Source organism: Pelecanus crispus, chromosome 13, assembly GCF_030463565.1.
Source record: "Pelecanus crispus isolate bPelCri1 chromosome 13, bPelCri1.pri, whole genome shotgun sequence".
In the NCBI taxonomy this organism is placed as follows: Eukaryota; Metazoa; Chordata; class Aves; order Pelecaniformes; family Pelecanidae; genus Pelecanus; species Pelecanus crispus.
Window position 1 is genome coordinate 8,989,027 of NC_134655.1, and position 72,089 is coordinate 9,061,115.

The 72,089-nt window shown below is 47.1% G+C and overlaps 1 protein-coding gene across 1 annotated transcript; it reads right to left on the reverse strand.

Annotated features, from left to right (window-relative positions):
* Positions 1–9,812: 9,812 nt before the first annotated feature.
* Positions 9,813–57,502, reverse strand: GPR50 (G protein-coupled receptor 50). The gene is made up of 2 exons (XM_075720626.1): positions 57,328–57,502; positions 9,813–10,681 (listed from the first exon to the last, which is right to left on the reverse strand). Exons 1-2 carry the CDS (start codon positions 57,500–57,502, stop codon positions 9,813–9,815), a joined length of 1,044 nt encoding a protein of 347 aa, XP_075576741.1.
* Between the last annotated feature and the right edge of the window lie 14,587 nt (positions 57,503–72,089).

A 72,089-nucleotide genomic window follows, 5' to 3' on the forward strand; every position in this document is an offset into this window, starting at 1 on the left:
ATCAGTGTTTGATATGCAATAAATTTGACAAATAGACTTGTATACAAAGTCTTCTAGCTCTTTTTATATATCCTTGTAATAACTACAGCAACTATGGACTTAAAGATTCAAGCACCACCTCTAAGCTCAGCTGTAATTTACTCTGCTGAGCTATTTATCATCCTAATGTCCCTGCCAAAACAAAAATAAATTCTACTAGACATATCATTAAAGTATTTAGCAATCAGTACAAGATGGTGATATAATTCACTAAACCCAAAATACCACAAAAATGCTAGTTGCTGCTATCCCTTTACAGTTACTAAAAGGCCTTAATGAAATTCTATCTAGCTGCAAAGTGAAAAGATGGATGGATTTACACATAACAGAAATAGTCCATTTAATTAGCAGCTAAGAAGTTTAATGGCTAATATTAATTTCTGTTAAACAGTAAGCCATACCTCTCTCAGCTGAAAGCTCTGAATTCAGACAGTTGTTTGGGATTCATTTTACTTCAAAGGCTCAAACAAAAGTGGACTTCAGATGCAACTGTGCAGTGAAGAAGTCTGAGTTATGACCAAATCAAGCGACAAACATTTAGAACTGAAAAGACCTATAGAAATTGCTACAAGAAGGCCATCCCAGTCTATAGCAAGCACTCTATGCTGCAGCCCCAGATGACAGCACAGTTTCAGAGAGGTGCAATTCATTCCTCACCCAAAAGCCTGATTACCATACTCCACAAAGCATGAAGATTGAGAGATTGTGCAATTACCATCCCCGCTATTATCACCGACTATGCTGTTCCAACCCAGCTCAGTGCCCCTTCAGAGAGGTCACTCGTATGTAACAGTAATTCCTCAAACAACAATACCCATGAACATGCTCCAAGACAAGCAACCAGCTACAAGCACTTGCAAGATGCCGCCTCTTAGGGCAGGAGCAGTAAAGACTATTCTTTGCTTTCCAAAATTCAGCATCAGAGAACAGTGGGGGAAAGGTCTGGCATCTGGAATGATACGGTCTGTCAGACTGAGGACGCACAGTTACAAACTCTTTATTTCCTTTCTGGAATAAAGCCTGCCCAAATCTCTCCAGCCTACAGATGGGATTAGCAGGGGAGAAGCATCCCCATTTTTGAGCTCTTACTGAGCCGGGTGCACAAAGGCACGGAGCAGTGCCTATTCCTGCTGCAGAGCTGGACTCATGCAGACCAGCCAGCAGGACTTGCCTTGCTTTTCATCTTGTACAAACTTCACTTTTTAAACATGCTGAGCACACGAACCCTTCAGTATCTGTACTACCAACCCTCAAATTCTTTTTCTGTGTAGTCCTAAGAACATGCCAAAAATAAACTGAGGTTTTCATCTCATGTTAAAAAAAAGGCAAAGGAAAAGCATGTGCATGGCAACTAAAGCAGAGCTCATTTTACACTCTCCAGTCACTAATACACAAAGTGCAAACCCCTGCATTCCCTGATATTTCCTCAGTAAAAATAAAAATGCCATCCTTCCTCCAGATGCACAAAAAAAGACATTTTTCTTTGTTGCTTGTAGCTTATTGATTTTCAGTTGTTCAAGTATAAGTGAATCTGTAAGACTTCACCTCTAACCACCCTGCATGTGCTTTTATGTTACAGAACAGTTTCAGGCAGTAAAATGTCAAAATAAACAAGATAAACAGGTAACTGTGACAAGTTTTCCCAAGGGCAGAAAAACATTATCAGCACCTGCTGCATTTTCCATCTGCTCTGAAGTACTCAGGAGAATAATCAGAACTTTTATATAGTCAATACTTTGTAAGTTATGGTTGGTATTGATTCCTTCAGGAAAACCCAGGCCGTGTGTGTGTATATATATGTAGATATGTTTCTATACAATGAGGAAAGCAGTATAAATAACATCTGTTCCGTAATCCAACGGGCTTCAGGCCAAGGTGCAGCTCTTTTTCCTTCACCTGTCTACTCCTCTGTTTCAGTGTTGGCCTGCTAACCAGGGCTCCTACAGATGAGTCCTCAGCATAGCTTGGAAGACAGAGAAGTGGCAATGGAAAAGGAAGAAAGAGGTTAATTTCTGGTCTAGGACATAGCAGAAGAGAGTCTCATGTGGAAGAAATGGCCCTCAAGAGTTGCAGATAAGGGCCGCTTCTGGCCCTGCTACCACTTTCATGCATGGCTTGGTTATGACTGACCCAAATTGGGTTTAACCTGGCTCACTGCCTAAATATTTATTGTTTCTCACACATCCCAGGCTGAGCTGGGTGTACTGGGGCTCGGTGTCATTAGCACAATCGCAGCAGTTCTGCAGGGCCAGACACCCGTGGGGAGGAGGTGGGCTGCGTGCTGGGCACGGCCGACGCCAGACAGTAACAGGGACAGGTTTCGGTAGTGAAAAAAAGCTCCTTTTAATCCTTGCATCACCACCAGCCGGGCAAGGAAAGCCATAAGCTCCCAGAACAGAGCAGCCCTGTTTTTCCACAGGAGACATCCACTTTCCAAAACACATTTTAACTTTCCAGCAAAAAGAGCATTGTACCAAGAAAGCAAGCCTCAGTCCCTCAGCACCCCCAGCTCCTGGGGCAGGATAACCCCCTCCTACCTCAACAAGGTGCCTCTCGTGGTTTAGCCTCACCAGTCCCCACTGCAACTGGATACGGGCCCAGTTTCACACCACCTCAGAGTGCTGAAGCCCCACGGTGCCCCAAGGGCCTTTCTAGCAGCTGGGGCAGACATGGTGGCCACAGTGCAGCACCTTCCACCTCTTCCAGCCATACTCTGCCAGGAAAGGAAGGCCAGCTCCCCAGGGCAATTTAAGCTTATGGGGTTGGGTGTGACACCAGCCTGCCCAGGGGCAGCTCGTCAGCCCATCAGCCCCATCCCACCCCTGCCCGGCCCAGCTGCGCCCAGGCCGCCATCCTTGCAGCTCGGGGCTCTCCAAAGCCACTGCTGAACCAAACCAAAACGCTCCTTTGGGAGTGTTTGACGGTAAACAGTTTGGTTTATTTACAACTAAACCACATCTGGGGCGAAAGAGGGAAAATATTTTTTTCAAGATCTGGCTGTGAATCACGGGCAGAGCCCCCGTCTCCTCGAGGCACGGGCTCCTCAGGTGACCCCGCCAAGGCGCTGAGGGGCTGCTGTGATGGCGGCCGCCTCCCCCGCCTGTATGCAGAGCCAGGCCAGCAGCAAGAGCAGGGCACGGGCCTGGCCTCCAGCACCAGCTGATGTGGTGCTGCTGCGCGTGCCCTGGCCTCCTGAAATGCTTTTTTCAACCCATTTCCTCTTGCAGGAGAAGCTTGGAAGAAATTACTTGTCCCCAGCTGTGCCAGGCCGGCGGGACAGGGAGCCAAGGTGCTGCAATGACAGCAGGACAAATACGCATAAAAAATGAGTGTTCAAGTTGACTGACAGTGTTTTGTAATATTTGAAAAGTGTTAGAAAGGGAAATGTTGGGTTTTCATTAAAAAAAAAAACAAACCAACAACAGAAAGCAAAATCTTACTAAAATTTTATATTAACCACCAATACATTTATGCATGTAATATTTTCAGAAGTATGCTCTGGTTTTCTCTAGGTTTCATTAGTTTTACCTACTGTACCGCCTTTTTCTGTGCTCGTGCCACAGGGGCTGCGGCAGCCAGACACCCAGCTCCACGCCGGCTGTGCGTCCCAGCACCATAAAAATCCCTGGGTCATTTTTTATATTAATGAGTTCATTAACTTCATTGTCCTGGCCAGGTCCCAGTTTGAGTAAGTACAATCCCTCCAAATACCCCTCTTTTATTTCAACCACAAATGTCTTTTTCAATTTCTTTCCTGCAAATTGTTTTGTGCTTTTTCCATGCTTTTTTTTTTTTTTAATTGCAAAATGGCTGTCACTTTTCACCCAGAAGATGGTTGCATTTTATGGCACATTAATACCTCTATCCTACACGCTTATCAAAACCACTGGAAACCTACCTCGAGGCAAAGCAACCTGCTTACAGTTGAGGAGACAATTTTGCATCCTACTTCCAGGGAAATTCAGAAGTTTTGCTCACAGGAGGAGCACAATGCAGAAGGAAAGACATCACAATTTATTAAATGTGTTACCTATAAAATATTTTACATACAAAATAAATTATGTGCTTCAACTGGACAGATTTATAAAATGGTTTGATGGCTCAGTGTACTTAAAAGGTAATCTAAGCAAGCCATGACTGCACAGCCATTGCTGCTAATCTAAAAGAATTAAAGTTTCCCTGGCCTCTTAGAAGCTATTATTTGAGGTAAAAACCTTATCAGGAGACCATGCTTGGGAGAAAACATAGAAATGTATTTTAGTTAATGGTTCAGACCCACCTTGTTTGCTCTGGAAACTGACCCCACACTGTAAATTCTCTCTCTGTTGTACAGTGCATTACTTATAGCATATGAATAATGGATATTATAAACAAGCATTACAAAATGAAAATTCAGTTAACAATATTATGGAGCTTCCATTCACAAATGTAGTTCATGAGCGATACAAATTTTATGGTTCTTATCACCAATGAAAAAATTTGCATATCCCATCACAGAGTTCTTGCAAGAACCCATTCTTCATTTCTTATCTCAGGGCTTTTATGGTAAGAAATATTGCAGCAGGCCCAGTAATTTACATTTTTCCAATAAAATTCTAAATACATATGCAGCAGCTCTTTACTGACTGGCTTCATGTTATAAATTATAAGCTTGGAAGTAAATACATTAGGACAAATATTGATTTCTAAATAGTCACCATGCGTGAGATTTTATCCTGGTGTTGAATTATTGCACCTCTTGTCATTTATAGCTGTATCTTGTCTCCCAGCTACTATACTTTGTGACAAGTAAGTAAATAAATAACACTGCCTCACTTCTGACAGTTCAATTCATTCAGTTCCACGTGGCGGAAATAGCAGGTACAAGTCCATGCAAGGGTTTTCTAGAAGCTCTAATTGGACAGATGTTTTGGGATCTGCAGCTATCATAAACACTGCTTTCAGCACGTACCATCACCAAGCATTGCAGGCTTTTCTGTGGAAGCAGAAGCAGAAGTCCAGTGCCTGTTGGAAAAGATTAGCAAAAAAGGTAGCAGTACTGCTCTGGGATGTCATTGAATGAACAGTGCTTGTTCATTCAACACGTCTGCTCCATGGTTGTTCAGCAATTTTTTGTTCTAAGGCAGAGTTTACTGCCTTAACACCTTACATCTTAACACATGGCATCTGGTTAGGAAACAGGAACAAGGCACTTGATCTGTGTAAAAAATCAAAAAGAGCTCAAGTTGCAGTTACAACTGGACCACCCTCCATCCTCCCATCACCCCCACTTCGGAAGTGGCACTGAGACTCCCCAAAAAACAGCTCCAGTCAAGCCAGCATGGAAATATAATTGCTGCAACCTATGGACAGAACCTATTGTCTGAAAAACTGCATGAATACAACAAAATGCTCCAAAACAGAGGTGGGAAAAGAGAAAAAAAAAAAAAGAAAAACATCTTGGATACAGCAGTTCTCATCCTCACAAAGCTCCTCGATGGAGACCAAGTGTGTGGAAGCCCTCACTGTGCCTCCAGCTCGGGGGGACTCTCTCTATCCCCAGCTCTCCTCTACAACCCAAATGCCACTTGTGCCATGACTTGCAACCACACTGGCTCCCACACCGTCCCAGTCACAGCTTTGTTGTGCTTTCCTTCCCAGCTGCAATGCAGTTTGTAGGGCACGGAAATGGATGTGGCATAGTCTTCACTTCCATAGCACCTGATGGATAGACATAGACACAAGAAAGGCAAAGGGCCTTGGAGGGATACACAGCAATGAGACCAACGGCAGTATGGAGAAAGTTTCCTCCCTCATGAGGAAGGCCGTAATGCATCAGGCAGCTGGCTGACAGGCAGGTGGAAGAAAAACACGTGAATCCAGGGAGATGTCACAGATGCAGTGGGTCATTCTCTTCCAGGTGTGAGCTGGGCAGCTGAGGTATGCCTGAAATCAGTTATATTTGTCAATTCAATCTGCTCTCTGGGAGTCAAGAAAACCCAAGCTGTTGTTCCAAATGTTTATTAAAAAAATAACAGCAAGTGGAAAAAAAAAAATCAATAAGCAGTCCAATGGCAAGTTTATTACAGTTTTAACAGGTGAAGGGAATGAATCTACTTTATGAACAAAAATAGCAATAGGGAAGTATACTGAAGGATTCTTAACCAAATGATAAAACAGAAATGGCATATGCAATATATATTTATATATAAATATATTGGTTACATTCTTCTTAAATAGATTAAACAACATTCATTAGCAACATCCAAAAGTATTTATTTGCAGCAAGATTCATCTTCCTTCACAGCAATACTGCCTCTCCATAAGTTTATGTCCACTACGACAATTTTAGAGTTTGGGGCTAGAATAGGTATTCAACACCACCAGGTCAAATCCAGAGCAAGTGATTTAAAACCAGTTTATAGGAGACCTCAATGTTATTTCTGAGACTTAAGGCCAGGTACGCAGCAGGTGGAATTGGCAGAGCGTGGTTTAAGCCATGGGATCTCCTTGAAAGCTCAAATTTGGATTAAAGCCAGATTCCCACAGGGAAACTCTGACACTGCTCAGGATTCCAAGTTTAAGACACACTTCCCTTTTTCTGTAAACAAATGTTAACAAAATAAACTCTCTGTACCCTGTTAACCATTTCTTAACATAAAAATAAGAAGCTGCTTGGGTAGTCTTAAAATAAGTCAGTATAAAAATCTATCCTATCCTAAGCACTGTCTCTGTATCAAAGTGCTAGCAAATGGCACAGTGTTTTCTGTTTGAAGCCGTGTTCCCTGCTTTTCATATTTCATATTGCAGACCTCAGCTCCAGCAGGACTGAGCTCAGGACTCCAACTGCAGCGGCTGAATCATCCCAGCTACAGGCTCACTCTTGGGCAGCCCTCACTTATACTGGGACACCCAAAGCACTTCTGAACAGGTCGTGCCAGGGTGAGCTCTCTGTGCTGTTACAGGGATGGTGCCCACCACCATCCCCACCCTGCGGCGTGGTGTCAGGGTCTGCAGGTGCAGGCTCAGGACCCACGCCAGCGCAGCACGTAGTCAGCCTGTCCCCTGCAAAGACCTGGGCAGGAGCTGGGCTCAGACCCTACAGCAGAAGAGGAGCAGATCCCCCCATCACTTTGCATAGTTTGGTTCATCAGTGACTCTCTGCGAGTCCTGGGGAGATGCCCTATCGTGCTCCTGCTGCTCCCCTTCCTACCAGGTGCTAGCAGAGACTCCCACAGCTTGCCTGTTCAGGATCTCTTTGGCTTACTTGGTTTGGTTCAAATGCTCATTGGCTGTTACTTTGGAGTCTGAATAAGAAATAGTGCAAATACAAGCTTAAAGAAAAAAAAAACCACATGTTGTCTTCACTGAACATTCAGTTAAAAAGACAAGGATCTATAAGATGAAACCCCAGTTGTGGGGTATTTGAGACATTTGGCAAACCTGTACAAGATTCTTCATGATTGTCTTAAAGGAGTACATTTGGCTTGGCACTAGATGATTAAAATTATTTGCTAATGTGATTCTAACTAACCTTGTTGTGGCTAATTGCAAACAACTTTGAAGACTAGTCACAGAACACGGGACATCTCCTTGGTGCGACGGGACAAACACTCCCTGCAGTTGTGGATTCCTTGGTGCTTTTCTTATCCAAGTTTGACTCAAAATGATTTTGTTTGTATGGAATGGTGTGAATTCATCCAGACTGGTTTTGCTGGAAGGCAAATGGACCACATTATTTCTGAGGGTCAAGATACCTTTATTTGGCCATGCTGAAGCAGATTAAGAGTCGAAACAGAACTCAGTCTGATTCCTATTATGGGAGGTTGGCTGTGGTGCATTTTAAAACAATAATCATCTGAAGTGGCTAAGACGTTCAAGTTTGAGACTTCACGAAGTGCCAAGGTTCCCTATAAATCCAGAGACACCCCCCTTTGCATTGCAGCGACCTTCATCACGTGGCAGCATGCACGCTGCAGTCCTCACTGAAGCAATGTGCCATAAAATGTTTCTTGGCCCACTTCATAAAGGGGCTTAATTTCTCTTAGCTCCTCTTCCCCCAAAAAATCAGCAGAAGGGACATTCAGCACCAAGTTGCTTTCAGCAAGCACTGCACAAATGGCTTGTTAACTTCACTACAGGTTAGGCATTTAGCCTGCTCAGGGTTTTTGTAAATCCTACGTACCTCCATCTCCAGGCACCTACATGCTATTGCAAAGTCTGATTCTCAGTGTTTCAGGGTCCAGCCCTGGGAACTAGTCCTGCTTTGACTATGATCAAAGAGGGAAGACTGCACCCTTTGATCAGGAGCAGGGCTGACTGCTGCCCTCATTAGACCCACAGGGCTCAGACCTGCTCCTCTCCATTGCACAGCTCCCGCTGTGCCTCTCAGTACCCCAGCATCAAGCCAGGTTTGCTAGCTTGAAAGTAGAGTTGCACCAGGGGAGTTTTACCTGTTGATTTTATGGGACTGTTTCAAAGCAGGATCCACACATTTAAAAACCATAAGGAGATGAATTCACAATGAAGCTAAGGAAAACAAAGAAGTCATATTTACAGACAGCTGCCATCACCCCCACACACACTCCGTTAAAGAAACAGCCTTATCTTCGCCCATGTGCTTGTTTCTAATGTGATAGTGGCCTTCCCAGCACTTCAGGACATTGTTTCCAATGACAAAGATAACAGAGTTCAGGCTTTAACTGAGAACCGATGCGTGAATATGCTTAAGTAGTTTTCCTCTCCCAGCTCCATGAATTAATTACAGCTTTGTACATGAATAAAATGGAAGAAAATTCTCCACTTTTTTTTCCACCCCCACCAAATTCATGTTACGTGGTGGGCAAAAGGAGAGATGTTTGGAACAAACACTTCCTTCCCCTTCTTCCTTTGTCTGCAAGTGTAAATATTACTGGAACTTAAAAGCCGGCATCTGCATTAAACAGATGGGACTCTGTTATGTTAATCTTTTTTATGATGTTCATGTAGCAGGGACTTCTGAAAGACGTTTGGAATGAATGCTGGCCATGACAGGATACTGCCTAAATTAGAATCAGGCTCCAAGAATCTTCCTGCAATCAGATTATGTCATATGTTATACTCTTACTCATGGCCTGGGAAGGAGAGTGCAAGGGTACTTAATATCTGTAGATATGCAATTAAAATGAGTGCATCAGACACTCACCACGTCTGGCTTTTGCCAGCCTCACATACAGCCCAGGCTAGCTTCTAAACTTTAAGAGAAAAGAAAAATGAACACGCACGCAGTGGAAGTCATCATGCCCATATATATGCCTGCTGGCTGATACTGTTACCTAAATTAAAAGCTAAAAAGTCATGCAGCTTACACTTTGTTTGCTATAGTTTGGGTTATGTTAATGCTAAAAAGATAGAATTTAGAGGGAGGGGAGAAAGGTTTGTTTGTAATACATGGCAATTTTACCAGTTCTTGAAGGTTGCATTTCAAGCGTAAATGCATTTCTCCATGCACTCTGAACGCTTCCCTTTTCAAGGGTATTGGCACGCTTGTGGCAAAAGCAACCAAACCAATTAATTAGGCACATGGTGAAAGATGGCATAGGAAAAAAAAAAAAAAAAGATAAATATCAGTTGTTTCCATTCTGCAAATCCTTACTCAAAGCCTTGATGTTGCAGTGATAAGCTAAGCATGAAAGGTAGGAGATTCCTTCCTTGCTTGAGGGGCCCAGCAACACCAGCTGTGAAATGCACACATAGAAAGGCTCTTATATATTATATATACCACTGTAATCCAGAATAAATAGTACTGTTCTGACTCATAAATGTATTTCAGCTTGGTTGTTGTTGTTTGTTACGGCTGGAGATGGCTTGCTTTTCATCCCTTCTGTCCCACCCTTGGACACATCGATGAACAGCAACCTGGGAGTCCGGAGTGTCAGCAGTATCCTTTTGTACTCCTTCCGGAAGTTCTGGTTAAGAAGCCCATAGATCACAGCATTGAGGCAGCTGTTAAAATAGGCCATAAAATAGCTCAGGACAAAAAGCCATTCTGGAATGTGTGGCTGCACTTTTGAAGGATTAATCGAAACAGCAAGGCCAATAAAGTTTAACGGTCCCCAGCACACAGCAAAAAGGACAAAAACCACAAACATAGTCAAGAAATTCCGGATGTCAGCTGCTCTGAGCTTCTGCTTGCAGTCTTGTCTCACCCGGTTTTTGACTTGAATCACCAAAATCCAGATCCGTAGGTAGCAAAACGTCACGATGGACAGTGGGACAATGAAGTGAACCACCACCACTGTGATGGTGTATGATGTACTTACTGTCTGAGCAAAGGTGCAGGAGTAAATCCGGGGGTCATACTGCAAGGAGCCAACGAAGAAGTTTGGCACAATTGCCACCACTGTGAGTATCCAGGTCAGGCAGAGATAGCAGCAGGTATTCTTCAGGTTGAATAGCTTATCGTACCGAAGGCTGTGGCAAATGTAGCAGTAGCGGTTGATTGCGATCGCTGTGATGTTGAAAATGGACCCGATGACACTTAAGCCCATCAGGAACCCACTTATCTGGCAGTGAACATTTCCCATGGTCCATCCATTATGGAAAATGGCACTCAAGATCAGAGGGTATGGATAAACCGCAACTACAAGGTCTGCGACAGACAAACTGACGACAAAGATGTTGCCTACAAAAAAGAAGAGACCTTGGGAGGTTAGTGTAGGTCCAGATAGACAACTTGCAACTCAGAACTCCTCTTTAGACCTGACTCTTCTCACAGGCTTCACTCTACCCTCCATTTGGAATTTGAAACCCTAGAAAATAAGACTGTTCTACTAGTGACAGCAATGGAGAGTAATTCGGCATGATTAACCTGCATATTCCTTCTTAAGAAAATTCTAAACTGGAAGCATTACCCTTAACTCAGCTATAGCTGTGGGTCAAGTTCCTGCATTCCTCTAAGTTGTGTAGGAGAGAAGGATTTTGCTCTCCTTGCTAATCAGCCAGCACGACTGTAGTCACCAGGCAGCCACCTAGCATTCGCTGTCCTGCAGAGAACTTAGTTCCTTTAAATACTATGTAGGACACAATACTTTCTATAACATCACACAGTGACACTTTACATAAGCTCTGTCCATCATGGGCCAAAGAACTGGGGCAGACAGGTTAAGTTTTCAGTGGTTTATTCATTGCACTGACAGCAGTTGCACAGGAAAGGTCTTTTTTCGTCTTTTGGACATCCACAGGTATATTTTCACCAGAATTTCTGCAGTGTTCATGCTAAGGAGCGTGTGTTCTTCCAGCACCCAGGGTGCAGCCAGCCTTTATGTTCTTATCTTATTTGGGATGTTTCCTGTTCCTTTAATATTAAAACTGTCCAATGCAATATGGAAGGTCAATCACTCCTACACTGTCTGGGCCTGGGCAGGGAATACGATTAATAAGCTGCTGTCAGCCACCTCTGCAGAGGATATGCTGCAGTTTGTCTGTTTACACTCTAAAACTAAGAGTTGAGACTCTGTGCAAATATGAAATAATTTAAGCCTTGCTGGATTGAAAATGGCACATTGCATGGGACAACATCTGTCAGCTCCGCTGTGTGGAGCAGCCTCCAATGACCTGGGCAACCAGTGACTTCCCAACAGCAGTTACTGCTCATTTTATGAGTCCGGTGTATTTTTAGGGAGGCAAAAAGCCTTTCTGTTCAGTTTGCCAGTCTGAGTAGAGGAGTGCATTAAGAAAGGGACCTTGAGGTCTTTTGGGAACTGGTGTAACTACAGGACCAGCTATAATGTTGAAAAGGACATCTGTCAAAATGCAGCTTTTTGATAACTAGACAAATTGTGATTTCAGGACGAGCTCAACAATGCAGTTAGAGGACAGCACGCTAGAAAAAGTAGTTGTTTTTCCTAACTTTACTACCTTCAGGTATATCTGCAGTGGCAGGAAGGAAAATATTACTAGAGTACCAGTAGAGGCTATGTTTAACACATTTAAGGTGTTAACACCTGTGCCCCATGCGTTACAGGCAACATCCCAGCCCACTGATCACACCTGCACCTTCTCTTCAAACCCTCATATCCTGCTGTCTACCAAATTATATTAAAAAAAACTTAAAAGTGGTCTTTTTCTGGCGTATCCATGAAGGGACTCTGAGATCTCACTTCAGCTAGGTCACTGGCTTTAGTATTTGAAAAATACACCCAAGGGCTGGCAGAAATCACAGCTGCATTGCCATTGCAGTTGGCTCATTGCTATGTTTGTTGCCAACAAAAACTAACAGGACAAGTCAACAGTTCCTATCAGGCAGCAGAGTCCACTTCACGCTGACTGGAAAACAGTCCAGACTTGAGAACAGCCCACGGCAGTGTGGAGCTGAGACAGCTGACACAAAGCGTCGTTTTAAAATAAACATTAGCAGAGGTCATGTGAAGTGCTGAAATCTTTTTAGAGAGAGATTTCACATAGACAGGTTTACCACAGCATACAACTTCTGTGGCTGCTGTGCCTCAGTGCTGCTTTTTTGCTGATTAATATCTACCTTAGAGCTTTTTAAAATGCAGTCACTGAACCTGGTCCCCATATAATTAACTCCATTTATGCCTGCTGTCAAGGGCAGAACCACCTGTGGTCAGGCTTAGTGCTCGCGCAAGCACCCTGGAGAGGGAACGCTCTTCTGCTGCAAAACTTTTATTCCTTCAATCAAAAATATGCCACTTCAACAAAAAGCAGAATGTGTCCCCAGCACCAGAATTTCCTTTTGGAAAGGTTTTCCAAAACCATTTTCAAGAGAACAAAACAAAGACATATCAGCAACCCAATTCAGGAGATTTCCCGAGGATGCTCGAGACAGACTCCACTGATGGGACCACAACCCGCCCTCTTCACTGGTCCTGTCCCACCTGGATACATAGAACCATAGAATCGTCTAGGTTGTAAAAGACCTTTAAGATCATCCAGTCCAACCATTAACCTAACATTACCAAGTCCACACTAAACCAATTAAGGGTAGACTAGACTAAACCATGTCCCAGAGTGCCACGTCTATCCATTTTTTGAACACCACCACCTCTCTGGGCAGCCTGTTCCAATGCTTGACTACCCTTTCTGTGAAGAAATTTTTCCTAATATCCAATCTAAACCTCCCCTGGCGCAGCTTGAGCCCATTTCCTCTTGTCCTATCGCTAACTACTTGGGAGAAGAGACCAACACCCGCCTCACTACACCCTCCTTTCAGGTAGTTATAGAGAGCGATAAGGTCTCCCCTCAGCCTCCTCTTCTCCAGGGTAAACAACCCCACACGTTTATATACACAGGCGGTCGGAGAGCAAGCCCCTGCATTTGCTGGGGATGAAAGACAGCCACATTTAACACCCAGTTCTGAACCAGGCAAAGCAGAACAAAGCTGGATATTCCCTACTTAAGACAGCACATCAGTAGATTTAATCCAAAGCTTAGCAAAATCATAGAGAAAATTATTAGCCTCACATCACTGCCAGCTGCTGGGAGAAATGAGCAGTCTCTGTCAGTCTTTCTTCACTAACTTGAATAGTTGGGAGGAAGTAAAAATATAGGGGGGGAAAAAAATCTATAAAGATAATATTCACAGGATGGACTGAGTAGCTTGGATTCAACCCAAGAGCACAGTATTGTGTGTATTATTTTGATACCACTTCATTGCATGTTGCTCCAGCAGGGAGAAAATGAGACAGTTTTATCAAGACAAGAATTAATAATCTCCTCCTTTACTTGGAGAGCAATCCTGCCATCCTCTGCTCTGTGCTTTCAACTTGCAGTCTTGGCTCTCCTATCAGCTAGAAGGCCTATCACCCCAGCAGGGTGTCAGGTCCCTGAAAATAAGCTCAGAAAGGTTCACTCAGTACTATTTCACAGAAAGAAACCCACCTTCCATTTTATTTGGCAATGTGATCAACTTAATATTTTTCTTCTGGTGAGATGAACATGAAGGTCAGACCCATATAATAGCCACTTGCCAGTCAGTCCTGAAAATCAGTGCATTTTTAATGACTGAGGACTGAAAAGAGGGGGCACATCGCATGCCCCCAAAGCAGAACATGCCCTTCAATGTATGAGACCTGGCTGCTGGCAATTTATTAAAATAAAAGTAACTTGAGTTAACCACTAGCCTGTTGAATAACAACAGGCTGATTTTGCAAACTGCTTCAGCCTCGCAGTCCCTGCTTTGCTGAGACCACAGTGCGGCAGGCCCTGCGGCCAAAGGCTTCTGTCCTTGTCCCCTCTAGGATGAGATCAGACTCTCACGCCCAAAACCACTGCAGAATGAGAAGCCATCTAATGTGTGGCTCTTAGGGAAGGTAAAGAGCAGTGTCCTGCCAATGACCATTACTATATTTTTTTACATTTTTCCACTATAAAACAAAGAAGTCCTGCCCATAAATAACAACAGCAGGACTTCATCTCAAATTTAAAATTATCTGCTTCTGTGACACTATTTTCAGATGTATCTTTTTCTCTTTGTGGGCATGTGACTATATTTCCTCATTAGCTTTCACATTTTCCGTCCTGTTTTTAACTTCTACTTAGTATAAATTGGTTTGTGTGCCACTGTGCTCTATCCCCAGTTACGGAGTCATACGTGAAGAAGCATGAATGGTGGAGAAAGGCGTCTGTCACAAGCATACTGGTAATACAGACTTGGCCACCTTTTCAGAGAAACTTGAAATCTTTTTACATTTCAGAGGTCCAACACAAAGCTATAGATTATAGAAGTATGATACACTGTTCGCAGTGTAATCCACAAATTCTTTGGGGAAAAAAAACCCACAAAACAACGTAAAGCCCATAGGCAGAGCAGATTATAAGCATGTGTGAGTAATACAAAAGGGAATTTATCTCAGAACATCTTCTGGCCTAGTACCTTTGAGTTCCCCTCCTCACTCCCATACTCCTATAATCCTGTTTCTGCTCAGTCCAACAGCCTGCTCCTGTATTCCAGCAGTTCCCTGGCCCTGCTTCTCATTTTGCCTGGATTATCCAACAACACAGGTTATCTGAGGACTTATCGTCACGTCCTGGTGCTAGGAAACATGGAAATACCACAATGAGTTCTGCAAATCAATAAACCATATACGTAAATGTCTTCAATGGTAGGCTGCCCAAACAGCACCTGACTTCCATACAAAAAGACATCATTCTTCTACAGAGATTAACTGAGCATTGCTGTACGAATACAAGGGTCGGTGGCCCTGCCTGCCTCAGGAGGCTGTTGGAAATCCCTCGGTGCACAAGCTCCAGTTGCAGAGATTTAGCCTCTCCCTGCTGTTCCCACACAGCAGTTGTGGGCTGTCCTTTAGGACACATGGGCTGTGTTTTAGGTATCCTGAACATAGAAGCTGTGTTGAAAAGGAAAGGAAAAAAAAAAAAAAAAAGGAGGTAAAATATTTTTCTGAAAATTGGCTATTTTTAGAAATCCCAGAATGTTCAAAGCAAGCACCCAAAAGCCTTGTTCTCTGTTATCCATTTAAAGCTCTCTTACACTAGCATTCCTTGCTGAAATATTACAGAACTATGCTTGCTTCAGGTTAACAAGATACAGATGCTCAATGCAGCCTGAAGATAACACTGTTACCTGCAAACCTAGTGCTGAAATTGAAATGTCCTGAGCGACATGAGTTGCACCAAAGCAAAGAGACAGTTTTGCAGATCAACTTCTGCTCGCCTGGCAAAGTTCAGCCCCAGCTGAGCAGGAAAGAGGGCTTCGCTGTCCAGGTCGCCCCTTCCCGCCAGCCACCTTGCAGGCATCTGAGTCGCTCTCAAGTGGCTGGTGACCAGCACAGCATTTTGGGGGAAACAAAACCACATACAACAGCCTCAAGCCCAGCAGATGAAAAGCTGACGCATGCGCATGATGGACACGAGTGCCGGGGGGGCTCACTGCATGACCAGTCCCCCCACTGCCCCAGCCTCTTCCCAGCAGTGAGATTAGACCCCAGTGTCTGTCCAGCTGCAGCCAGAATAACTGACAGTTGTAGAACAGCAGGTATAAAACCCTATGTTGAGAAAAACGTGCTAAGATACACAATGACAGAATGCTAAAGGTTTACTTGGGTGACCGGCATGTTTGTGGTGACACCTTATTATTTATGACCTATAATAAAAAGCATCTTAAACTTTATGTTTGTCCTTTCAGGTTTTATGAAAAACTCAAGAGATTCATGTCTACAAGGAAGTAAACTGGAATTAAGACTCACATCAACCTCAGAGAGATATAGATAATAAGGTTCAGTAAACAATTTAACAGGCCATGGCTGGAAAGCAAGCCTCTGATGACCACTTACCATAACCTAATACTCTATTTAACCTTGCAAAGCTTATGCTCACTGCAAAACAGAAACAAAATGTACTGTTTGCCCCAAGCAAAAAAGATAAAGTCATAAAAGCTTTATTCAGCATGCAACGAGACTCTTATTAGCTTTGATAGCCTCCTTTTCTTGTTTGTTTTTACCTGCCACTCGCTGTGCATTTGCTTGTATTTCACTAACCTCCAGTCTGCAGACATGAAGCACGCGTTCAGTTCCGCAAACTAAGTGGCAATTCACAGAAAACACTTTCAGATCAATTTTGTTCTTTTTTATAATATAAAGATACCATTGAGTGTGTGCAATCATATTGATCATATACTGCTGTAATTTAGACAGATAATAATACTGTGGTGTTGGGGGATCCTGATCCCGCAGCCCTCACTCTGACAAGCATTTCTTACATCACAGACTCTAAAGGATCACTCCAGGGAAGGCAGCGTTTGCCTCATCAAAGAGCATTAAGAAGCATCCTTCTACAGGGGACTATGACACTGCTCCATGCAAGCTCTTGGCTTCCAGGGCACTGTAAACACCGCACACGCAGCAACAAAATGGCACATGAGAAATCCCAGACTGTTAATTGTTGTCTCTTTTCAGCATTCTGATAAGCACTGATGCATCTGACGTGCCCGTACAACAGCCCAGCGTGTACTTACCCATTTTGACAAGTGAAAATATTTGACAGGGGAGCACAAGTGAAAATCAGAGAAACTCTCTCTGAGATGCAGGCAACGGGGGGGGTGGGGGGGGGGGTGGGTGGGTGGGAATCTGTTGTTCAATTCATTAATCCACAAATTTTAATGGAGGATTTTATTTGTGTATTTAGGGAGTCTGTTCAAAGAGAGGAATAAACAAAAAAAAAGCATTCAATAAATTATCTGTTATCATTACTCCATCAGGATTCAGAGGGGGATAAAGCATGGTTTCCTGCAGTTAAACAGACAATGCAGTTGAGTTGCCAGCTGGCATCAAATTCTGACTGTGCTGCATAAAGCGATACAGAGGGCAATAAACAGACAGGACAGGAGGTATCGCCAGTCCACAGCATCCTTAGGATGTAAGGTTAGAGAACATGGAAATATCCAATTTAAGGACACCATGAAGGTCCTAGACAAAAGCATAAAAGTCCAGAATAATTTAACTTTTCCCTGGCAAAAGTCCTTTGAGATCTCTCAGCACAACTGTGAAGCCAGAGAACAGCACTATGCTCTGGGCTACCAACCATTACCTGGTTTACTGGCATCGTTCCCTATGGGAAAACTGTGGGCACTTGGTGCTGCTTCCTGCCCTGCGACTGCGCAGGAGCAAGGCCAAGGCAGAGCGGGCGGCAGTCTGCAAAGCGAACTCTCGGCCTCCTCCTGCGCCCTTTCGTGACCAGACATTTCAGCATCACTTTGGCATCACAACTGCAAGCTTCATTAGCCATCTCATCAGTATATCGCCACAGTTGCGTGAAAGCTGCCTTTCCTTCTGGACCTGGGAGAAAGACTTGCTTCCAGGAAGAGGAGAAAAACCTCACAATATTTACTGAAGTAGAAAGGACCAGCTCCCAAGCACTTCAATTATATTTATATTATTATGCGCCATATATTATTTTGGTTGATGGTTAAAAAAAGGAATTGCTTACACTGCCAGCTGGAGGACTGGATTACGGGATTTTAGATTTACTTTTAGGTCATGACCTTTTAATTGTATAGCTGTCAAAAACATATCTGAGCCATGCCTTCAGCTGCTCTAATTGAATGCAGCGAAGGGCAATCATTTGCAGTGTTTACATCCCAGAGATTCATAACTTCCATTTGGTTAAGGCCAGCCAGATTCAAAATCATATCTGAGCTCAGAAGTCTGTGGAAATGGGCTGGATATTAGAGACCAGCCCTGCTTGCCTGATTTCATATCTTTCCTTATATCACTGACCATTACTTTGGAAACAATGTAAAGGAGGTGATTTTTCCCTTGATGTGATGCAGATGGTAGTTGGACATTCACTCTCGACTGAATAAAAATTAGTTTAATTACCTCTTCTTCTGGACCTTTAAAAAGGGGTCAGCCCTCTTTTGGTACCAATGCAGAGCAACTTCCCCATTTGCAGATATTTTAAAAACAAAAAGAAGTTTTTAGACCATCCCAGAGAAACACTGTTTGAAAAGCTTCCTGAGGAGCCTGAATGTACGTAAGTCCATGGGACCTGATGAGATGCATCCCAGAGTCCTGAGGGGATTGGCTGATGTAGTTGCCAAGCCACTCTCCATGATATTTGAAAAGTCATGGCAGTCAGGTGAAGTCCCCGGTGACTGGAAAAAGGGAAACATTGCACCCATTTTTAAAAAGGGTAGAAAAGAGGACCCTGGGATGTACCAACCTGTCAGCCTCACCTCTGTGCCTAGGAAGATCATGGAACAGATCCTCCTATCCTCAAGCACATGGAGGACAGGGAGGTGATCCGAGACAGCCAGCATGGATTCACCAAGGGCAAGTCCTGCCTGACCAACCTAGTGGCTTTCTATGAAGGAGTGACTGCATCAGCAGACAAGGCAAAAGCAACAGATGTCATCTGTCTGGACTCCTGTAAAACCTTCGACACGGTCCCCCACAACATCCTTCGCTCCAAATTGGGGAGATATGGATTTGATGGGTGGGCTGTTCAGTGGATAAGGAATTGGTTGGATAGTTGCATCCAGAGGGTAGTGGTCAACGGCTTGATGTCCAAATGGAGACCGGTGACAAGTGGTGTCCCTCAGGGGTCTGTACTGGGACAAGTGCCATTTAGTACCTTGATCAATAACATAGACAGTGGGATCGAGTGCGCCCTCAGCAAGTTGCAGATGACACCACGCTGAGTGGTGTGGTTGACATGCCAGAAGGACGAGATGTCATCCAAAGGGACCTGGACAAGCTGGAGAGGTGGGCCTGTGTGAACCTCATGAGGTTCAACAAGGCCAAGTGCGAGGTCCTGCACCTGGGACAGGGCAACCCCCGATATCAATACAGGCTGGGGAATGAAGGGATTGAGAGCAGCCCTGCCGAGAAGGACTTGGGGGTACTGGGGGATGAAAAGCTGGACATGAGCCAACAATGTGCGCTTGCAGCCCAGAAGCCAACCATATCCTGGGCTGCATCAGAAGAAGCGTGGCCAGCAGGTCGAGGGAGGTGATTCTGCCCCTCTGCTCTGCTCTGGTGAGACCTCACCTGGAGCACTGCATCCAGCTCTGGAGCCCTCAGCACAAGAAGGACATGGAGCTGTTGGAGTGGGTCCAGAGGAGGCCACAAAAATGATCCGAGGGCTGGAGCACCTCTCCTACAAGGACAGGCTGAGAGAGTTGGGATTGTAAAGCCTGGAGAAGAGAAGGCTGCGGGGAGAACTTATTGTGGCCTTTCAGTACTTAAAGGGGGCCTACAGGAGGATGGGGACAATTTTTTTAGCAAGGCCTGTTTTGACAGGACAAGGAGTAATGGTTTTAAACTAAAGAAGAATAGATTTAGACTGGATATAAGGCAGAAATTTTTTACAATGAGGGTGGTGAAGCACTGGCACAGGTTGCCCAGAGAGGTAGCGGAGGCCCCATCCCTGGAAACATCCCAGGTCAGGTTGGACGGGGCTCTGAGCACCCTGATCTGGTTAAAGCTGTCCCTGCTCACTGCAGGGGGGTTGGGCTGGATGGGCTCTAAAGGTCCCTTCCAACCCAAAGCATTCTGTGATTCTATGATTCTATTACTCCACATTAATCCTAACACGTCCTGCTCAGCTTAGGCACACCTTCCCAAAAAGATGATCTGAAGATATAAAGAAAGGGGAAACTATGTAAAGTTGACATTTTACCTACCTCCAACAATTTTCAACTTTTTAAAAATACCTTTTTCTGTTCATTTATGTGCCTTTTAATGACTTCTTCCTGTGTTTTCCTGGAAGTTCTGACCCTTCGCATGAGGGAAAACCATGATGCTGCAATTCTTCTGGATTTGTAAACTTAGCTCTTGTTAGTGTGATGTTTTTCCTGGATGCAATTATGGCAACTGGATCTGCTAGTACTCGAGGAGGAATAAGCGGTGGTCTTGATCTGGCTCTTAATATATACCAAAAAAGTGCTAAGAAGTACCCTTACTGGTTATGTGCCCCAGACTCCTGTCATTTAACTGTTATATCCATCAAACTCACAGCCTGCAGTAAGCCTATGAGATAGCAAGCCAATCAACCTAAAAACTTAGTTCCTCCCTGTATCATTTCCAAATGCCTGTGGTAAAGATGGGCTCGGAAACACCGCCTGCCTTCACAGCACATCGCAGCAAGGCTGATGGAGAGCAAGTGTCGGAGGCAGGAGGCCCTTGGGGCCACCCTCCAATCTGCACCGAGCGACAGCAAGCCTCAGCACCTCCGTCACTGCCAGCTGAGCCCGCACAGCACTGGCTGCAGTGTCTGACTCTGCAAAGACAGCATGGCTGATGGCTACCTATTCCCTGAGGCAACTTCTCATGGGAGACAGCACGTCTTTGGGAAGAGTCTAAACAAAACCTCTCGCAGCTGTAGGAGAGTGACGCCAGGTACCCAAACTCCCACTTGACACCTGGCTACCAGTGCCACCCTCTGAATTCCAGCTGTTTACCCTCCTTTTCTGCCTGAAATCCCTGCTGAGTGGTACTATGCGATGTCAAGCAGCTGCCTAATTCCCATCTGGGCTGTGTAGGGAGGGCGGGTTGATGGCCTTACGTTTACCCTCACACACCGGCCGCACGAGCACAGAGACGAGCTCTACCAGCCCACGTTAACTCCAAGCCCATTATTTATCAACTGGTTTGTAAAGTGCTCTGGAACAGGAAAGGCCCTATATAAACATAAATGTGAATTATTGCCAGCATCCATTGAAATGACAAACCAGCATCCATCCTCTCCCAGTCCTGGCAGCTGTACCACCACCATTTGCCATCTGTTACTATTCTAAAATAAAATCTGTGAACTCAGGCTTAATAGACTTAATAATGCTCTTTTGCTATTGGTGCCGGTCAAAGTGTGTTTCTGGCCTGGAAAGGAGCTATGTTCAAGCAACTAATTCCTAGGCAGCTGACAAGCAGAGCATATAGTCAGATCTGAAAACACAGCTGATTTTAGTGATAAAAATCATGTCTGACTGCCCTAGTGAGCCCTGCTGAACCAACACAGCTGAGCCCAGGAGCTGGCTCCTGCTCCTCTTTGTGCTTCACCAGCACAGTTTGTTGACTAAACCTTAGTGACAGCACCAGTCACTACACCCATGGACCTCCACTGCAAGGAGCAGACGCTACCCTGCCACAGCTCACAGCTTGCTTGGCCTCCCAGCCCCACAATCCCAGGGATGAGGCGCTCTCCAGTCCTAGCTCTTTCTGGTTAGTTGGTGGGGGTGGGAGGCACATTTTTTTCCTTGTAACTCTTTTGAATTGTATATGGAAATGAAGCTATTAAAAAAAAAAAAAAAAACACCACACAAAAATGTTTCTATCAGTGAAGGGCATTTAGCTTTTAACTCATTCTGGACCAAATTTTATCCAAGTCTGCTACAGGCAACACATTTTCAGACTGTGGCTGGTCTGTTGTTTAAGCCTTCGGATGGACCGAGGAAGTTGTGTCAGGTGAGGACTGTCCAAGGCAAAGAAGTGGAGACTCAAAGCAGCCAGCTTTCTTATGAAGACTTAAAGGTGCTTTTTATGAGGCTTGTTTGTGCACACACACAGGTTCACTTTTGGGCTGCATTAGATGCTGTAATACCAAATTCAGATGCCCTTTTCAAGATACACCCTAATATCCTTTTTAAAGATTCAGACTTGAAACAAGGTAGTATTGTGTAGCACCCAACTTCAGGAGAGAGCAAGTTGAGCTTAGACCATAGAGAAAAAACTCAGTCTGGACACAGATCAGCACAACACAAAATGCTGCCCTGAATCCAGCCTCACTTTCTAATGGAGGCTCAGAACAGACCTCTAACACACACCAATTCTGGCATCAGTATCACCTCTAGCACTCTGTCCAACAAGAATGAGAGACTAACATAAAAATAAGCAGTTGCCATATAAAGATAGTAGTCATTTTTAGACAAAAAAGTAATCAACATCTGAAATAACTAAGCCTAAATCAATAATTAGAGGAATAGTAATAGAAGAGCTTGAGTCAACAGAACGGAGTTATGCTGGGTACACACGCTAAGACAGAGCAGCTGTGCTCTGAGCACCCTCTGCTCACAGATGCTGAGATGGGCTCGTGTGCCCAGAGGAAGCTTATCCGCTTTTCCCATTCTGGGTTGGTCTAAGGAGGGCTCTTTCCCTTTCCAGCAAATCTTGCCTCCTCAGGAACTTCATGCATTCCTGTTCTCCACTGCCAAGGCAGATTAGTCTGTGCCATAAGACTATTTAGCTGAAATCCCTTTCTCATCTGTTTTTGGAGAGGGTAAACAAATGCCATTCCCTTGAACCACAATCTGATCTCACATAGGTAGGAAAAATCTGAAACAAACCCAGTGCAAGTGGGCTTGTCAATCTGCTGCCTCTGCAAGCTGTCTTGAAAAGCATGAAATTGAAGTTGTACCACCCTGCACTTTTCTTACAGTATTACAGGGCAAATCTTCAGTTTATTAATTAAGAAAAACTGTCCTGCAAGCAGGTGTCAAAGCCCAAAGAAAGGGGAATGCAGGGATGCAGGGAAGAGAGCCATCATGCAGAGAGCTGCAGGGTGCAGAACTTGCAGGGGGAAAGTAGACTTGCTCACAGGCAAATGAACACTGCAGTCTGTCATAACAGAGCTGCATTTAATTTGCCTTAGCTGTTAAATGTGTCCTCAGTGTAATTACACAGCATCCTTCTCCTCTTGCTGTAAACAATGGAGTGAGTAAACATGCTGCAAATGTGGCTAGCAGGAGATGGAGGGAAAGCGGGCCTGTTTCTCTCCATCTCTACTCTCCCCTTGGCGCTCTTAGATATTCTCCAGACTTAACATGCTTGGAGCTTTCTGTCTTACGCACCAAGTTTTCACCCTGACACCCCAGGATCTGATCAGTCAAAGGCTGGAAATCTTCCTAAACCAAGGCTGGCCTTCTAAAGTCCTCCCTGATTTGGGCTTGGGGTGAGGAATTCACTGGCCAAGCAAAGACCTTGCTGACCGTGACTCATGGGCAGGGGCCAGCACACCCTGGTGTCAATGGAGATGTGCTGAGAACATACCAGATTTCTCATAAATGGCCTTTTCACCAACCACGGTAACAAAGCAGCTCCTTTCTGCTCATCTTTTCAGCACTGAAAACAGAGGGTCTGCTAGTTAAGTACTGAACGGAATAGAGGTTACCTAAATGAAGGCTTGGGTGTTACTCTAGTAGTAGGGTGATAATCAGAATGTTTATTCTGCTTCTGCACAGCAGTTGCCACTAGAGTTAGGAAAAAGAAATATAATTGGGATCCCATTTACCTCCAAGGCGATAGCCTCATTGTAGGCTACAGCATGGTCCTGGTATGCCTTACAGTGCTGCACTGCAATCGATTGGTTTTTCTTCTGATGACCTTAATATATTTTTTCAAACATTTGGTGGCCAATGTTATAAAAGTAGGTTATACAAAAAAAAACCATGGGGTAGATTTAGTCCACAGAATTCCTTCCAGCCCACATTTTTTTCTCCTGTGGCCTCACGCTGGACCTGACAATGAACCAGGTACTGCCACAACACACACATGCAGTGAGGATGAGGCTGGAAGAGAAATGGTACCATGAGGGACAGGAAAGCAGCATATCTGGGGGGCACTACTTACATTCCTGTGCATAGTCAGTCCTCCAAACCCAGCATCCAGCCCCATGGCAAGGAAAACGGTTGAGCTACCTGAATTACTGTTCATCCAGCCTTCACAATCTGCTAGGAAGAGGAGTAATGTTCCTCACATTACAGACAGGGAAAGAAAGAGATCCAAGGTTTGATGGCTTCATCACAACTATGTGAACTGTGAGAGAACTAGTGCATGTAAGAAGGAGACTAGAAAGTAAAAGAACATCTATTCTGGACCTCCTGGTTCATTCACAACTATTTACTAATCCTGTTGGAAATAGAGAGTTACTTCACCTGGGAACACTTTAGGGACTCTGATACAACTGCATCGGCAAAGGTCCAGTGCAAACAATTAAAGTTGATTCAGTAAGAATAGTAATGATACCGGAAAAAATAACCTCAGAAAAAACCGCATGCCCTAAAGGACCTTTTCAATTTTCCCAGAAATGAGTCCAAAAAACAGTGTTTCCCAGAACATCAGCAAAAGCTTCACTTCAAATATTCCACAGGGCTTACAGGACCCATGTCAAGGCTGGCTACAGGATGGGCAACAAGAAACTATCGATGATATGAGAAACTCGGACTAGGGAGTCCCAGATGTATTGCTGGAAGACAGGTGCTTCTGCTTTTTTCCTAATGACGTATGAAACTGTCGTGGTTTAGCCCCAGCCAGCAACTAAGCACCACGCAGCCGCTCGCTCACTCCCCCTACCCCGATGGGATGGGGGAGAGAATCGGAGGAGTCAGAGTGAGAAACACTCCTGGGGTGAGAGAAGAACAGTTGAATAATTGAAATAAAGTAAAATAGTAATGATAATAATAACAATATAATAATGATAATAACAATAATAATATACAAAGCAAGTGATGCACAATGCAATTGCTCACCACCCGCTGACCGATGCCCAGGCAGTTCCCGAGCAGCAATTGCTGCTCCCCAGCCAACCCCCTCCAGTTTCTATACTGAGCATGACGCCATATGGTATGGAATAGCCCTTTGGGCAGTTTGGATCAACTGTTCTGGCTGTGCCCCCTCCCAGTTTCTTGTGTACCTGGCAGAGCATGGGAAGCTGCAAAGTCCTTGACTAGCATAAGCAGTACTCAGCAACAACTAAAAACATCAGCGTGTTATCAACATTCTTCTCCTACTAAATCCAAACCACAGCACTATGCCTGCTACTAGGAAGAAAATTAACTCTATCCCAGCCGAAACCAGGACAGAAACTTAATTATCTTTGACGTGCAATGTGTGGGGATATTAAAAGAGAAAAGACATTTTTGCAGTGAAGTCCACAGTAAAACATGTTCCAACATGAACCTGTGTGAACAAATGGTTCAAATGGGTGTTCTCTAACGCTGATCTTGACAGGGAGTCTAATGGTGGCTAATATCAAACTGGCTTGAAGGAGAATAAGATTTCATGGGACTATGACACCTAAATTACTGGAGGAACCTCTTGAAGTAAGTAGCCATACTTGTAGGCAGCAATACACACAGTGAAAGGGAGATCTTGCACTTGTGGAGCATAACTGAGGGGGCTGGCAGACATCTCTGCCATCGACAGCTTCCAGCACAGGAACATTGCTGGATTCTGCTCTTACACAAACAACATTTTGCCCTCAGCAAAAAACATCAGAAAGAATAAAAGATGCTGAAGAAAAGCCATCCATGTGAGCCAAAAAACTCTGAGGTACTTAGCTCAGTTGCCTAATCCTGAAATACCCCCGAATCCTACTTCCTCATCTGTAATGACAAGGGCAGGCCTACTTTTAGAGTTGTATCACCACCAAGTGATGGTGCTTTTAGTGTCCTGTTAAACTTTCCCCCCCTTTCCCTTTTTATCTCTATATCTACTTTTCTCAGCAAAAAATAAATCACAGAGATTCCTTCTCTCTGAAACTACTTAACATCCATACCAGGATACTTCAAAGTGGTAACGTGTAACTTGAGCCTTATGACTCCCATTAGAGCCAGGGAGGCTTAGAGATGGCTACATGCAACCCTTTAAATGCTAACCCCGAGCGGACCTTTTAAGCCAGTCGGTGGTTGGTAAGGGAGACTCTGCTCTGCACTTCAGTGTTTGTATGGCCAAGTGTATGACTAAGAAACCCATCAGGGACAACAGAGCTGGAAGGGACCCTGGGAGGTTGGTTGACTGTCCCCCTCAGGTACAGCATCTCCTCCTAAAAATTACTGGCAAGGGGGAGCATTTCAGATCAAGGACATTGTCCTTACTCAAATCCAAGCTGCCTTCCACCCTGCTTGCTACCAAAAGAGGTTTTAGACATGTGCTGGTTGAACAAGCTCAGAAACAAAGGAATAACTCGACAGCACCTTAAGTCAGCGTGAGACCTCCTCCCAGGCAGGGGAAAAACAGAAGAAAGAGCTATGGCTTTTCACCTTGCCTTTTGCTCCTGAAGTGTTGGAAATTCTATCAGTCTTAGAGGGTACACTTTCATTTGCCATCCTCTCCAAAGACAAGAGAAATGGTCAAGATTCCTAAATTTCTAAAAGAAAAGCCTCATTCACTCTATGCAATTTCTGAAAAGCCCTCTTCCCCACTCCTAGACTTTATCTAACAACAGCATTTTTTAAAGAGCTGTCATTCATTAAGCATAGGATATTACTTCCTGCCTCCCAGTCTCTTTAGAACCATTAGTGACCCTCCATTGCCTCTCCTTAGTAGGATTCACTGATACTTTTCATTTAATTGCTGAAATCCCATGTTGTTATCTGTCCCCAATGAAGTATTTTTGTTTACCAACAAACTCCAAAGTAACAGAATACTTAAGGAAGAAATGAAGCATGGGCTTAATACAGAGGCTTCTAGTGAGAAGTCCTCGTGTCCAAGTGCACACACAGATGTCCTACATTCATCCTGAAATCTTAAGGGTATTTGCAATATCACATATCATTAAAAATACCTTCTTGAGAGGGGGTTGATTTGACAGGGTTAGAGAGGGTGAGAATTTCTAGTCCTCAGTAGGAATGTAACACACGCATATCAAGGTAGGCAACAAAAATTCAGAGCGGGTTGCCCACCTCCTTCTTCATAGGGAGCCCGAAAAGCAAGCTGTTGGAAACTCAGACAGGACAGGGAGATCTAAGGCAAGCTTAGTGTGCACTGCAAAGAGCTTTGCACAAATTCTGTCAAAAAATTTGCTTGGCGCATTACCGGAAACGGATGAGAGCTTTGCACATTAATGAGAAGCTGAGAGGAGTCCAGCTAATGCTCTCTGCTTTCTGAGCGGAGCTGGCAGCACAGCATGATATGGCGTGCATTTCCCTGTCAGGCATGTGAACGCACCAACAGGGGTTGTATATTCATTTAGGCAGCCCAAGAAACACCTCTGAGAGCAAGGAGGTCATCTTCAGTCCGGCAGGACCGCCCTTGCACAACCACGTGAAGTTTTCAACAGACTCAGATAGCTCAGTCAAGTACCTGTTATCTGTTCTAAGGAATCCAGGGAGTTATTTGCAATGTCAGAGCTAGAAGGAACTAGGATTTGCAGCTTCAGTAACAGATTTACACAAAATAACATAGACCAGCTCTTGCAGCAGACTCTCCAGTCTGAACCACCCAAGAACCTCCCCAGGGGCGCACCCTGCCCAGGCTATCACATCACCCAGCTCTGGCTGTCACACTTTCCCGGCTCCAGGGTGGGCAAGATGCACCCCAAGGAGCATGGGCCCATGTCTACTAACTCAGCAGATGTAAGAGCCTTCATTTGGGAACACAGTGGAGAGACACACAGTGTTGACTGCACCACAATGAAAAACAAACCCGGAGCGATTGCCAGAAGCCAGCATCTCAGCACCAGGAGTGCAAGGCGTGGAATTTAACTGCAAATTAGGACAAGGCAGTAGCAAAGGGCAGAAGAGGGGAAGAGGTCGGCTTTGGTTCCCTCAGGAGTTCAAAGTCTTTCCCAAATTCAACTACATAACACATCCTTTAAAAGGAGAGCGATGGCTTCTTCTACGTTAGCAACAAAGCAGAAAATCTCATGCCAGCACTACCTTCTGATACTAACTATCCTTTTATCATTTATTCAGGAATAAAACTGTAACAAGGCAGATTTATATCAAATGACAAATAACAGCTGTGGCGAAAAGAAAAAAGTGTCGTACTTCATTAGAACTCTGTAAGACTCTGACAGCCAGAAACACACCATGAAAGTGGCAAATACAGCTGAAAAGACAAGACAGAACTAACAGCAGCTGTTAAACCAACTGGGAACTTGTTAAAATTAAGGGCCATTTTCCCCCTTTCATATTTAGTCTCAAAACACCATGTAAAGAAATTTCACCTCTTATAAAGACAGGCTGAGTCATTAGTGCAGACGTGACCCTTGCAAAGATTTCAGATTAAAAGGTAACCATTAATACCCAAGCGGTTCCTAAAACCCTATGAATATGTTAATCTGGTATCAGCTGGAACCCACTGATATTAAAGTAATAAATCTTACCACACTGAATTTTACCTTTATTCACTTGGTGTTACAATATTCCTTAAAAATATGCAAGCATTCAACATGGAGGATGCTGATGGGTCTGTAGCATCAATACCAATGCCATCCTGGACCAGACCATGTATTTCCTTCTTCCCAGAGAGGTCAAGGCCATACCTGTCCCCAGGTATCAGCACTCCCAAATTCTCTACACCACCAGGCACTGGTTTCACCCATGAAGGCTGCTGGGATTGCCAGGAGGGAACAAGGCTTACACAAGTCACACCTGGAGTTGATTTTGTAGAGGTACCACAACAGCCACCGAGAAATGCTCAGGACTGAAAAGTATCCTGCAAGCCAAGCTATAGATCTTGCCTGAAGGATGCCGATTTCCAGCAGGGATGGGATGATTATGCTACAATCAGGCCCAAAATAAACATTGAAAAACCAAATTAATTAAGTACCTAACCAGCCAGCCAGCCCCAGATCATCCCACAGCATGGGGGTGCAGTGCTGACAGGTTTTGTTCTGAATTTCTTTAAGAGGGCAGAAGGTGATAGCACTGTGTAATTCTGCATTTAATTAGTCAGAGCTACTCCCACATTGGAGCACTGACTGTAGGGACAAACAAGAGACCCATTCTTGTTTCAAGCAAGGACTTTTCCAGTTAATTGCCATGTAGCCTTGAGCAAACCACTGCCTCTGCATGTTTCGGCTTCCTGCTCTGCCAGCAGAAGATCTGCCTTCCTTGCATTCACTGGTGTTTAAAAGTACAAGGATGTCATTCAGTGGAAGGCAGAATAGAAATAGAAATTAAAGTATTTCTGACGTGCTCACCTTTTGGCTCTCAGGCAGTTCTCCCAAACTGAACACTTCATTTTGAACAGCCCTGTGAAGAGCAGTCTCAGGAGCCTGCAATATGCAAGAACAACCAAAAGAAGCGGGATAAAACCAGCAGAAGCACAGCCCTATTCACCTGTCCTGGCATTCCCCTCAATCCCCCAAATCAAGAGGGCTTTAGATGACAAATGCTGAACTGCAGCACATGCAACTGTAAATTCAGTAGGCAACACTCTTCCCGCTGAACTACACAGAGCCGTTACCCCACCATGGGCCCAGAACTACATTTTGCTGCTAGAGGTGCTGTGACTGGAGCTGCTGGCACTAGAAAAGGACCGAGCTAGCTGGGTTAACAAACATCACTGGGGATTCATAATAGCAGTCTGAATCAGAAGAGCCTTGACTAACTCCTAACTTGGACTGCTGCATCCAGCAGTTATCCTGCAGCTTCCAATTGACTTAGAAATCTTTTATGCACTAAGCTGGATGCAATTGAACACAGTCATGGTCCTTTCCTGGACTGTCAATGCTCCTGTGCTTGCAGCCTGTGTCAGTTTGCAAAGTGCCTGAAGATCTCTTCCAGAGAAACCTCACCAGCTGATTTCTAGGGGATAATTGGAAAGGTCCATTGTAAATCACACTGCACAAGAACAAGCACACTGTTGTCCTTCTGGCACAGGGTAGAAGGTGCCTATGGCCTCACAGGTCAGCATCTGAGAAAGCAGTGATGCGGCTCACGGGTAAACTATGAGCGCTGCTTGTTTAATTTATGCCTGTTCTGGAACACAGAGGTGGTCATACACAGCCTGCAGACAATTTCCTCTTTGTAACTGGAGCCCAAAGCTAATTCCTTGTTCCCAGAGACCATGGCCCCAGGAACTGAGGTCCAGCCTTGGTTTCCCCTTCAGGCTCCTGCTGCTTGCACATCTCCCAGGGGGTCTCACTTAACAAAAAGCTCACACATACTTCTTAGCTTCCCAAAACTGAACATTTGCTCATGTGCCAGGAAAAAGAGCTTTGCCGTCTATGTACAACAGCATGGCTTTGTAACCCTGGCCATAACAATAGCACTATGTAGACTGAAGAAGACTGAAGCAGCTAAAACTACCAGCAACTGTACAAGATGTTGCTATATGACTGCAACATCTACTCAGGAAAGGAACATGAGAAGGACATTGAAGCACTAAGAGCACAAGCAATGAAATTTTCATCAAAATAATAAAATGCCCCCCTATGCCTCCTGATATACATGCACAGCGCAACACGCTGCAGGACCCTGTTCCCTGGGCCACGTGTGGGAACATTTAAGCATGGGTGGCAGAGACTCAAAAGGGATGTGGCTCCATGGAAGCGATATCTACGGAAGTGTCTGCGAAGTAGCCTTTGCACCAGGAACAGCTACAGCTTCACTATGGACCTTGGCGTGTTCTTTGACAGGAACACACCTATTCTCTTTACTCCACTTTATTGTTTGGGTTTCTTTATCAGCACTTTCTGCACAATCCCCAGATGGTCTGGTAATTATGGAAGACAGGGCACTACGAATCATTGCTATGGTAAATGCTACAAGTTTCTCAGACTGCCTGAAAGACAGGCATGGGCTGAAGCATAGGCAGTGGCTGCTTTGGGATAATGGCAGCATTTACAATGATGTCAGCTTCCAGCAAGTCAATTCCAGTAATCACAGAATCACATAAAACAGGGCTGTTGCCTTCCTCCTCAGGAGACAAAGATCAAGAACAAAGATGCATACCTTCGAGATTCCAGACACCAACAAGCTGTTGTCACGGGCTCAAGGAGCTAAACGATCCCAAACCTCCACACAACCACCCTGACTACCTCCCAAAATGACCTGTGTTTAGGTAGACATGAAGCTGTTGCTACATCATTACTATATAAACCATAAATTACAAATATTCCCAACACATGAAGATGGCTTTCACAGTAAAAGGACCTACTGACAACAGCTGGACAGGAATACACTCTTCCCTCATAGGTATAAACGTCAGAGTATCAGTGCTGCTTGCTCATCTCTGTGTTTCACCCCAGTTTCCTGGAGAAATGAAGTGTGTCTGATCCCACTGCCTGCCTTTCCCCAGTAATTTTTGTTCCTGAAGGTCAACTTCATTCACATTTTATAGAAGATTGGATGACTCTGAAAAAACTCCCAGTTTCTACACAATGGAAACTGGTCCCCAGCAGAGCAGGGGTATTGTGAGTGATCTCACTCATTAAAAAAAGGTATAGGGTGAACTCAAGTGTTCCAGGAAACTGGGTAATTCAGTTGTTACAAAACCACAAACTGGGATGAGTTTCAGTTGAATTCATACTCACACAGCACAGAACTAGCCTATGGGAAAACTGGCTTCATTTTGATGTTCAACGTTTAACTCATCTTCTGTATGAATGATGCTAAAGACCAAGAAAATTAGAGGTAACATCACAATGCTGTTGAGAGGGTGCTTCTGGCTTCAAGTCAAACTAACTCTCTTCCATGTCTCAGCCTAGAAGAGGAAAACTGAGTATCTCATCATGGGCAAGGAGTTATATATAGCAGAAGGCTCCTTAAGCCAAGACTTTTCCCTGAAGTCCTGACTGCTTCAGCAAGACTAACAAAGGCAGGCGTAATAGTCAGCAAACATGTTTCTTGGTAGAACCCGCAAAACCAAGACCAGGAAATTAGCGAAGAATCCACAAAAGACAGACATGTTATAAATATCCCAAAGGTGGAAAAGATCTCTGTCAGAGTTTAGACTTCAACTGATACCAGAACCTCTGTCCACGAGGCTCCAATCCTCCAATCAGTAGGAAACTAAAACAAAGAAAATGAAGAGTGGTGAGACAACTACAAGCAGGCCCACCACGGAGATGAGGAACAGGTCTCCTGAAAGGAAGCTCAAAGCTGACACTGAATAATAATGGACACATACACATGTGCCGTTAATAGAGGCAAGGTCTTTTCCAACCTAAACAATTCTATGATTCTATGATTCTATTCTATTCTTTGTTGCAGGCATGTTCTGCAGTAGCCTACAACGATTAGGATTGTATATTCCCAGAAATGAAGTCCCATGAGTTTTCAAAGAAATGGTACATTCGCAGAAGAAGAAAAAGTTTCCATGAAAAAAATAAAACTAAACCAAATCTGCTTAAAAAAATGTTAAGAGGGCAGTAAACCTAGTTTTAAGCAGAGCAACCACCACATAACGCTGCAATACAGCAGCAAGATTGTGGGTTACCTAAATTGCCACCCAAGGGGGAAAGAAAAGAAAAAAAAACCCAAACAAGACAAAGAAGCTGAAATGATGTTAGCCAACATAGATAAATCAGTTCACTAATGGATTTAATTCTGACTTAATCTTCTTACTTGGCAGTGCCCTGAAAAGCCTGCTCTTTTTGCCTTCCCTTACCTAAATGAAATTAACCTATTCCAGAAAATTAAGAACAATTTATCAGGCCACTGAAGGCAGACTGCTTGTTGGATCTGGATCTGTGTTATTCCATCCAAGAAACAAGAGAAATTTCATAATTTAAAAAAAACTGAAAATGGGGGGATTGGCAAAGTATCACATCTGGAGTCTCACTGCTCTTTTCTTGCATGCTTACTGGCTGCTCCGCACACTCCAGTACACAGGTTGTACAAACAACCTTTTGTTTGGAACAAGAGGATTTGGCTCCTGCTACAATATAATTTGTTCTTCAGTACTTCAGAAAATGTAACTTCCACTGCCATCAACCAAGAAGAAATTTCTGAATGAACAAAATAGGTGCAGAATATTTCACTGTGATTTCAAGCTCTTTCACTTTCTTGATAAAACTGAATTTTTTTCCCCAGAAAGCTTTACATGGAAACCTTCTTTTCTGAAGATGTCAAAACCGCTATTTTATTCTTCCTCATAACACAAAAGAATTGTTTTTTGCAAAATAAATCTAGGAAATGGATGACTTCACTTTTCACCAACAGTGGTTTCTACTGTAAAACATTATCATCTTGCGCTCATTTGGGGACATGCAGTCCTACCATTGCCCACTCCCTGGAAGGAACCACATAAACACCTGCATCTCAACATTTCAGAAGTCTCACGGGTTTGAAAGCCAACAGGGGAAATGTAAGAGTAAGAACTGAAGGCCATATTTTCTTCCAGTATTAACTGGTCATATTCTGAAACGAAGGCTGAGGAAAACAATTTGGCTAAAGAATTGGCTGGAGCCAGAATGCAGGAGGAAACACGTTCAAGAATAACAAGATGACATATGGGTTTTTAGGGAGAAAAAGCCTGAGGAAAACACTACTGCCACGATGCGCTATGCACCTACAGCAATACAACTGTCCGAGTGGATCTCCTACTCTCTTGCACATCTTGCAGATGTGACTGCAAAGGCTGGCATCACAGATGAAAGCAATGGGAGCTGATGAGCAAAGTGTCCCCTCCTACTGTACTGCCTTCCTGCTGCAGAGCCAGCAAGACAATTCCCTCTCTAACATGAGTTTGTGTTCAATGAATAGAGAAAAATCAGGAGCAAGAGCAGGATGTGCAGGACGACACTTAGTACTGCCGCTAGTTCATTTTAAATTCAGAAGCTACCCTCGAATTCATTCTGTGATGGACGTGACAGCAGGAGCACAGCACTCCCACCCTCCTGGGATGGCTCCAGCCTGCAGAGCTGGAAGAAGGAAAATGATACACCCTTCCTCCCATTTCTCTCCCCGTTGTTTGCATATAGGATTGGTCTGAAGGAAGAGCAAAACCAGGAGACAGGTTGCAAGTGAGGAAGGGAGAAAAGACAGAGGGAACGCTGGAGGAGTCGGGGCACTGCACACTCCCTCTAGGTACCCAAAAAGTGCAGCTTGCTTTCCACTTTTGACACCTTCAATGAACAATGCAAGATGTCAGCAGCAGCAGAAGGCTCAGCCCTGCCCCTGTGGACGTCAGGGCAAGGCAGAATGACACATCTGCATTTCACATTATCCATTTAAGCCAGGATTCACAGATTTCCCCCCCCCCCCCCCAGATGGCCGTGTTATAGGAAGCCAAAGCCAGTTCTCACTGAATCAATGTGACCTCCGCAAAGAGAAGCAACAGGTCTTAAAACATAAGCTATTTCATTTCCCCATAGGCAAAGCTGGAAATTAAAATGCTGTATTCACAACATACAGCCCTGAGGCAGGGTACCGTGCTAGAGGCCGCGTGGGAGCGAGCCCTCTGAAAACAAACCCAAGTCTGCTGTTTCTTGGAAGCATCAGGTCCAGCGCCTTTGGGCACATGGAGAGAAAGATGTTTTGTGCACCACAGTGCATCCTATAACACGTTCATCATGATGTGTCCATATCACAGACCTACTAGCTTCAGGCTATGGGAGTACCTTTTTCTTCTCTAAATATTTACCCTCCCTCACTTACACATTCTCATGCAATGTGCAAATGGTTTAAAAAGATGATATTGGGATTTAGTGGGACTATTATCCACATACAGCGTTTTGTTGTAAAGGAAGGCAAAGCTGGCTCTTCTTTGTATTATGAAGAAAAGGGAAAACGCGTTGGGAAGGTAACGGTTCTGCTGATGCTATTTAAAGTCCAGGGAAGGAAAGCCCTACTTCACTGTGCATCAAAGTCTTCTGATCATTTACATATTTCTTTCCATGGATGTGGTCTTGTGTTTACATCAGTATTTGCAGCTGCTGCAACAGTCACACAACATTGAGAGGACACAAATTCAAAAGCTCAAAAGATGACATGCCTGTAATTATAACTAATGTTCATTACAAAATCATCCAAGAACTATTCCAATCCCTAACACATGACAAAATAGAATTCAGAATTTACCAATACTCTGGAGATACATTTTAGAAACTTGAATGATATAATGTGAAATATATTTCATTACCCACATAATATCCAAGACAAACAAGACATCAGATAGAGTCCAGGTTAGAAGCCACAAATTTCTTCAACTCTGTAGCTCACGGGACATGCAGTCTTTTAGATAATTACACAGATTTTGACTCTGGCACACGAATCATGTGAGTGATTACCTATCTATGCTCATTTCCCAGAGATACACAGTCACAGAGGCCTTAATGGAGCACACCACACAGCCTCATCTGGAAAAAAAAAACCAACACACTTTATCTTCACAAGAGATCATTGAGGCACTGAAGGGATGTGGAAAATTGGAAATAGCATCCATGCTGAGAGCATAAATGATCCTTCTCTTAAAGAGAACAGAGTTGGACTACTGCTTCTCACTAGGAAAAGCAGAAAAACATTTGCAAACATGAGTCCTATTATAAGACCCATAAATCTACATCCCACAGCCTAGGGAATCCTTCATGTCCTTACCCTTCCTCTCTTCTCATTTCTATCCCACTCCCTTGGTGCTTTTTTCTGTTTTTCAGCAAAGGAGAAGGAAAAGCAAGTGGCACACCTGATACTGCTGCAGGCAAACCCACCCACTTGGTACTTCCTTTCTCAGTACTGACAAGTCTCAAGGGTAAATCCCCTCTTTCACCTTTTTTTTGCAACTTGGGACATTCCCAGCTGGGCTGATCCTGGTGTACTGAAGCGAGCATGAATGTTCTCACTGCCTCTGGGGCAACAACATCAGGAGCATCACTTTAAAAACAGTTTTGAAGGATGTATTTAACAGGGGTTTGTAGGCAACATTGCAAGGTACAAAGTTGTTTCTGGTGCTTTTCTATTCTTCAAACTCCACCTCATCCCATCCCAAGGCATGAATTGTCCTGGTTTTAAGTTTTAGGAGGATAAAGAGCATCAAGCACCATAAAAAAAAAAAATCAAAACTGCAGAAAGTACTTGCTCATAAAGTAACTTTAAATTCTGCCTCTTGATTGGGAACATAGTTTTATAGATCTACAATGGATGAATTCAAATAGTTATTTCCAACATAATAAATAACAGGCTTCCCCAGAAATGACATAGAGCACTAAGGCAAGGGGTCACAATATATGGTGTCTTGGACAAGCTGTAGAAAGCTTGTTTTGATTTTTTTTCTTTTTTGAAAAAAAAGACTGTTTTTCTTTTGCTTCCGTTCCCTGTGTTTTCAGCTCTCTATATAAAAAATGTCTTGGGCTTTCTGAGTGCCACTAGAAGCAAAAAGTGTTCAGAAAGCCAGGTAAATAAGATCAATATTTACCACATTTAATTACTTCACAGAGGTCTGTTAAGGTAACTTTCTCATACCTCATTGAGACCAAAGGGTTGATGAATGCTCTCAGCATGAGAACAGCCACATCAAAGCAGACCTGAGGGTCACCTGGTCCCGTGCCCCATTGCCAACAGCTGCCAGAAGGAGCTGCCTCACAGAAAAGTTCAAGGAAATGTGTATTGGGCAACAGGGAGATAACGTGCCTTAAGGGAGCGCTCCTCCCTGACACACCAGAGCACAGCCAAGCACGCCAGAGTCATATATAATATTAATCAAACACAGCAGCTTTTCTAATAACAGAGTTCATTTTTAAACACTACTACAGTGAATCTCTAAGAAAATCTTACAAGACAGTTGACGCACAAAGCTTTCACTTAACAAGTTATCTAACTGGAGAAGAAAATATGCCAGAAAGCAGTGGCTGAGGCTAGGCAGGGAGGGAAGATGCTGTGCCTGGCACGAGCTGATGCTATAGGAGCCCACATTTGAACGGTGGCCAGAAAAGATTTAGAACATATTCACAGACAATGCATGCTTGCAAATCTGACAGACCTTTACAAGTCTCCTCCAAGACAAGCCTGCATCATTTAAGCCTAACCTCCCGGTTAGCTCAGCGATCTCCAAGAAAGCCACAACCACGCTGCCTGGGCGAGAGCTGCACCGGGCACGAGGCTCCCGCAGGCGACGAACGGCACAGCTGGTGGCAGAAGCCACCCGTACTTGAAGACGACCTGGTTACCCAGATGAGATGTACTCCTTGTCTAAAGTAAAGCCTCCACAATTTATAGAATGATTCATTGTACAAGATGTTATACAAGAAAAAAAAAGTCACCCCTGCGTTTCCTGCCCAATCCCAGCCGGCTGATCCTCCCACGGGTGAGCTTTGCATCCCTGAGGCACGGCTGCCTACGGGCTGAAGGGGCTGCGACCCCGCGGGCAGAGCTGGGGGCTGAACACCCAGAGGCCCAGGTCCTCTTCCCAACTGTGCGGAGCTGTTAGGAACACGTGTTTTCAAAGGCAGCATTCTCTCGCAAGTAAAGAAAATGTTGCTGCACCAAAATCAAAATCTTCATGGGAAACACGCTGGTATTTAGACAGAGTTTTCAGTAGCAAATGACTAAATGAATTAGCTCGATAGGTAAACATGCTTCAGCTTGCTTCATCTCAACTTCTCTATATGCAAATATTCAATTTTACCTTATATGCACATTTACATGTTTTCATGTTTCAGCAGTAACAAAGTGTTTTGACAGGTTGGAATCAACCTTCTTCAGTCTGCAGGGAATTTTGACTTTTTGTTCCAATTCCAAACACCAAAACCCAAACCTGGACATGGCAATTCCCCATTCTCCCCAGAAGAGAAATTAAGAGTCAAAGCCATTCACTTCCTAAAACAATATACAAGGACAAATTTGTAATCTTTCTTTGACTTTCTCCATTCAGCAGAGGGGAATAATCCCATACAACGGCACGTGTCTGATATGATTGCTATGGAGAAATTAGAGGCTTGTATTTAGAGAAGTATAAATCCTGCAGTAGTAAGGTTTCCTCGGCTGCAAGGGAAAGAAACATTGCCTCCTGGTGATTAAGAATGTAATTATTATTATTAATTCTGAAACACTTTGAATTACATGGTACATTTTCTTTAAATGGGCACTATCGTTAGCGCAAGCTGATTTGAACCAATGATGTATTCATGGCTTAATAACCCTGCTTGTTTCATATGCTCAGCACGTTTTGCTCAGTATATTGTATTGCTGCCTGGTTGCTATAAACAGTCCATTTAAATTTAGACAGAAGCTTTTGGAAAAGTTCTATTTAGAGCAGATACATGAATTAAAACACTAGTTTGCAAACACTAACTGCATCGATCAGTAACTACTGGTTTCTTCTAAACTCTTAACATTTACACATGTGCATTAGGATCTCAAGAAAGTTCACAGGTAATCTCTAGTTGAAGTTCACATTCAAACAAAGTTTTCTACTTGGACCAATCCTAATATCCAGTCATTTGAAAATCAAGAGGAGGTCTGCCAGACAGCACTGCCAAATTGTGAAATTTCTGCAAATAAATCAGAATCAGGCTTCCCCCATGGTGGTGTTAATAATATACCTCCAGCCTTGCTGATTAATCTGCAGTACTTCCTCCAATTTCTGAAGTTCATAGAATCATAGAATCATTTAGGTTGGAAAAGACCTTTAAGATCATCCAGTCCAACCATTAACCTACACTACCAAGTCTACTAAACCAATCAAGGGTAGAGTAGAAGTTAAAAAGCCTGGCTTTACCAGCTTTGTTGCAAAGCAGGTCTTAAACAAAACTAGCCATGAAGAGGAGAAAAAAGCCTTTACAATTGGGCCAGATACACCACTGACAAGAAACTATACCTTTTTAACTGCTGTGTAATTACAACGTACTTTTCTTATGGAAACTCCCCCGAAGTTTTAGCTTGAAGGTGTTGGATGCTGAGCAAAACCAGACTACACCATCGATGAAGTACACAGCTGTACAACCAGCTCCTCTTGGGTTACTTCACATTTGAATTTTTAAAGATATCCCCAGGAACCAAGTGCAGTTGTTTCATTCTCCACAATTGCTACAGCCCTTTATAAGGCCACATGCTGTTCCCTCTCCTAATATTTCCATGTTGCAGTTTCTTAACTGGTCATCATTTTCAGGATGACAGTTCTTATTTGGCTCTTTGGAGAAGGAAGCATTCCTAAAAGGAGCATCACAGCCACATACGTGTAAAGTTGGCACAAGTAATACCTGCTCCCTATCATACTCCTTTTACCTACTCAGAGCAGGATATAAAGCCACGTGTAAGTTAAGAGGCATTGCCTGATTTACAACCTGCTCTGTGCAATCCTGCAAGACAGTAGGTTGCATCTATGAGTTTATACAAAATGCTACCCTCTAGTTATCTTCCTTTGCTGATTAGGTGAGGAATAAGATTGTAGAGGAGTGGACCGCTAGAGTCAACAAGTACTCAGCTTTCCATAGTCTTCCCTGCTCCTTGTTCTGCGAAGTTTTCTGAATGGTGCGAAAAATTAGAACCTAAATCAAAAGTTGAATTAGATAAAGCCATGAGCTAGGATGATGTATTGGTATCCTACAGATGAAATAATTTTTTTTTCTTTAACCAGCACATTTCAAGAAAACATCTGGATACCAATCAGCATGCAAAAAGTCTGCTGTTCAGCTCAAACACCTTGGCTGGCTCGTCTGCCAGCACAAGCCGGCTTGGAAGGCTCGTCTCCATTCCCTCAGAACAAGTGTAACATGCATTCCTGTTCAGTCCATTTAGCCTTTAAGGAAGCTGTACATACAAATCCCTGGGCTGCCAGAGTCACTGATAAAACTTTTCTTTTCTTTTTTTTTTTTTAATAGAACTTGCAACTTTTGGTAAGATAGCAAAGCATGTGAGTCACTTGTATTGGTGTATGAGTGCCCAGGCAAAGCAATACAGGAGCTCAGCACGCAGGCTCCGTTCTGGCAGGCCAGGCACAGCCCCTGCCCACGCCCTGAGCACACGGGATGAGCAGAGGGGCAGGGGAAGGACACAACGCAAAGCCACTCGTGTTATACCTTTCCAACCACTAAAACCTCCCCGGGTGCAGCTTTGCAAAACAGACGTCCCAGAGCTGGACCACACATTGGACGCACACACCAGATCTTTCCTTTCCACAACTACCAAAAAAGGTTGTGTAGTTCTCAGATAAAACTCCACAAGTTTAACTCCTTAAAGACAATTACTGTTTTTGCGTAAATACTTGGGAAGTCTTGAACACAGTTTGTGGTTAGGATTTTTTTCCCCCAAAACAGAAAAAGGGTTGGCTTTGCATGTGTTTTAAATACACGCTACATTCTTGACTTCCAACAAGGGCAAATAAAAATTCCTTTTTTTAACGTAAGTGAAAGAGAACGGAAGTCATATGAGCAAATAGGTATTAATTAATAAAGTAGTTATGAGGTACCACACTCTTGGTTCCAATGTGGTTCTAATTATAGGAGTATGCATGGAGATGTTCAGAGTTTAAAGAAAAGGAAGGGGAAGAGCGGCAGAAGAGAGCAAATGTTTTCCACGCCGTGAAACCCTGCTCATTGGCTTTACATTGCTTCCCAGTGTGAACCGGCCCACTTCCAAGGGAGCATCACAGGAAAAGGGGGGACTGAGGGGATGGCAGTAGAGGTGACCCCAAAAGACAGTGTCCTCATCACAGGAAAACCCAAGCACCCAAGCAACAGGCTTCATGTCACCCTTTCCTTTCAAAGCCTATCTGAACCCATTCACATGGACAAAGGGTTATTTTTCTGCACAATGATTCAGAACACAGAATCTTAAGTTAGAAGGCTCCAAGCTGCTTCACAAAATCATTTTGGACTCATCTTGCTCTGTTTCTGTCTTTTTGCTGCTTACCTATAGTTGTGTTTTGTTGCTCACCTAAACTGTTTTAATGCAGATCATTTACTACTCAGAGGGAAGGGAAAAGGACAGAGCAGCTTTTGAAACAGAGATGCTTGATCTCTTTAGGTATAATTTTGCAGTACTTTCAAGTTCCATGTCAAGATTGCTTTGTACTGTTTTGAATTTTAGTTGACTTCTTACTTCTCAAGACACTGCCAACACAATTCTAGGCAGACGCTGTTGATCATGGAAAGAATTAATACAGCACGATTGATAGGAAGACAGGGAAATACAAGAGGCATGAGGAACAGATCTGATGCATTATCAGACATGTACATTCTGAATTCAGAGAGTTAATATATTTAAGCAACCCATGAATGTTTGAAAACTTAAGTGATACTAGAATAATGAATTATAAAACACTTGCTGATGGAGAATGCAGAAGAATTGTGTTCTCTGTGGTGGAGGTTGAGAGTTTCTGAATGTCATAGAATCATAGAATCATAGAATTTAGCTTTCCACAGCTTCGAAAAACACTTAAAAGCAAAATAATTTGAAAAGGGGGGAGAAGGAATAAGGTAGAGAAACTAATACAATGCGAGTGAAACTATAGCTCCAACAGACAGCTGATCTATGTCTCACATCCCACCACCAGCAGTACTCAAGAGGAAGAAGTGTTATCCCTGATGCATCTGTTAAAATGCAAACTAAGCATTTCTGACAGAAATAAAGTAAACCTAATGGTGGGATGGATACAAACACATCTTAGCTTCTTCCAGGTACCACAGCACTGAATCTCCTTGTCTCAGACAGAGAAAGCAGCACATAGTGGGTCTGAAACGTATTCGTCCAGCAGCAGTCCCCTTAGCAAGGATGCTCCTGCTACAGTCCACAGCTCGTCACCATGCTAAAGAAATCACATCTTCTGTCTTACTTTCCTAAGTGTGAAGGACAGGAATAAAAGTTGCTGGGCCCAGTTTGGTGGCAGGGATATCAATAGCATTGGGTTTTACTTCCAGCTGCCCAGAAAGCCAGAACAAGAGCTTTCTAACTGCTCTCACTCTTCACAACAAGAAACTGAAAACCATTCTTGACAAATACATAGCCACAAAGATCACAGGCGGAGGTATAAGAAAGGGGCTGCATTCAAGCAAAAGCTGCTTCCATCTCTTTTGCAACTGAATGACATTTCAGCTTCAGGCTGTCCTTTTACCAACTTTGCAGAGAACTTCCACTCCAGTTTCCCCTGTTGCTATTCCTGTGCCACTTCAAGGCCACTCCAGCAGATACCTCACCTGCTTGAAAGTCGGCACCAGTCAGGAGAAAAGGTGCCAAATCAGATGTCTTCTGTGCAGTATCTTTTTAGCATGACTGCAAAGTATCTATCTTCCCATTACAGCAGAGATGTTGAAGTATTTTGAGCTCTAGGATGCCCAGGACAGTCATTCTCTCTCCTGAAGCTACCCTGTTTTCTCCCCACTCTCCTCCCCCTGAGGAACGCACAATGCAGCAGGAGAACAGGACGGGCACTCAATACCCTATACATACACGGACATGATACACATTGCGTGCATCGCCTTTTGCTCCCGACAGCAATGTGCCAAGCTCTGCAGTCCCGTCAGCGTGGCAGCTCATACGTCAGTGCTCCAGCCCAGCGGTGCTCCAGCCTTCGGCAGGGGCCGTAGGGCGGCCGGCCCCGCACGCAGCAGTGCCGTGGCCAGCAGCCTCCCCGGGGAAGCCTCCAGCAGCACGCATGGCTGGGACCGTCTCCTCTCCGCAAGACCAGTGCAAGTGATACAGCAGGGACGGACACGTCCTGGGACCAGCACCCACTCTAACTGCATTACTATTAGAATTAAAATGCCAACACTCACACTCAAGACCCACAGGAAACCATCTGTTCCTCTAATGCAAAAGGGAACACATTTATGCTCTGCTAGCGGCATTGCAGCCAGGATGCCACAACAAATGCAGCTGTGCCACCAGCTACTTATGGTGTTTAGTAGGCTGCCAATTCGAATCCCACCCAATTACTTTACAAAGGATTCGGCACACACTGAGAACCCCACTTTGAGGAAAGTCCAAGAGTTAAAACAGACCCTTCAGAACAAAAAGGGCTGCTGAGTTTCCAAAGACAGAAGTGCAACACGCTGCCAGGCATCCGTCCAAGCTGGAGCCCTCATACTGCAGTCAGCAACCAAATGCATTTAGATGCCCGAGACACAGCACCTTTCCCCTCCCTTCCTGGTTTCCCCAGTGAAAGAGCAGTCTCAGCAGAATTAGAGAAGCAAGGGTGTGTGGAAGGACACACACAAAGTTAATGCTTTGCAGGAATTGGCTTCTCTGTCTCTTCGTCTTTAAAAAAAGAAGTGTTTTTCTTGGGTGACACGGTGCAGAATAACTGGTCAGCTTTCTATTTCAAAATGAACTTGTCTTAGATGTCCATGGCAGAAAGCTAAACCAGACAAAGAGCTGCTCAGCAATTCCTCTTCATTGACGTGCTGCATCCTTCTGCCCCAGTCTGGGGTGGATTTTACCACAGCTAAGGACAGCTTATGGCTAAAGGCTTGGCCCAACAACTCACCAGCTTTGCAGTAAGGACCCGCACAACACGGGGGTATCACCCAAGTCCTACAGCCGTACAGCAACAAGCACAGGACCACAGCGCACAACAACTTTGCAGCACAACCACCCTCCCCTTAACACCAAAACTGCCTTCATGCCAGCAACCTCTCTCCCAACTTTTATCTTCTGTGAGTACAAACCATCAAAACCTCAAGAGCAAACCTCACCAGCGAGATATATACACAGGTGCACGCCCATTAACTGGGAATCCCATGTGCATATTAAACCATAGGGTAAAATCTGCTTGGGGAGGGTCCATTACAAAGTAGCATCTACCATGAACCAGACAGTGAGAGCAGAGGCCTGACACACTCATGCCACTTCTGCGGGAGCCAGGGCAGTGGTGGCAACGCCGTTCAGCAGCACCCTCACGGGAGAAGCTTCTGCCCACGTTATGAATAGTATAGGAGCTGGAAAAGGGGGATGACAATTTGCCACCTGAGTCACCTCTTCGTAGCACAGTTTTGTTGATTGCTGGAAATTGAAACTCATTTAAAAACAGGGGAGAGGAAAATAAAAGGGTTGATTGCAAACCAGGATCACATTCCCAGAAAAAAAAGTGTCAGAGTTTGATCATTTGTTTTCATTCCACATGGGAGGAAAAGTGGGTATCTTTTCCCATTTGTTGCAAATGGGAAAAAAAATCACTTTCAACACTAAGAAAAAACTGTGAAAGACTGGTTCATCAAAGCAATGGAACAGCCTGGCAGCAGCAACTGGTTTTGTAAAACTAATGATCAATCAGAAGAAATCCAGCCTCTTCTGGGAGAAATTTGTCTCAAAAAAGAAATAACAAATGAGAGAACTGCAGTTGAAATACCACTAAGGAGGAACAGATGCTGCCACAGGAAGGCTGAAGCAGTCTAGCTCCTTGTAAGCCCTGTTTGTTGCTTGCCCACTGCTCTGTTTCCATATCTGTATAATTTATTCCAAAGCAAATTTATTATTTTAAAGACTCTACAGAGAAAGCAGAGAAGGCTGTGTGTCTAAGGGACACAATGCTGGGGTTCATCCAGTGGTTACTTCTTGCTCCCACACTAATCTCAAAGGCTTTGTCTAGCCTGGGATTTAGCAAGTCTTTTAATTAATGGCTTCCGATGGTACAGCCACACTGGGAAAGCTTCTCTCATTAGCTAATTAGTCTATTGTCCTAATTAGGCAGGGCAAGCCAGTTTTACTCCCTCCATTGCCTTGCACAGGAAACCCTAGTTTTCCCACCTAGGTCTTCCCTCAAGTCAGTTCCCACCTCCTCTGTCCTGACTTGCCTTTTAGAAGGACTTAGCTAGGTGGTGGCAGACAGCATCACCTCACCTTTCAATGCTAATTTAGACAAGGCCAAGAATGTTTTGTTCACTGCAGCTGTCCTCCTGAAAGCAGAGCCCTCTGAAGTCCCTGGTGAGGTCTTGGGTCATTAAGAACTGGCTGGTCAGCATCTGTCAGGAACAACACCTGGGACGGGGCAACCCCCAGTATCAGTGCAGGCTGGGGGATGAAGGGATTGAGAGCAGCCCTGCCGAGAAGGACTTGGGGGTACTGGTGGATGAAAAGCTGGACATGAGCCAGCAATGTGTGCTTGCAGCCCAGAAAGCCAACCGTATCCTGGGCTGCATCAAAAGCAGCGTGGCCAGCAGGTCGAGGGAGGGGATTCTGCCCCTCTGCTCTGCTCTGGTGAGACCTCACCTGGAGCACTGCATCCAGCTCTGGGGCCCTCAGCAAAAGAAGGACATGGACCTGTTGGAGCGGGTCCAGAGGAGGCCAGAAAAGTGATCCGAGGGCTGGAGCACCTCTCCCACGAGGCCAGGCTGAGAGAGTTGGGGTTGTTCAGCCTGGAGAAGAGAAGGCTGCGGGGAGAACTTATTGCAGCCTTTCAGTACTTAAAGGGGGCCTATAGGAAGGATGGGAACAAGCTTTCTAGCAAGGCCTGTTTTGACAGGACAAGGCATAATGGTTTTAAACTAAAGGAGGACAGATTTAGACTGGATATAAGGAAGAAATTTTTTACAATGAGGGTGGTTGCCCAGAGAGGTAGCGGAGGCCCCATCCCTGGAAACATTCCAGGTCAGGTTGGATGGGGCTCTGAGCAGCCTGATCTGGTTAAAGCTGTCCCTGCTCACTGCAGGGCGGTTGGGCTAGATGATCTCTAAAGGTCCCTTCCAACCCAAAGCATTCTATGATTCTAACAACATGAGTACATTGCCTAACAAGCTCTCTGTTTTCCTATGAGGATAAAGCCAGTGTATGAAGGACCAGAAGACCACTGCATATGCCTATATGTTTAGTCCACTCCTAATCTGGGCAAGAAGTGCCCTGAAAGAGGTCACCTTGCAACAGGCTGGGTTTGTTGAACCCTTATAACACAGGGTGCTGTGCAAGGACACAGCTGGCACATGCAGAAAGGCACTGCTCTGTGCCCTGGGCACCCAGATGCATCACAGCAACAAATGCAAGCAACAAATGCAAGCAGGTCACCGGCAGGAGTTGTGAGCTTGTATCTCGTCTAGAACACCACAGAGCTGCAGCTTCTGCTGCTCTTCTTTGCCCTAACTGCTGGCCATGATAGCTCTCAGCAGGCAGGACTGCCTGGTTGAAGGCAGAGATTAGCTTGACAGCCTCCCACTAAACAAGTCCTTCCTTCTCCCATCATGCATGCCTTTTTCTGCAAGTCCTCACACCACACTTCTGCCTTCCCTACAAAAAATCCCATGGACAAGCATGGGAAAGGCAGAGCTTGCAATCTGTACTGTAATATCTGAGTATTTCAGTGCCTATCAACTACACGTACTCTTAAAGGGGTTTGTCAGCAAGCTTTCAACTTAGTCCAATTAGTTTTGCCTAATCAGTTTTGATTAGCAGAAAGACTGTTTAAGACATAAGACCCAAGACATAAAGGCAGAGCTTGCGGCTGACCTAACGCTCACATCTTGGGTACGGTAGAAAAGGTTTCTTTCATTTCTAGTCTTTCCTTGGAAAAACCAAGATATAATCTCTGACTTGACAACATCTACCTCTGCATAAAAGGGAACAGTATACTTTACATGAGCTTAATTTCTCCCTGCAAAGTAGAGCACTGAAAAGTCCAGAGATGGTGCCAATATTTTTGGAAAGGCCAGAAAGAAAACAGGCAGAACTAGTGACAGAAAGCAGAGGACAGATAACTTTTTATCTCATCTTCATCTTTGCTGCTGCTGTTTATTGAGATGCTGAGACCATATGTGGTCATTTGTCAAATGGCCATTTGTAAATAAGGTAGTGGTGCAAACCTCAGATAAGACAGATATTTTCAGTCAGCTATTACAGATACTGTTGGTGTGAGCATGATCTGCCCTCCACCAGAAGTCGGAAGAGTGGAGGTGGGAGGGGAGAGTGAGAGAGGACGATGGAGAATGTAAGAGAAAAGCAGGAATATGAATTTTGCCAACTCCAGACTACTCCAAATGTTACTGGAAGCCTCTTCCAGGGACATTTTATCTTGTCATGCCTTGCTTTTAGTCTCTGTACCAGGAACTGGAAAGTGTGCTTACTACGCTTCAGATAAAGTTAACACACCTTATGTCCATGTCCTCATGGCACCGTTGGCCAGGCTATTCCTGCATTTCATCTCTGACCTCCTCTCCAACCACACAGAAAAGCCACGGGCTTGACCTGGAGGTGCTATAAGGCTGGGCTACTTCACTTAGCCAGGGAATCAATTGCAGAGGCTGGGGTTTGCTTTTATTTGCAGAGAAGACACCAGGCCAGTGCTGAGAGGCCCCCACCACCTTCCCAGCTCCAAACTGGCAACTTCCAAAGAGTTCTAGAGCATCTCAAAGTAAAGGACGAGGAGGAAGGACCTTGATGTACAGAGACTGAAGTCTCTGTAGGTGCAGAGACTGAAGAACAAATTAACCTGGAAAGGGCGTAGTCGTGGAGGAAGGCTAGTTAGACACTCAGACCTGGCTCTGCTCCCCCGGGTGCCTCTCCAGCAATGTCAACAGATATGACCCAGGAAACTTTGGTCAAAAGCCGCAGGGAATGAATGGTACAATGCACAGCCATTGTCCTCAGACTGCGCTGGGCCAAATCTACTGACACGTACTATTGTTCTTCCCTTCTATTTAAAAAGAGCGATGACTTGCGTGAACATTGGCTTTGGAGTATGTGCTTGGCAACCCCAGCAGATAAACAGCCAGTATTTCCACGGAATACCATAAGGTTCTGAAAGAAATACATTTAAGTTATTTTCACAATATTATTAAATCGAGGAGTGAATATTTTCAATATGGTATAATCCATTTTCCTAGGAACCAGCCAAGAGCAACACTAGGTTTTACTTGGAAACCAACTGCCATCCCTGCCTCACCGTTCCCTCAGGGACACGAGCAGGAACCCTGCCTCCCCCGACATCCCCAACCCTTCCCTCCTCCGTCAGCATGCCTCAAAACACAGCTCCCATCAGCTCTTCCCTTCCCCGCCACACGGGCGAGCCCCGATCCCTCTTGCCGATGCTGGTGTGATTCTGCTCTCCCTCGAGCCACGGACTCTCCATTGGTCCAAGGAAGCCCGAAAGCTGAGTGCTGATGAACACATTGGGAGGGCACATGCACAACACTAAAAAGGCCAGGCAGGAGTATTTCAGCAGCCTGCAGATGGGACTCAGGGCCAAAGAAGTGAGAGGACAGCAACATCTGGATGGCTCCTGCCATTGAAACTGGCCAGCAGAAAGGAGCAGGAGAGTAAGTAGGTGGATTGGGTAGGTACAGAAGAGCCAGCCCTGAGCACAGATCATCTCCTCCCTTTGTCCAGCAGTTCCACCCTAAAAGCAGAACCCAAACCCATTCCCATGCACCAGGACTCCAGTCCCTTACTCCCTCTTATCTTCCCTACCTGCTGCCCGCTCCACAAACCCTCCTATGCCACATCCGTATGCAAGTCCTAGGGCTGGCTTAAGCTGCTGTGGTCACCTAAATCAATAGGCTCTCCTCACCCCACAGCACATAGGAAAGCAAGTTAGTCACCCTGCAGAAGTCACTGAAAAATCCTGGACCACCTGGAGAACATCTCCTTTCCCTAAATCCCTCCTTGTGAATCTCCCCTCAAGTAGGACAGAGCTAAAGCCACAGGAGAACCCTGTGCTCCCCATCTTGGCTTGAGTGGGCAGCCCACGCCTCGCCGGAGCCATGCTGCAGGCACACCGGGGAGGCTGCTTCCTCCTGCCTGGCTGTCAGGCAGCGTTTCCCTCTGGCAGCACGGGCCAGGGCTCCAGTTCCTAATGTATCCCGATGTGACTCTGTTGTGGATTTCACCCACCCATTAAGATTCAATTTGTTCTACTTTCTGCTGCAATATCTGCAGAAATAAAACTCACAGCTGAGATCCGAAGGCCAGACACGGGGCCAGGATTAAGGTGAAATACATTTAACTCCATTTAACTTATGGCTCATAGAGCCCGTGGGAACGGTAGGCTCCATGCCTGCTCAGCACCCACGGGGCCAGCTACGTTCTCTCCCAGAAGACATCAGGGTATCTTGAGCCCACCTGCCCTCACTGTCAAATGTGAATATCTGCAACAGGCAGAGCTGCCAGTCCTCCCCCCCTTTCCCCTCGGGATGGGGAAGAGGCGCAGCTCAGTCAGGCTGAGCATCCTACTGCCCGCCCTTGTTGGCTTTGGCTGCGGTGGGCACATCCCGCCACCGCTCTTCCTGCTGCGGTCAGATTCTCACCACTCCATCAGCATTCCCACTCATCCCCCTCCTCCCTCACCTTCTGTGCATCCTCATGCCCCAGGCCTCGCTGAACCTGTCTCTGCCTGGATCCTTTTATGCTGGCCCAAGATCCACAGCCATGACACGCTCATTCCCCAGCAGCTCCGGCATCCAGCTCAGTTGTGCCTGAAATTCAGCCAGGACCAAGCCCAGGCCCACGGGTGTTGTATCCAAGTCAAAGGACAAGCAGGGATTCAGGGCTGCCCTGGGCAGACCCTGGGCTGCCAAATCTCAGTCCCCTGCAGCCATCGCAGCATTTGTCAACATCACATCTGAAGGTGATGCTGGGGATTGTTCAGAGCAAGATCTGAGGTCTCTCAACAGAAGATATCAAGTGGACGGTCTCAGAAGACTGCTCCTCACTCCAACTTTAAGGAATGAGAATAGTTAAATATGAGGAGACTAGTTAAACGTGAGGAAGCTATGCCACGGGTTTCCTTCTACATCTTCCACAAAGAGCAGTCCCATCAGACGGGAGCTGTCAGGGACAGGAGTGTCCTGGGACTCCTCCTGGCCAACCAGCCCAAAGGATGGTCCTGTCCTCTTCCATCCCTGCTTTCTGCTGTGGAATGGACTTGGAAGGGATTAAACATCCTGCGCAGAGAAAGAAAAGCAAACAAAAAGCAATGAAAATGCAAAAAGAAAAAAAAAAAAGCAAACAAACCCCATCTTTGATATTAGTTTCCATTTTATTTATAGGCCATCATGTGATAGTTGTCTTTTTAAGCCTTTTAATTAATCACTCCACAAGTCACATAGGGAACAGCTACTTTGAGCACGTATGCCCACCTTCTGTCTTCCCAAAACACGTTCCAGCTTGTGTTGAAGGACTGTCTGCAAGGTAATTAATTATTTGCTATTATCTAAGCCAGTACTTGGCTCCCCAGATCTTTCAGGAACATCAAGTCCTGGGACAGTAATGCTTTTCGGGGCTGAAAGGAAAAAAAGAAAAGCCTTTGCTAGAGGCAAGGAAGGGCAAAGGGGTTGGAAGGAATCAGAGAGGGAGAAAGGGAGCTCAGCGCCAGGCTGAACCTGGCTTGCCAACTCTTGTTGAAGTTCATGGGGTGGCCCTCCCGGGGAGGCAGGGTGTTATTTTGCCTGGTACAAGACACAGATCTTCCTAATCAGAGGAATTTTGTTTCAGCTAATTGGAGGGTAACCGTATAGAGACCTGCACCAACACGTAACAAAACTTCTGTTGAACACTTTGCAAAGACAAATATTCTTCAGTTCAGCAATGCTAGAATTACTGTTTCTAGTGGAAACCTGATTCATTTCTCTCCAATCATATATTTATCCCATAATCCCTGGCTTGACCACATGCCACCTGCCTATCAAACTGCCAGCACACCTGAAGCACATGCTGAGCGCTGCTCACTTAACCGAGTAACTAGCGGTATTTTAACTCTGCTCCCCAGCCGCACATCCACAACTTACGGTGCTGTGTTCAAGTCCTGCTCCCAACAGGGGTTGTCCTGAAAACCCACGTGTCAGGGGAGGGGGAGGAATAGAGATTTCTGCTGGAAGTTCCACAAAGGGGGTCCTGAGACCCAGCACTCCTAAAAATATTCCCATCTACCTGAACTGTAAGGAGGGGAGTTTTTCCTGAAAAAAATAGGAAAAAAAAAAAGGCAAACCCAAAAATTGGTGGCTTTGACCTCACACAGCTGATGGGATGGAATCCCCTTGGGACCTCCTATGGAGCTGTACGGAGGACCAGTTTAGAAATATTTCTGAAGCTACCGCACTCCAAAAAAACTTCTGAACTGTTCATGCCCGAGCGAGCTGCCGCTTCCCCCCAGAGCTCCTGGAGCACAGCATGGGAGCAGCAGAGCACAGGGCCGCGAACACTGCTCCGAGCGGGATGGCAGCTCTGAGCCTCCTCCTCGGCACTCTGGGCTCCTCGCTGCTCCCGCAGCCCAGGAGGAGCCCAGCACAGCACTGCTGGGAGGAGAGATGTGCAAGGGTCTGGGTGGGAACCCAACCTGAAACCCCGCCAAAGCTGGAGCACATGAAGGTGACGCTGTCAGAGACCTCTCCAAATCAGCTTGGCCATGGGACTGCGCCACGAACCAAGCAAAGTGCCATTCCTCCGTGTCTCACAACGCAAATCACCTCCTAGGAAAAAAACAGGTTAAGACTGTTCTTCACTTTACACTGCTATTACACCTAAAGCTCACGCTTTACCTTAATCCAAATTAATTTTCTCACAGGTTTTATCCCGCTGTCACTCCCGCTTCTCCCACCTCCTGCAGCCGGTGGCCCCACTCCAGCACCCATCTGCAGAGCTGCAGGGGCAGGAGGCTGCAGCAGCGGGACACAGGGAGGGACGGACACATCCCCACCAGCATGCCTGCTCCACCACTCCCGGAGCCCACTGGGTGCACGCGGGTACACCCCTGCTGCTCACACAACAGACCGCTTCCGAGAACTTCTCTGCACCAACTACCCAGCCCACGCAATCACCGTGCCAAGCTCCGGCCGGGCTTCTCTGGAGCAGCCCTATCGCTGCCGTTAACATTCCCATGGTTGGTGGCACAGGGAGCATCACTGGCAGTCAGCTTGATATGGCAAATTCATCACCGTCCCGTTGAGTGAGTCAATAACGAAGCTAAAAGCAAACACTGTCATGGATTATTCCCCACCAACAGCAGAGAAGCAACAGCGAGACCATTTGTCAGTGAGCACCCATTTGGTGTCACAGGCACCCATCCCCGTTGAAGAGCGAGGGGGTGCCGGCTGCCACCCTTCCACATTAGAGGACCCGGGGAGCGGGGAAGGGGGTACAGCTCCAGGGTCCCCTAAAGCCCCAGCAACCTTCAAACTGTTTCATCGACAAACAGCACGTTTCCCTCCGCAGAGCCCACCAGAAAGCCAAGACCCTTGCTGCAGAGTCCCTGACATTTTGGAGGGTCAGGTGCTGGGTAAACCAGAAGCGCTGGTGGGAGTTTGCCATAGGCAAATGAATCAGTGGAACAGATGAGCAGCTCCTGAAGCATCTACCCGCAATATACAGAAAGAAAAGATGTCATTTCAGACTGGTGGCAGATGCTGGAGGGTTTATGGTGCTAAAAAAAAATTAGAAATAAAAAAAATAATAATCTCAACATACCTACACATAAGAGATACCTTTCTAGGACAAGGAAATCCTGCAGTAGCTGGAAGAAAACCAATCACAGCTCTCAACCACATTTGAGATAAGGAAACAGAACGTGGTCCAACACAACATCTCTAAAAGGTCAGTTTCCCAAAACTAGAAGCAATCAGATACAAAATGAATGGAGAGAAAATGTGCAAATATAAAAGAATGTGACAATGTTTATTGGGAGATATTTAAAGATGCTTTAGTAGAGCCCTCCTTTCCCCCCAAAAAAGTAACACTATATTAAAAAAAAAGTTTATTTGGTTTAAAATAAGAGTTTTGTAAGACAAAAGCCAAATTAAAAAATAAATAAAATACGTAGCAAACAGAAAATCCACTGTAAAATTAGTAGCTGGAAATCAACACATTTTATAAAGAAAGCTAAAAGATATCAAAAAACCTAATGGTAATAGGTGTATCAGGAAAAAAAGCAACAATCTATCAGTACAATAGGCTTGATGCTAAAAAAGTACAGTGAAATTATCCTGATACAGAAGATGTAGATAGTATAAGTGTTACTTTTTATCTTTGCAGATAAGGATGACTTATATCTCAGCTATAACAAAATTCTCCGAGAAGCAAGTTGGGAAGATACCCAACACCATCTGCTAACCAGTTGTCACATCTGTAACTAGAAAACCTGCACATCAGAGTGTATGATGGAGCTTACCAAATCCCTAACTCTGACTTAAAAAAAAAAAAAAAGAAAAAAAAGAAAAAAAACCCAAAACCAGAAGCATGTCCCAGGCCAGCCAGGAAGTTCCAGAGGTCTTGGAAAAATAAATAAAAAACCCCACTCAAGCAAACAAAAACTTAGCATTGTGCCAGTATTTTCAGAGGGCAGAGGGCCTGACCCGGGAAGTGCAGGCTGGTCACCCTGTCTGCGGTCCCCAGCAGAGGCAGGGAACGGCCAGGATTCGGAGGTGGAAACACAATTAGTGCTAGTCAGCACGGTTTTTTGGTCAGAGGGCTTGTCAAACTGATCTAGTATTTCTTCTAAGAGTACACATTTAGCTGACAAAGGTAACTGTGCCGACATAATACACGCAGACTTGTGTGTGACGCTTGACTTTGGGTGGTGTGACAGTCTAAGAACAAAATCCCCAGCGCTATGCAAACATCAGGGTACAGCGTACGTCCAGAGGATTAAAAGCCGGTTGAGCCCAGTGACCTCATTAGAGTTATACCTGCGCCGCCTGCCCCCACAGAGGGTTCGGCTCCCCGGAGAGACGATGTTTCCACGAAATCGCGCTCTGCACACGAAGCTCCAGGCAGCGCTGGTGGGAGATGCGGGTTTTCAGGGAACACGCGTTGTGGCTGCGTGCGTGTTTGCAGCACGTTCGGCAGACCTTGCCGAAGGGTATTTCCAGAGCCTCCGCCCAAAGAGCAGGCTAGCTCACTGAAAAATATTGGCTGGTTTTAGTGCAGATTTTCGCACTTGTAAAGCTAGCAGGACCCACAAATGAAAAGCTGTAGACTCAGCCATGCCAGCAGCCTTCGGCTGGTCGTGATCCTGCACGTGCCACGTAACGCACAGCTCACTCGTATTATTTCCAACACAGGTCCTAATCCGTGCTCAACGCTCTGAGCGCCTTCCAGTAACAGCACAGGACACACCAACACCCACCCGACATACGTTACACCTTCCCGGAGGGAAAGAGGAGTGGAGTGATTTCTCTTGAAAAGTTTTAGAGGTCAGGTCTTTTGCTGTTAAACTCCACCAGCGCAGAGATAGCAGGGTGGCCAGGTCTGTGAAGGCTTTCAGCTGCCAGAAAAGTTCACCCCTTCTTACCTGCCTCCCATAAAAACACAGACATCTCTCCTGCCAGAGGAGCAGAGTTATTCCCCACACCCTTCACCCTCAACCGTCTAAATATCCTGCACTGTGGACATAGGGACCAAAGCCTGGAGCTTTGTTTGAAGCTCTCGGACCATACAAGCAGCTCTGAGTGTCCGGGTAGCTGGATGGTACTGTAGGAAAGCCAGCAGTTCTCCAGCATGACTGACTGAATTGTGGACGTGAACTGTCCACCACAGAGGAAGCCTGGGGCTTTCAGTGAATCTGGATTTCCTCTGTCCACAGGCATCCCTCACCTCCTTCTGCTCGTTCAGCTCCAGGCAACTGCTGACGTTCTCCAGGCAGCTGACCACACCGGTGAGGGTACCCCTTATGAGACCCTGCTTGGCAGCCACACTCGTACTCTCTGCCCATTGTAGCTACAGGCTGCACAGAGGTGCTGAAGAGTGCCAGGTACTGCAGAGAGGTCCAGCGGCATGGACCGAAAACCCCATCCCCACAAGAGCGATCACCCACCACAGCCACCGAAGCAGTGCCAGTGTCACATCCCAGCCTGAATCCAGCTTATCCTGGTGATACAGTTTTAGCTCCAGCTGGACAACCTTGTAGCTGGGCTCTTGCTGGCTTGCCTGCAAGCTTGATCCAGAAATGGACGGCTTGGCAACTCCAGGGCTTGGCAAGAGCTGACACATCCATAACGGGTGTCCTTTTCATTTACTGGACTGGCTTAGGGTAGGTTTGAACGTAAGCAGAGAACCTCTTGTCCAAAGGTCTTCAACCTGGCTGCTGCACTCCAGCTGAGCCCCCCTCATTCACGCTGCTGCTCACACGTCAGGAGGAGCATGAGCTGAGCTGAGACCCCTGACTTCTCGCTCTGCATTCAGGGAAGCAGACAGCCCGCTTGCTTGCCAACATGGACAGGTGCAGGATGTCGTCTGAACATCCTAAACACACATGATCTTTTCAGCAAAACAAGACGACAACAGTTAGATGCTGGTTAGAGATTTTACCTTACTGAACTTCAGACCATCACCACCAGTCTGGCCACCTTGCTTTCCTGCTGCTGAACCCTTCTAGTGACTTGGCAAAGGCATTTGCAGTTTAGGCTGTTGACTGAAGGAGGAACGATGCTCAGGTCAGCGAAGCAAGACGGGTCTCTCGACACCTACCACCGCTTTGAAGCGTGTAACACTGAATTCCCCACTAGTCATGCTCAAGTTCTGTGTGCAACGAGAGCCACCTCCCCTCAGATCAGGGAGGTTAACAAAGATTTCACTTGTGTTGGTTTTACTCGTACATCCCAATAGCTTGTATGTAGAGCACACAACAGGCTACTGACAGCGATTAGGATTTGGAAAATATCTCCAAGGGAAAGCTGTGCTTTTTCACTTTTGCAGGAACTTTACCTCAACTCACAGCGGAGGCAGTCTATAGACATGAAATGCATTCAAATGATTAACAGTTTGAAAGGTGATAAAAGCAGCTAAATAGTTTCAAATCTGCTTGCTGCCCAACCTGCCAGATAACATAAACCACGAGTTATCCTGGGGAGAAGGGAAGGGTATCTCTATTTTTCTGTCCCAGAACCACTGATCGCAAGCTCACAGCACTCACATTTTAAAGTAAAGCTGAAGAGAATGGAGAATACCTTTCCCAACTCTATTAAAGTTCTCATAGACTCAGTACAGCATGTCTGTGTACTGTGGATACTACGGGCTGTGTTTCGTGTACCAGTTAGAGAGCAACTCACTGGTGGAGGTCACTGCATCCAGCGCCTGCCCGAGGCAATAGCCATTTGTGTGCTATCATTAATAAATCAATCAAATGTCAAAGGCACTAGGGAGAAATTGTCCCATCAGACTTACCCATCAGGTACTTTTACTGAACTCTGTTGAGTTACTCCGTATTTACAGAAGATCGAGACAGACAGAGATCAGCATCTCCAAAATACTTACAACTTTGTCTTACACGTTATAAACGCTGGCGGTATTTCATTAAAACCATTTTACAAGCTATAAAACTAAAGGTCATTTTATTTCTTTCACTGTAAAAGCAGACAGTCTTTAGCAAAACATACCCTACGGTTACGTTTTAAGCAGCACTACACAGACTACTTGAAACTGCTTACAGAGCAATTTGTACCCAGTGTTAGTTCTTTGCTAAAACAAGACTTTGAAGGCAAGAATACAGCCTCCTTAAAAACGGTTAATATCAATATCAACCTAACAACTTTCCTAGATTAATTCATTAGGAAGGTCACTACATAAAGCTCCGAAACAGACTTTCAAATTACCCACGGAAAAGGCACGGAAAATCTTCACTCTGCTTTCAGTCGGTCATTTAAAGCACATCTTTAAGATGAAAATGCTAAAATACAGGCCAGGCTGGGGCATAAAAGCAAGCGTTGGGCGTTGTAAGAGGCTCGTCCTAAGAGCCCGAGCAGCCTTCCTCCGCCCCGGCCGGCACCGGGAGCTCCCCCGCCGGGGCACCGGGAGCTCCCCCGCCGGGGCACCGGGAGCTCCCCCGCCGGGGCACCGGGAGCTCCCCCGCCCGGGCACCGGGCCCCTCGCTCCCTCCCAGCGCGCTGCGCTGCCGGAACGCGGCGTTACCTGCGCCGCGGCGGGAATTCCGGCTCCTCCGTTTGCGGCTGCCTCTGGGAGACAGAAGTTCCGAGAAGTTGGAGGACAGACGCAGCGGCAGGGGACGGACAGACAGACAGCGAGTCGGGCACGCTAACTCGGGTGACCGGAGAGAAGAGAGGAGCGGGTGGGTGCTGCGCTGGCTCACCGGCAACGCGCACCCCGGCTCCCGGGGCTCCCGGGCGGAGCTGCCCCTCACCGCGCCGTGCGGGGGAGAGGGGCTGCCGTGCGGGGGAGAGGGGCTGCCGTGCGGGGGAGAGGGGCTGCCGTGCTGGGGAGAGGGGCTGCCGTGCTGGGGAGAGGGGCTGCCGTGCGGGGCCCCGGGCGCGGTGCCGCTGGGCTCCGCTCCGCTCCGCTCCGCCCGCCGCCGGCGAGTTGGCCGCGCCGCCCCCCGCCCGCCCCGCGCTCACCGGCGTTGCGGAGCTTCTTGTTCCTCAGCACCGAGAGGATGACCAGCGCGTTGCCCAGCACGTCCACCACGATGGTGAAGATGAGCACGGCCGCCAAGGCGGTGGCGGCCCGCGCCGGCTGAGCCCCCTCCAGCCGGCAGCCCGGGCAGCTCCCGTTGCTCCCCGGCCGCTCCATGCGCGCCTCTGCCCGCCGGGGCCGGGGCCCGGGCCAGGGCCCCTCCTCCTCCTCCTCCTCCTCCCGACCCGACGGCAGCCCCCCGGGGAGGAGCGCGCCCGGGCACCCGTCCCGGGGGGCTCACGCCGCCCCCTCCCCGGCGGTGCCGCCGCCCTGCCCGGGGTGGGGGGGGTGGGGGGGTGCCCGGTGCGCGGCGCGCGGCCCCCGCAGCGCTCTCCGGTGCGACGGCGCCACCGCGCGGCGGCGGCGGGCAGCAGCGGGCCGGGGCGCGGGGCCGCGGCGTGGGCGAGGGCGAGGAGGGCGAGGGCGAGGAGGGCTCCCGAGCGGCCCTGCCCGCCCCACGGCGCTTCTGCCGCCCTCCTCCTCCGCCCCGCAGCCGCTGCAGCCCGGAGCGGGACGCCGAGCCAAGCGCAGCATCGTCCGGTTTGGCCGTGGGCGGCGGCTCCAGCTCGCCCGACCTCCGCCGGCACGACGCGGTGCTCTGAAGAAGCCCCCGGGGCGGCAGCCGGCGGGGATCCCCCCCCCCCCCCGCAGCCGTCCCGGGCGAGCAGAGGGCCGAGGGAGGCTCATACGGCTCCCGCCCTCGGGCAGGGCTACCGAGAAGGGAGAAAGGCCGAGGGGAACTTTTGCACATTTTCCCTGTTCCAGAAGCGTTTTCCTTGCCTTTGTCTCCCACCGCAAACGCTGCCCCGCAGCTCCGCCGTCGGCGTGCCACGAGCGGCTGGTCACAGCCAGCCCCCCCTGAGCCAAACCCATCCTCGCGTGAACTTTTTCATCCAATTAAGTCAGAACGAAACCGTGCGCTTTCGTTGTAATGCGCGTTACCGATTCCAACGTGTGCGATGCAGAAGCCCCAGCAATATTTGCGACTTCAGCGGCCCACTCGCGTGCTTCTCGGCCACAGGAAAGCAGCACCCAGCGGGGATTTCCACCACCCTCAGCCCAGCCTCACGGCGGACACTTCCAGGCACCTTTTGCGCTTTGCTCCGCACCAGCACGAGCAAGCCGCTGTGGTCAGATTGCAGCTGCAGTACTGCAACCACATGAACTCTCAGCTTTATTTAGAAAACAAACTCAGAAAATAGGTTTTGTGGGCTATGGAGATCAGCCGCGATGGGTGGGGGCAGGAGAGAGGGCAGGGATGCGCCGAGGCTGCCCGCCTCCCGGCAGCACCTTCCCTGGCTTCGGCCCAAAGCCGCTTCTCCGTGTGCAGGTCAAAGTGCCAGAGCTAACATAAAGGCTGCGTGACAACCCGGCCTGGGGGTTTTATGACTGCCCGGTTGAGCGTGTCAATAACAAAGCTAAAAGCAAATGCTTTCATGGCTTATTCCCTGCCTGTCGCGTACAAGCCGCAGCAAGGCACAGCCGAAACGAGCAGCAAACAGGGTCTGCCCCAGCCCAGTGGCACAGGGTCAAAGCCAGCCCCACATCTGTGCTCAGACCTTGGCCCCACGACTGGAGAACACTCCATTTTGAAACAAAATGGGTTTTTTGAAGATAATTATCAAAATCATGCAATTTCAAAATGTCAAAGAGAGCATTTTGGCTTGAAGTTTAGTTTCTTTGGGCTTCTTGGTTGACACACTCTGCAATGAATTCTACATAGTTGTGCAAATATTTTCTCTGGGTAAGCCAAATAGTTTTGTTCCTGGAGTTTCGTCTGGTCTATGTTCAGGACCTACCTGCGGTACAGGAGCAGAGGCAGGAGCAGCTCACATGGATGCATCCTTTCAGCGCCTTTCACCTTCACACCACTCTGCTCTGGCAGCTGTTTGCAGCATTTTTCCCGATGTATTTCAGATGTGGAGAACTGGGATGTGACTTCAGAGGACCTGAACTTCATATGCAGGTGTCTTGGACTTGCTAGCATAGACATGGTTTGAAACTAATGAAGATGGTGTTTGAAATCAAGGAAAGAGCTGCCTTTCTGAGTGCTTTGCTTAAAGATGTGTGCAATGCCATCGCTTCTCCCCTGGCTCTGGAGGCTTTCAAGAGCCCCAGCAAACCTGCGCCCAGAAGAATTAGCTTCTACTAGCACCAAACCTGCCAGTGCTCTCTCCAGCCCCTTCCATCAAGCCACCAAGCTGGGACGTCCCGCAGACAACTGGTTTTGCCTAGTGATAGCAAACGGTAGTTGATTGCTGAATAATGGGAAAAGTATTAATGCAGACTCTGCTGAAGCCTACTGACCCTACACCAGCTGCAGGGCAGGGGTGGTTGTGCTGGTGCTGTCCTGGACAAGAGCACTGAAGCTGCCCAATGAAGATTTTGGCTTCACTTATGCTTAAAAAAAAACCCCAAAAGACTCGTTAGCACAGTAGCGCGAGGTGGGGGCGGGGAGGGCACATTTTAAGAAAATACTGCAACTGGAAAAACACAAAAATGGCTTTTCACCTGGTAACTTCTTTTGGTGCATTATTTATGCCTGCAAAGAGCGGTCGTCTTCCACGGCCCAGTGCGACTGCCCTGGATGGGAAGGTCTGCATAGCTCTACCCGGCATGTGTGCATCTGCATAGTTATAGTAACTAATCTCTTGTAAGACACTTAGAATAAATTATGATAGATGTAGTGAGCAACTGTTCTCATCGGTGGAGTGATTTAGATGAATGATTTTCAGGCTGTTTCCTCCCACCTTCCTGCTAAATGGACTCTTCACTGCTTCAATTAAGAAAAGGCTAGCACTCCAGGAAGCAGTGGCAAGGAAAAAAACTGAAGGTAGAGGTATCAATAAGACCTTTTTAATTACGCTTTACCGGAACCTCTGATGTAAATCATACTGAAATAAAAATATCCCCGGTGTGTTAGAAGAATTTAGGCTCATTTTATTGTTCAAGGACCACGAACATGATCACAGGAGAAGGCAACTGAATTAGGGTCGGAAACCAGAGCCCTTCAGTACCCAAACCACACCGGGGAGGCTATGTACAGGTACACACCAAACAGGACAACCAAGCAGAATGCAGTCAGTGCAAAATATTCAAGCACCATAAATGCTTTTCCAACACTCCTTTTGCAAAAACATAATAGTTTTGCTAAGTGAGGCTTAGAGGGGCAGCGCCTGGCACCCTCCTGCCGTGCCGCTCGCACCCATCGCAGCAGCCACGTGCAGAGAGTCGCTCGTCCATGGCTGAGCACAGGACCCGTCCCATGGCATGAAACATCCCCCTGCCTGACCCTACCTACCAAAGCACGCAGCTTAGTAAGAGTTAATCCAGGTATACTATAATAAGTGAAAGCTTGCATAATTGAAGAATAGCAGAGGCATTAATCTTCCTTCTCGGTACCTTGCGTCCTCTTTAAAAAGATTATTTTGTCTTCAGAGACAGCTTTAATGCTACTTAATGAATCGCTTATAAATGAAGGATTTTTTTTTTCCTCCCCTATACAGGGACAGGCTGCCTACTACACTGATTTTGTCAATGTAAAAGAGACAATTAACTTTTGTCAAATATACAAAGATAATGGCTGTTCTCCACAGATACTACTATACTGAATTTGGCACATTTAAGGCAAATTCATCTTGTTTTGACTGAGCCTGATTAGCAACAGTGGCATATCCATTTCCTTTAGCCAGACCTGGGGAACTCTTTGTGCTTACCAAAATAATTAGCAGCCCCCTGAGCACCCTGTCATGGTTTAACCCCAGCCGGCAACGAAGCCCCACACAGCCACTCACTCACTTCTCGCTGGTGGGATGGGGGAGAGAATTGGAAGGGTAAAAGTGAGAAAACTCGTGGGCTGAGATAAAGACAGTTTAAGAGGTAAAGCAAAAGCCGCGCACGCGAGCAAAGCAAAAGAAGGGATCCATTCAGTGCTTCCCACGGGCAGGCAGGTGCTCAGCCATCCCCAGGAGAGCAGGGCTTCATCCCGCGTCACGGTGCCTTGGGCAGCCAAACGCCATCGCTCCCAACGTCCCCCCCTTCCTCCTCCTTCCCCCAGCTCCGTGTGCTGAGCGTGAGGCCATAGGGTGTGGGCTCTCCCTTGGGCAGCTGGGCTCAGCTGTCCCGGCCGGGTCCCCTCCCAGCTCCTTGTGCCCCCCGGGCTGCTCGCTGCTGGGGTGGGGTGAGAGGCAGCCACGGCCTTGGCTCGGTGTCAGCGCTGCTCAGCAGGAACCAAACATCCCTGGGTTACCAGCACTGTTTCCAGCACAGATCCAAATCATGGCCCCGTGCTAGCTACTGTGGGGAACGTTAACTCTACCCTAGCCAAAACCAGCAGAAGCCCCAGGAACAGGTAGGTTAGCGCTGCGTAAGAAATACCAGGCTGGGAAATTCAGAATCTCAACATGAACTCATTCAAAGGTGTTTTGGTGTCCAGCTTTGAAGGAGGGAAGAGACATGAGAAGGAAGGAGAAACATAGAAGACCGGGGCACCAGGAAACCTTCCCCTGAACTTCTAAGCTGAATGTCTCAGTTGCAGACAGGGTGCAGGCAAGCTTTCTTTGAACTGTAACTCCCACCCTGCAAAAGTAGACACCAGGTAGGACCATGGGGTGGGTTAGTGGTTTCCCCACTCCAAATAACTCCCAGTGAGTTGCAAGGGCAATTTTGTAGCATGAAGTCGTTCCTAACATGGAGGTCCTCAAGCAGAAATGCTCAGTCATCTCCCTTGCCTGTGTCCCACCAAGCGCCTGCTCCACTCCCCGGATCCACACACACAGCACAAAGATGCTGAATGAAGCTGAATCCCTCCCCTCCCACCGCACCAGCCTGGCTGAGTACTCACATTTATTTCCAGCAAGAGCAACAGGCAATAAAAGTTGTAATTTCTCAACAAGTGGGCCTTTTGACTCAAGCAACGGCCTTTGGGAGATGCACAAGCGAGCGCAGAAATGGGGTTAATAAATCCTTTGCCACGTGGGCTGCTCCCACGCTATTTAGCCCCGGAGGGGACAGAGAGGAGCCCGGCTCCCAGTGGTGGGCAGAGCAGGTCTCCTCCACCCCGAGCAGACCAGATGAGGGTTTAGAGGTCTCTCCTGCCTCCTGTATCGAGACCAGTAGCCTGCGGTGGTTTATCGCTACCAGAACGCGGTGTTCAGCCGTTGGAGCGCTTCAGCACGTGCCTTTCCAGCACAGTCTGTTTTTCTTGTTTAAGGTTCTGGTCTAGACCCCAGACAATGCAGGTTCATTCCCTGGCATAGTCTTAGATGCCTCGAGCTGGCACATGCAGCTAAAATGAGCCATTTAGTCCCTCTGTGCATCATGGCCGTTAGCTTCCAAGTAAGGACCAACACTTTTTTTCCTCCTCCTTGTCTCAGTTCTGCCCTTAAATCCAGCATGAGGCCAGGAGGCAGAGTTATTTTGAAACCGTTACAAAAGGCGGAATCAGCATTATCACTAGCCAAACACATACAGCAGTAGCTCCTCTCTCCCAAACTTTTTTCTTGTGCATTTGAACTGTGCAGCTATTTACTGCAGAGGCAACACAGCTGTACTGCGCACGGCGTAAGAGAATCCCAGTCTTGGGAAAAAAAGCAGTGGTTGCTTCGGCAATAAATAGATGAATACAGCAGCTTGCCCTGAGCTGCCATCGCAGAAGAGATCAACAAACAAGCAGCTCTATTTATGCCATCGTGCTTGCATAGAGGCTCTAGACAAACTAATAACCTCGTGTTCAGCCACTTCCCCTCTTTGTCCCCGAAGCAGCAGCCTCACGCAGAGCGCACAGCTCACTCGCCCAGAATAGGCTTTTTTGTTAATTGCTCAGAAAGCTGCGGACACAAGCCTGTTCATTCAGCTCAACTGCTTAACGCCACAATCTAAATAAAAAGGGAGAAAGAAGGAAAACTTTGTATTCCTTTCGTACCCTGAATATTAAATGACACCATCAATGTTGCCTTGGGACACAACATCAAACCAATTCTTTCGCTCCGAGATGGGATTTAAGGAGAATGACTTTGAGGCTGTCTTGCCGTTTCAAATCTCCCACTTTTTCCCCATCTCAAACTCGAGGACGCAACATGAATGAAATCAGAATTAGCCTCGTTACAAACAAGCAAGGGGGGGTGACCTAGATTCACTTTGCCTCTCAGAAGGAAGTGATGGCAAAAGTTTAAAACCTGCCATACGGGGCTGTCGGCTGAGGCACGTGTAGGTCAAAGTTTGTTGCCATCAAGTCATGCTTTCCGAAAAGGCTTTTACTAGTGGGATGATTTGTATGGCAGTGCCTGAATTATGCATGGGATCTGTACAGCCTCTGCTAGGAAATAACTCCAGCCCCTCCACCACCTGGGGAGAAACTCAAGCACTTCCCTGCCGCGTCTTCAGTGGCTTGCACCCAGCTCTGCGACCCTGGGGACACACGTTGTCGGGTTAGCCCTCGCCACCAGCCACATCGGGCAGCATCCCGTGCTGTGCCAGGCTGGAGCCGCTCTTGCTGCAGGTCTCAAGGTGCTAGGATGAAACGTGAGGGGTTTTTAATGATCTTATTGAATCCTGCCCCAAAAAAATCCCAAATCAGAGGGCCTGCTCCCAGCGAAGGCAGCCTGGTTGCTGTGCAGGCTGCCGGGGCTGCTTGGATGACAGCTGAGTGGTAGCACAGGACTCTGCCCAAGCGACTTTTCCAACCTAAACGATTCTATGATTCTATGACAGTCACGCTGAAATACATACATGGAAATGATCAGGCTGGTGGGGTTTGTTGTGGTGAACTGGGGAAAAAAAACCCTCAGGGAAGGCCACAATTGTTTACCCCATTAAGCCAGGAAGATTCAATTGATGTATTTTGTGGCTAACAAATCCTAAAGAATTTTAAGCGCTTCAGTATCCAAGTAAGAAAATCCTACGTTGTCCAACAACAGGCAAGTTACTCAAGGTGCTACTAGCTCAGGGCTTGTCAGCGAGGCAGTGAATCTGAAAAAAAAAAAAAAAAAGCAAAGCAAAGCAAGAAAAGCTGGCTCATGACAGAGCGATCCTTGGGGGGGAGGTGGGACAGGGGCCCTATTTGTCTTCAAGATCTGCCTTTAACTTGAGCAAAAGAAGGACCGCTCATCCTCCTCGCACCATCCCCATGGAGCGTGTGCTCAAGTGAGGGTGGGCAAGGCTTTCGCCCTTGCACCGAGACGTCCTGAGGTGGCAGGAGAGAAAAAAAAAGAAAAAAAAAACAAACCCAAACAAAACAAGAGCACATCATATTTTTCCCATTGAGATTTCTTATCCAGTCCCTTTTTCTACCACCGAAAACCAACAACAAACCCACTCCTGCTCTTTGCAGGTCTCCTTTCGCCAGTCACAAGGAGACAAGACTGGCAAAACGCAGTCCCAGTCACGGCCCCCGAGAGCTGGGGGGGACGCTCTCCACTCCACAGATACTGCCCAAGCAGAGGTGGTCGCTCTTTTCTCTGATACCCCCAAAAGTTCGTGTGGCATCTCAGACATTCAGCATCGCTCGCCAGGCGCCTGGCCTTGCTGTGGGGGGAATGGTGTGAGACGGAAGCTGCCGAGAAGCGCTGGCGACTCCCTCCTCCACAGCCCCCCCCCCCCCATCCCCAGTTGGCACTGCAGTTCACCTGGATGCACGCCCACCCACAAGCATTTTGCCCGCACCCACTCTGCAGCCCAGCACCATGTCTGAGCTACTTTTCCAGCTGGGGACGGCGCGAGCCCGGCGGGGTGTGGGGTAAACCTGGCTGGGCTCTGGCCAGCCCGGCTCGCTGGCGCCTGTGTCACCCACCCCGCCGCACTGTCACTGTGGGGACACTCGTGGCTGATGCCACTCTCCGGTCAAAATCACTCCATTGCCATTAGCAGCTGCTTTCCAACGCTAAGGCTGAAATTGCCATGGTCGTCCCCTGCAAGGGGAGAAACAACTGGCTTAAGAAAGAAAACAAGGTTTCCCTTCCCCAGGCAGCCCCTCCTGCAGCCTGACTTGTGGGAGCTGTGACTGGAGCAAGCTTCAGGAGTGCCTGGCATTGCCGCCTCGTCACAAGCCAGCGGCGCAGGAAGGGCAGCACGACACGCTGTACTCCAAGTATCGAGCTCTTAATTACGTCCCAAGCACCACCTCCGCGCCTGCAGTGATGGGGGCTCAGCTACATCTGCGGCTGTTAGCGAGCTCCTGTTTTGCTTCATCCTCATTATGGGAAATAGCCTGCTCGGATCCAGCAGCCGGTGGGAGATGTTTCCTCTCATGAAGCGGATTGCTTTCTCCTGTCAATTATCAGCAGAGAGCTCAACAGCCCTGCGCAAATTGCTGGGTGAAAGCACAAATAGAAGTACACTGGAACAGATTACAGTCTTGGTGGCAGGCTGGCTTAAAAACGGCCGGTAGAAACACAGAGGTCAAGAGAAATAAAAAGTGTAGAGGCAGTGGTGATCACGGCTGGCACAGCAGCACCAAGGAGCCGGGGGGGATGCACGGCCCCCGCCTGTCCCTGCAGAATTGCAGCCGTCCGCAGCGGTGGTGCGGCAGGGGTTAACTCAGGGGCTGCAGCGCGTGGATTCCAAAGCGCAAGTTTTTTCCCCAGTGAAGAAATTCCCTTTTCTCAGGCTATCGCTTTGGTACATATCAGCAGTGTGCACCCCGCAGGTGGGAAACTTGGCACCCCTTGGAGAAAGAGAAACGATTCCCCCCTCTCGCCGTACTCCTACCAAAAGCCCTGATTTCACGGGACACTCCGGCACACCTGCAAAGCCCTGCGGGATTCCGAAGGGGCGAGCAGCCAGGTCTCTGGGCTGAGGCTGCACACCAAACCTTTACCTGGCACACGGCACCAGAGCTCACGCTGCCCGCAGCAACTCCACTTACCCAGGGAAGTTCAGGGTGGTTAAGTTTCAGCTGAGCATCATAAACAGACCCTTGTCCTGATGGGTTCCCATTCCAGAGAAAAGGATGAGAAAGTGGGCGTGCGCTTTAACCAATGGTCTCGGAGATGGCTTCTTCAGCCCTGCAGACCTTGCCGGCTCCTCCCGGGCCAGGTTCACAGCCCCCGCTGCCCCGTCTGACCCCTGGGGCCTGCCTTTACTCCTTCCTTTGGGGAAGGAGGTAGCGATGTCTCTTCTGCCTGTAGGTCAGCCCTGGTTTGGGGCTGGCTCAGCAAGGGGACAGCTTTCCTGCCCCTTGCTGGCAGAGAACAAGCTGGGTGCCCAGCTTACAATGTTCACTTTGCTCTGCCCTCTAACATATAGTCTAACATTTAGTCTAGTCTACCCTTGATTGGCTTAGAGTAGACTTGGTAGTGTAGGTTAATGGTTGGACTGGATGATCTTAAAGGTCTTTTCCAACCTAAACGATTCTATGATTCTATATCATGGCTCATGAGCTTCCGCTGCTTGTCAACCCACTCCCCATTGCCTGGTCTGATCTTCAATTGTCCTCGTACCTTCAGCCCGTCACCGTAAGGTCCACCCCAACGCCCAACGCATGTGTGAAGCGTCGCTCAACGCTTGCTCCCATCCTGCCCATCTCTTCAATAGCTCCATCCAGAAATCTCCTACTCAGCATCAGCTCTGCACACCTGTCAGCATTTCTGCAGGCTCTGCAGAAGGGTATTGATTCCTGCTCATAGAGCAGTTCTGTCTGAAGGAAAGCCATTGCGTTTGCCTTGGTGGGCTTTGGAAGCTGGCCCCTCTATGCCGAGCAGATCCCTTCTTCACCTTTTCTCTTCTGCCTTCCCCACAGATCCACTGGGAAGTGGGGTTTGCTCACCCGCCTCGCCCCAGCCCCCTTGCTTTCCTTCTAGACCCTGCAAGCAGAGCTGCCTATGATTTATTTCTTTGTATTTAATACTGCTAAGTCAGAGGCACCAAAAATCTGCAGCTGGCAACTTCAGGCTGCTTTCCAGCTCCTCCATCCAGACCTGCCAGCAGACGTTTTCAGTTTTGGTTCTCAGATCTCCATTACAGTCTGGTCTCAAAACAGCGAATCCACCAGCCCTCCAACTGTGCACGTGCAACTCCACAGCCTCAAAGCTGTTACAAACGAGCCGCAAGTTCCTCCCGCTTCTCACGAGAAACGGGTATCCCTCCGACGCGTCTGTCTTTGGCGGAGAGCAATACCCTTCAGATCTCTTTAGCACAGTTTGGTGCCTGGTTTTCCCCTCCTACCTGATTGTAGGCTGGTAAGCAAAGACAGCTCCTCAGATCTGGCGATGTTAAAACTCTTTTTTATCAGTAACTCCACTTACCTCTGTGACAAGGTGAAAATTGCTCTTGAATTTCTGCTGCTTTTCTGGAGAATTTAAGCGACGCTGAACTGTAGGTGCATCCATCCTCCTGCTGCCTTTCCCTCAGCTCCCAGCTCCTGCGTGTGCTCTGCCTTTCCTGCAGGGGTTTCTGGTTTTATTCAGTTGTGGAGGAGAAGTGAGAGCTGCGGTGCATTACTCTCATGAAATTGCACTTCAGGTTGAACTAATAACTTGAGAGAAGAGAGATGGGAAGAGAAAAGAGGGATTTGCATGTCTCAGGTTCACCCCACTCTCCTAAAATCTGACTGAAGAAAGCAAAGTTGGAGATGTTAAGTCAGTTATGAAGTTTAACAGGGTTGTATACGTTTAAAACAAAAGCCCCGATAGATGGAATGAACCCCCTGGTCAGGGTTTATCCCTGCTCCTGGCCGGGGGCTCAGCACTCTCCCCAGGAGGAAGGGACTCAAGCCTGGCACGCAGCACGCACAAAAGAGCCCAAAGAAGGCAAAGCTTGCTGAAGGAAGGCTGGATGCAAATCTTAAGGAGCAATACAGACCTGAGATACAGAGATCTTGAAACTAAATATAAATTCAACAATGGAAAAAGTTGCCAGAGATATTTAGGGTTTGTATATGTATGTTACATATATATATACACACACATACACGCACATATATATATATAGACCAACAAATCCTATCTGTATGCAGTATGAGCAAGAAGTTGCTATAGTAATCTTAATTTTACTTTCCTTGCATTAAGAAGAAGATTGCAAGTTGTTTGGCACCCAGACTGTCTTTTTGTTATAGCATGTGCTGCATTTAACCCAGTGGGACTCTGTTCTCTGCCTCTTGGAGCTATGGAAATAGAAATAACTGCTAACAATAATACCATCATCACTATATGGCAGCCTTGGATTCCATTTCCTTTAAAACAAGAGAAAAAGAAAGAAAGAGGCAGATGGAAAAACAAACTGCCTGTGCATGTTAGCATTGAGTTTAGGCTTGGATGCAGACATCCTCCAGGACAGGCGTGGACCCAGGGAGCAGCGCTAGGAGCTGCTGGGGGAGCAGGAGAGACCTGGGCGGAAGCGGGCGAGCCGGGGGCAGGAGGAGTGGCGCCTGCTTCACATTTCATGCGACACCGGCTGCAAATCGGAAGCAACTCCACCAAAGCCAGGAAAGGCACAGGGGTACCAAACCTCAAGCAGCCTCAAGCTGGGTCAGGGGAGGTTTAGATTGGATATTAGGAAAAATTTCTTCATGGAAAGAGTAGTCAAGCATTGGAACAGGCTGCCCAGAAAGGTGGTGGAGTCACCATCCCTAGAAGAGTTCAAAAAACGGGTAGACGTGGCACTTGGGGACATGGTGTAGTGGGCATGGTGGTGTTGGGGTGATGGTTGGACTGATGATCTTAGAGATCCTTTCCAACCTTAATGATTCCTAGTTTTTACTTTTGTTAAAAAATAATCCAGCCACCAAGCCAGGAAACATGAAATTATTACTCTACCCTTAATTGGTTTAGTGGTGGACTTGGTAGTGTTAGGTTAATGGTTGGACTGGATGATCTTAAAGGTCTTTTCCAACCTAAACGATTCTATGATTCTATGAAAAAGGATGGAATGCCAAGTGAGGCTCCCACACCGCAAACACGCTGCCTGTGCTGCAGTGGGAGGCTTCTCCGAAACCTGATGTGCCCGTGAGGGACGGGGGCTTTCTGCCCACACCAAGCATCTCTGCCTGCAAGATGGGGAACTAAAGATAAAATTCAAACACTTCTCTCGAAACAGCCTCCCTCTGCAGTGGGAGCCCTGCTCAGTGAGGGGTGGAGAGGGGGCGGTGTGCCCCGACAGCGGCACAGCCAGGCTTTGAGCACGCATCCACCCATCGCTCACGCACAAGACACCTTTAAGCAGCGACGAGGCCATGTTCAGGGCTCTCTGTTCCCCGGCAGGAGCTGAACAGCTTCACGGTTGCGGTGAAAATCTCCAGCAGAAAGCACCCAGGAGCCGCACCTACCACCGAAATAGGAGCAACCTTCTCTCATCTTCCTCGAGGAGCAAAAGCAGCTGGTGCATTAAGGCCACCCCCCAACACCTCTGCCCCACAGCAGCTAACCCCTACCTGGGTACCCCTCCCGAGAGGGGCCGGGGGCTGCACGGGGGGCAACTGGCCCCCAAAAGGCAGGGAAGAGGAGAGGCAGCGCTTTGCTGGAGCTTCGGGTGGCGACAGATGCGGGGAGGTCCGAGGCTGGGGACCCACGTGGCCCGTGGGCGCATGCCACGCTCGTGCAGAGGCGAGCGCTGCCTTCGAACATCCTCACCCGACATCAGCTCCCAGGCGCGTTTGTTTTCTCCAGATTGATGGTGTTTACAACTCCAGGCGTCTTCTCAGCCATCTATGATCTCTGGCTGCGAGCGGGTCTCTTTGGGACATTGAGTGACAAGTATTGTTACAGTGCCAAGGAGATGGGACTCTCAACTGCCTGTGGCAGGCAGATTGCTGTGAAATCATGATTTATCTGGAGTTAAATTAAGTTATGTCTCTCCTGCCTGCCTGCCCTGGCAGTGGCTCCGTGCAGGTGTGCTGTATTTCTTCCCCTAAACAGGAAAACGCGGGGCCATTTACCAACGGCTAGAGATCAGAAGGTGCCCAAATGTGAACTCCGGGACAAAGCTCATCTGAGCGTATTTGAGGGAGGGAGCTGACAAGTGACAAACAGCCAGAGCTGAGTTTGCTCTATTTTGGCTTACGCCATTGCTTGGGGAATCACGGGAAGGGAAAACAGGTGAATTATTGTCACCTCCAGACTTAAACAAATGGAGGCTTCAAACAAAATTGCATTGCTTAGACATTCAGAGGGGGAAATATTTACCTCGCATGCAGAAATAAGTGTTAGAGTTTATGAGTCATATAAAGCCTTTTATGCTGAAAATCCCCCTCCAGATGAGGATGGGGATATTTCTCATTGTGGTCTTGATCCACCCGATTTATTTGCAGAGCAAAAGGATCAATCAGGGCGTTACTCTCCAGAAGATCTGGCAATGAGAGAAGTTCTTCCAGTGGGGGCTGGATGCCCACCTGCACCTCCCCATCCCAGCTCATGCAGGTCCCATCACCCACCCAGGCAGCCCCCATCACCCCTGGCAGGAGAGGCTCCGGGTACCTCTTTGCACCCAGGGTTTTGGAGTCGTGGCGGGCCCGGCTGTGATAACAGGGTTGCTCTGCCACGTGGCTGCTCCCCAGGGCCACGGGATGCAGCGGGGCTGCAGCACCTGAGGCTCCTCCAAACCCCCCTGTACACAGGCGAAACCAGGCTTCAGGGGGGCACGGAGCTGGGTTCGGGGTGCATGAGGAGCAGAGCAAGGTGGAGCACAGGGACAGGCAGGGCGGGCAGGCCAGGGGCTGCTCTCCCTTTCTGCAGCCCTGGGAGCCCCACCTCGCCAGGACACGGGACCCCAAACGCTGGCACCTGCTCCTCTCCCCTCAGCCCATGAGAGAGACGTCTGTGTGCGCCGATACGTGTGTTAATGGATGAGCTGAAGTTGGGTGACCCTCGCCCTTGGGGTGCACTACGCCCCGGCCGCGGGCACCACAACCCGGGGAGACAGCCAGCAGGAGATCCTGGGAGCAGCAAAAGCAGGAAAAACGCATTCGTATACAAGGGGTTTGGGTCTCGGGGCGACTGGCAGCAAGATCAGGCAGCACAGCAGTGCAGAACGAGCCTGCCCCAATTCCTCTGCCTTTGGGAAAGACATTGCTACTGCCAGAGCCTCACGCCTTCCACAAAAGCGCCATTCCCTCCATTACTGATGATTTATTTGGGAAGAAACCTCATTTTTCACTGATCATATTAGAAGCACAGAATGGATTACAGCATGGAGTAACCTTGATAGCAGAGAAATTCAGTGTATGCAAATGTGAGCCTTAAATGGCTCTTTCTGTGAAGAATTAGCTTGTAGGGGGGACATCTTTGCGATATGGCACCAATGAATAGACTGGTATTTAAAAGCAGGGACTTTGCCACAAGCCACAATACAGGGTCCACTGACATCTGCAAACAGCAGTTTTTTCCCCGTAAGCACAACTTGCATCTCTGCTCTGCAAACCTGCTCATTTCGCTGCACAGCCCCACGTCCTTCGGGACGCCCGGTATACCGGCACACGTGCACCAAAAGATGCCAGGCTGCTAAAAGCAAACCACTAAGTCACCTGCAGCATCCACGAGCTCCCAGACCCACCCATACCGTTCCCTCGCACCTAAACTGCGGCCCAAGGGCTGCCAGGAGGGAGCACCAAGGGCCTGGGGCTGTTTCACCCTCTCCCACTTCCTCCAGCCCCTCGGATCTCGGGCATTAGAGGGGAGCAAGCACAGGTATGAAGAGGGATGAGGTGAAACTCGTGTCTCCCTGGACTGATGCTGCCCGTTGCCTGGGTCACCTGGTGCCAGGCTGCGGCGAGCAT

Coding starts and splice junctions, on each gene's coding strand:
- GPR50 (XM_075720626.1), bottom strand. CDS start 57,502: ATGGAGCGGCCGGGGAGCAACGGGAGCTGCCCGGGCTGCCGGCTGGAG. Junction 10,682..57,327: donor CAAGAAGCTCCGCAACGCCG/GTGAGCGCGGGG, acceptor TCTTTTTTGTAG/GCAACATCTTTGTCGTCAGT.